Here is a 72,089-nt window from a genome sequence, read left to right as displayed (position 1 = left end):
TATATAATTTATACAATTTAAATAATATCATTAAAATCTCATTTTTACTCATATTTTCGTGAAATACGTTATGTAAAAATTAACTCATGTCATCTTTACTCATATTTTAATGAAATATGTTACATAAAAATAAACTCAGGCCACACAATTTTTGTGTTAAAAATATTTTCTTGAATAGAAATTAATGTTATAAAATACCCGAGAGGTTTAGAACATTTCTTAACTCAAAAATAAATGCAAGTATATTAAAGATAAAACTGGTATTCTTAAATATACGTAAAAATAAATTTGAGAGAATTTTATGAAAATAACTAACATAATCAAATTTACTTACAAATAAATTCGGGTATAAATTTCAAATAAAAATCTAACATAATCAAATTTACTTACCTCTTACTTAACATTATGATACGATCACAACGAATATCTCTAAAAAATGAAATCAAAAAGAGTGGGTGAGTGTGTCACGCCCCGAACCCAGAAATGGGACCCAGGGGTGAAAATGTAAATCAATCAGTCCTTGTACCATACAAAACATCCAAAGATACAGGACAATGGAAGAGAGTTCCATCCCGTGGGGTTCCTAGGCACCATATACACATCCAAACATAACAGAATATATGCAGCGGAATAAGGTCTTACTATATACATATGCAGTACCATACCAGAGTCTATACAAGAGCAGAAACAAGGCTTTATCACAAACGTACAAACGGGTGCCTAATACATCTCAAAATGGCAACCCACCAAAACACAGTCCTAGCACTTACCAAAGTGCTAACCACAGTACACCGGCCACTACGCTCCCTACACCAGGACGCTAGCTCCGGTTACTCGAAGGACCTATAAAAATATACGTACAGTAGGGGTGAGACGCCTCTCAGTATGAAAGAATACAGGTTATATAGGTGTGTGACATTTGAGTGTTATCATGATACAACATACACGCAGTAAAATGCAGTCCAAGACTATTTTACACAGTGCATACACGCATACGCATGCCCATAATCTACCCGGTGTCGTCACACCCCTCGACCCGAAGCCGGCCCTCGACATACGGCGTTGACTCGTAACCAACCTGCATAACACGGCGCCACCAGCACATGCCCCGACTCCATGGCATCGTACCGGCGCTAAACTAGTGGATCCACACCCTTCGGTGATCAGCTGGGATAAGCTCACACCCTCGGATATAGAGCCGGACACTTTTACCTACGTGGTAGGCGATAAAAACACGCCCTCATATATAGAGCCGGACACTTTCAGTACTTGGAACTAATTTGGAACCTCGTTCCTACTAGCCATTTAACCAATCACACACACATGCATGCTCATATAACCAAACAAATCACACCCATTTGGTAATCTAAAATCATGGTTTTCCAAATACATACAGTTTAAACAAGTCAAGACATGGTTATCCCCATAACACAGTATAAATCAACATATACGCTCGGTTTTCAACGAAACCAGGGATGCAGCCCTTCGCCCCCTTTTTTCCAAAACTATAATCATGAAAAACTCATAGTTTTCCCCGTTAGATCCCCTTAAATGAGTAACCAAAAGACACACAGGACCGTGAACCACAGTTCTACCAAGTCCGATTTCAAAAATAACCGATATAAACACAATTCCCCTTACCTTTTTCCCGAATAGCAAATCTCGAACTCTAAGGTCCCTAAATAGCGAACCGAGTTCCAAAACCTACAATCAACAATACAGAAGATACTCACAACAATATTCTCTACTAAACTACCAGATCAAAATTGAAAACCGAGTCTTACCTCAATTTTACACCAAAACCCGAAAATCTCTGAAACGGGATTCCGATCTGTAGAACTTGTAGAGAATCCTTCCATGATCCTCGTGGTAACTTCAGATTTACGATTCTCATAACGAACGGTGAAGAAATCTAGAGAGATAGAGAGTAGAGAGAGTTCTAGAGAGAGAGAGAGATAGGATTTAATTTTCTTAGTTGAGAAGTAAAGAGAATTGATATTTATAGCCCTTGACTCGGGCGTCCTCATCGACGAAATGGTGTCCTCGTTGACGAGGTCATATAGACAGCTCGTCGACGAGATGATGGATTCGTCAACAAATCCTGATATCACTCGTTTCCAGAAATCTCTCATCTTCTCCTCGTCGACGAGCCTCTGAACTTCGTCGACGAGACTTACATGGACTTCGTCGACGAACTCTAGCTTCGTCGACGAATCCTACTAAATTCCCAATTTTCCCCTCTTTTATTATTATTTTTTTAAACCCATATATCACAGTTCGGGTTCTTACAATCTCCCCTCCTTACAAAAATTTCGTTCTCAAAATTTGCCATCTCTCGTTTGCAAACTCATTCATACAATCAAACACATATACACAACTCTAGAAAGAAACTGGCGACTACTACAGCGTAGCCCCATCATACACATACACATACATGCCCTCACTTATGGCAGAGGAATACCGTGGTTCATATACAACCGTCTTAGGAGTTCACAATACACACACTCCCGACAACTAACCACCTATCCCAACCCAAAGTAGGATAACATACAAGTACTCAAAACAATCGTGGATACTTCCAACATATTTTCGTTTTCAGTTCCTAAAAAGCTTCCTCAATCTCGTGGTTCCGCCACAATACCTTCACTAACGGTATCTTTTTAGTATGAAGCTTCTGAACTTTACGGTCCAGAACCTGAACAGGTATCTCCCCATACGCTAAAGTATCTCCCATTTCCAACTCATCATAACTAATAACATGTGATGGATCCAGCACGTACCTTCTCAACATGGATACGTGGAACACATCATGGACCCTCGAGAGTGTTGGGGGTAGTGCAATCCTGTAGGCTACCAGACCCACTCGCTCAAGTACCTTGAATGGTCCGATATACCTCGGGCTCAGCTTGCCCTTCCTCTCAAATTTCATCACCCCTTTCATCGAAGTGATACACAGAAATACCTTACCCCCCACCTCAAACTCTAACTCTTTTGCCTACTCTGAGCTGATCTAATCCTCTCCCGAATCAAACCCACCTTCTTAGAAGCCTACTGCACAAGTTCAGGTCCTAACACCTGACGTTCATCATCCTCATCCCAATACAAAGGAGATCGACAGCTCCGACCATAAAAAGCCTCAAACGGTGCCATCGCGATACTAGCCTGGAAGCTATTGTTATACGCGAACTCTATGAGTGGCATAAATTGTATCCAGCTACCACCAAAGTCTAACACACAAGCTTGCAACATATCTTCCAAGATTTGTATCGTTCTCTTCGACTGTCCATCATTCTGGGGGTGGAATGTTGTACTAAAAGTAAGCTTCGTCCCCAATGCCTCCTGCAAGCTCATCTAGAAACGAGAAGTAAACCTCGGATCTCGATCTAACACAACGGACACTGGTACCCTATGCATTCTCACAATCTCATGCACATACATATCTGCTAACCTACTCAGAGGATAGCCAACCTTCATCGGTATGAAATAAACATATTTCGTCAATCTATCCACGATTACCCAAATGACATTCTGCTCGTGAAGTGCTGGTGGCAATCCGGTCACAAAATCTATAGAAATATGCTCTTATTTCCACACTGAAATAGGCAAAGGCGATAATGGCCCTACCGGCCTCTGATGTTCAGCTTTCACCTGCTGACACGTTAGACACTACTCCATGAACTGAGCAATCTACCTCTTTATACCAGACCACCACAAGGTCTCGCACAAGTCCTGATACATCTTCGTACTACCAAGATGTACCGTATACAAAGAGCGATGTGCTTCCTCCATAATCGTCCTTCTGATCTCATCATCGTTTGGAACACATAACTTGGGCCCAAACCTCAGCACACCTCCCTCAGAGATGTTAAACTCTGTAGCTAGTCCCTACTGCACCTTTTCCATAACCTCTACCAACTCTGCATCACTAGCCTGTGTGACTTTTATACGCTCAAACAAGGTCGGCTGGACCACCAAGCTAGCAATGAAAGCATGATGATCACCACGCACTAACTCTATAGTTGAGCTCTCCAAGTCTCGTCTGATGTGACACTAAATTACAACGGCAGATACAACCGCAGGTCCTGACTTCCGACTCAATGCATCAGCTACCACATTAGTCTTCCGCGGGTGATAACTCATTGTGCAATCGTAGTACTTAATCAACTAAAGCCACCATATCTGCCTCATATTCAACTCCTTCTGCATGAAGAAATATCTGAGGCTTTTGTGGTCAGTAAAGATCTCACACTGCACACTATATAGATAGTGTTGCCAGATCTTCAGTGCATATACAATAACAGCCAACTTCAAATTGTGCGTAGGGTAATTTTTCTCATATTCCTTCAGTTACCGAGAAACATAAGCTACTACCTTACCCTACTGCATAAACACACATCCCAAACCTTTCAGAGACACGTCGCTATAAATCATAAACCCACCATTCCCGGAAGGAATGGTCAAAACTGGAGCAATAACCAGCCGGTGCTTCAACTCGTGAAAGCACTGCTTGCAATCACTCGTCCACTCAAACTGCACTCCCTTTTTGGTCAATCAAGTCAGATGCCCAGATAGTTTAGAAAACCCCTCCACGAACTGGTGATAATAACCCGCCAATCCTAGAAAACTCCGAACCTCCTGCATATTCTTCAGCCTCACCCAGTCGACCACAGCTTCAATCTTGCTAGAATCAACTGATATACCATCACCAGTCACCATATGGCCTAAGAATGCAATCTGACTCAACCATAATTCACACTTCTTCAGTTTAGCATACAACTTCTTCTCCCTTAGAGTCTGTAATACTAACCTTAAGTGGTCCTCATGCTCTTTCGAACTCCTCGAGCATACCAAAATATCGTCAATGAATACCACCACAAATTGGTCCAAGTACTCATGGAAAACCCCGTTCATCAGATCCATGAATACCACCGGAGCATTCGTTAACCCAAAAGGCATGACTAAAAATTTGTAGTGGTCATATCTAGTTCGGAAAGTAGTCTTCGCTACATCCTTAGATTTGACCCTCACCTGATGATATCCTGACCGCAAGTCGATCTTCGAAAAGACCCGTGTCCCCTGTAACCGGTCAAAGAGATCATTGATACGAGGTAAAGGATAGCGATTCTTCACAATCACCTTGTTAATCTCACGGTAATCAATGCACATCCGCATCGACCCGTCCTTCTTTTTCACAAATAATACTGGAGCTGCCCAGGGCAAAACACTAGGTCGAATGAAACCTATAACAACCCGACCCTTTATATGAACCCAGGTGTCACTCACATATACTAAATACTTGTACCTGTTCCAGATACATAAACAACTCGCCCTAAACAGGGACGTACGAGTATAAATCATACATAATCATGATGTAAATGTCACAGAAAAACATAAACATCTATTGGGATTTCTACTAGCCTTATACCAGAGTTTACTAATACATCCATAAATTTACATAAAACCAAACATGAAATAAATCTTATTATTACAACCCTCCAATAAGGACTTTCATCTAGGTTTAATACAAGATTCAAATGCTTACATAAGCTAACCAAAAATAATCTCCCTAGTCCCTTTTTCTACTAGGAACGACGTACTGATGGACCTGAAAACAAAGGTTGTATGATAGGGTGAGACACCTCTCAGTAAGGAAGAAAGAGTTATAATAGTGTGTGACTGCATATATGCACGTTTTCATACAAACTCATACATTTGAAACATTTGTTTATAATACTATAACATATAAGCACATCAAGTATTTAAATCATACATATGATTATTAGAACAACTCCAGCTTGGTATGATAGTTTGCCTATTTTACCCTGTGGCACGGGTTGTGCACTGATTGCCTCTGACAGTGTCCTGTTCGTGCAGACAAAAGTCGAGCATCTTTTATGATCCGACCGCCCCCTGGTTTATTTTTACCAGTAGCTTACTAACTCCTCGCAGGTCGACCATCTAATATACCCATACTGATTTTATACATGTATGGGTTGCACTACCAGCATCGATACCTAGCCCTAGAAGTTTATTTCAACCCCCAAACTGGAGTATTTTTCAACCCCTTTCACTGAAGTTTCTTTCAACCTCTTTTAGTTACAAGTTGTGGTTCTAATATCATATATACAATTTATAACAAAACAGTAACCTGTGCAATTCCAGTATTTTTCACAATTTCAGATAATCACATTGGGTTCAAACCGGTGCCTTTCCACTCAGTTTACCCCTCTTTGCTTACTGATTCAGCTCGGTGTATCACCGGCCTCTGTTTATCACATTCTCAGTATAACAAATTTGGAACTTCGTTCCCATATTCTATATCAGTAGTATAGAAAATCCATTCATTTCCATTCCAACCTATATCACACAAGTTTAATCCAAAAACTCGCTAAATGATAGAAATCAAGTAAACATCATTTAAATGAATAAGTAAAAGGATTTGAGCATCTCCTACTATAGTATAAATGCAAATAAATGATTTTCGTAAGATTTGGAGATCATACGCCAAAATCTTCATTTTTAGCAAAAACAGTAAAATCGTAAAAACCGACATTTCTACTCGATAGAATTTAGAAAATAAGCAGTTAAAATATACATATAAAAATAAACTAGTTTTTTAGCGGTTCAGTTTTTAGAAAATGTTGTTGTAATCAAATTCCCCTTACCTTATACTTGAAATGAAACTTCGTACGAACACAGTCCAAATTGACAACCCAGGATCCCGAAAACCTAAAACCACATAACATAACCTTACTATGTTTTCTACTGCTATCCAAATATCCAATCAAAACTAAGATCAAATCCCTACAATGACTTTTGGGAAAACCCCAAAAATCTCCGAAACGATGATCCGATCCACTAAACTTGTAGAGTTTTCTCTTCTAATCCACGCAATACCCTCCGTTTTTGGAAACGGATGATGAACGGTGAAGAATGCTAGAGAGAGAGAGAGATTCGCAGGTTAGAGAAAGAGAGAGAGAGCTTTTGGGAGAAACTTAGCTCCTAAGCAACTCAAATGGGATATTTATAGGGCCTTTGACCCGGTCCAATTCGTCGACGAGGTGGCGTCTTCATCGACAAATCCACCACACAAATCGTCAATGAAATTAGGAATAGCTTCCCAAGAGGGGGGGTGAATTGGATTATAAAAATTTCTTTTGACTTCTTTTAAGAATCCTTAACTTCTTTAAACACTTAACCAATTCTTGACTTGTTTTTTTAATTCCTTAATCAATCAAGAACTTAGTTCTTTTATCCAATCAATTAAACACAATCTTCAAACCAAACAATCAATTTATTTGGCAAGTACAAGCCAAACAACAAACAACCAAACCAAGACATAAAGCATTCAGCACTTTGGTAATATAAGATCTTGAGATAGTTTGTTTGTTTATATAAGCCCTATGATTATGAATTATAATTTATGCTTACTGAAGTAAAGCCCTGTATAAATAAATCCAATCACTCTTTCCAAATATTTAGAATTCAAATAAACTCTTGGTAAATTTATCTTTGGGGTGTTAACCAAGTAACGTACTCTCGTATGGTTTCCGCAAGATATGGTGTAACCAACGTACTCCCTTTCGGTTTCCGCAACCCAAATCAAAATTGAATTTTAAGTTTACTTGATTTCCAAATATGCATAGTATGTATAATTTAGATATTTAAATCATCCATGCAGTTGTATATGAACTGAAATTAAAGAATAGGGAAAGAGAGAGTGAGACGGAGATTTTTACGAGGTTCGGCTTATACCCAGCCTACGTCCTCGCCTTTGGCAAACCACCAAAGGATTCACTAAACCTGTTCCGTTGACGGGTGGAACAAAACCGATACAACACTCCTTAGTTAAGGCTAGAGCCTGCCTTCTCCAAACGATATTCCCTCGTTCGGTCACTCCTTACATAGGCTAGAGTCTGCCTCTCTAAGCAATATCCCCTTGCTTAGCCAACGATCCAAACACCTTGGAACGTCAATGAACTACAAGAAACATAAGATAAAATCTACGTACAAGTATACTCTCTCAAAAAGCAAGTTAGTACAATTTCAGCACTATATACTTAAATGTAAAATATCAATAGGAAATAGCATGAAGCTCAAGTGTAGAATTCACCAATATCCTTCTTAGAAGAGGATTAATAGTAGGAATTCAAAGGAAGAAGGATCAACACTTCAGAGTTCTCAGCAAAAGAATTTTCCAATGAGTGAGCAAGAGAACTTAGGAAGAACAAGAATACTTTCAGCTTCTCAAAACAGATTTTTCAATTCTTAGTTTTTTTTATTTGTTTTGCAAAACCATGTATTTATAGGCTTTCAAACTTGCAAAAGTTTCCTTAAAGAATTTCCCTATTTATTAGAATATTTAAGGTTCAAACGGCTATAATTTAAAACATTCGAATTTTAAAAATTTGCCCGTTGAACAATTTTTAAATGTCTGATAGCAGTGACCTTGTTTCAGTGTTTTGGCCATAACTTTTTCTGTATAACTCCAAATTAGGTGATCTTGGTGTCAAACGAAAGCTAAGAGAAAATCCTACAACTTTCATGTTTATCACTATTTAACATAATGAGTTATTGATAGATAAAAATTCACCTCAATGCGGCTGTATAAAAACTGACAGCATTTGGGAAAAAACTCTTTTTGGTGCTCTTTATTCCAAAAATGATTTTAACCTTTTTAAAATAATTTTTGCCCTTATAAAAATATTATTCAGGTATTTTAAAAAGTATCTAGGTCTAAGAAGTTAACCTAAGAGCTTCAAAATATTTCAAATGATATTTTAAACATTAAAGCACTTACATGAGACTTCTAAAATATTAACATTCTAAGTTCTTGCGTCTTCATGCTTTGTCCTTTGATTGAATCCATCTTTTCTTCAAACTTCCATATTCTTTAAGCTTTCTTACTTTTCCTTTCTTTGGATCTTTTGACTTTGATATACCTTGGCTTTCAACAACTTATTCATGTCCTCATGTTCTTCAACAAGTAATTCATGTCTTGGCTCATTTAAGCTTCATTTGATCCTTGTGAGCACTTTAACCTTGCTTCCATCATATTTGATCCTTGTGGGCACTTTGACCTTACTTTCACATATATGAATCCTGAAATGTCATTACTCACACAATTACATTAAATTTCACTTGTTTGTTAGCATCAAAACAAGATAACAAGATTTTAAGCCTTGTAAGGCCAACAGTTGACGAGGCCCTGAATTTCGTCGACGAGGATTTCGTGAGAACCTCCCAAAACCCCTTAGCATTCTCTCGTTGACAAGGCTCTGAAGGACTTCGTCGACGAATGTGATCCTTTGTTGATAAATCCAGTTTTAAAAGGTTTGGGTCTTTACAATCTCCCCTCCTTATAAGAATTTCGTCCTCAAAATTTACTACAAATTGCTAACATAATCTTTTCTTATAATTTCACTTACAAAAGAGTCAACTATCACCTACAAAGTGACTTTGGCCTAAATTCATTACATACCCTCACATATGGCAGAGGAATACCATGGTTACACAAGAGATACATCATAAAATTACATACATAAACAAAACTCTCCCAAAGGTTATACCATCTAACCTATATCATCTACTACACATTCATGTACTATCAAGTAACTGTGGGTGCTTCTGGCGTATCTCAGATTCTAATTTCCATGAAGCTTGTTCTACTGTATGGTTACGCCATAATACCTTCACAAGAGGTATTTCCTTAGTCCGTAACTGCTATACTTTCCGATCTAATATCTACACTGGTACTTCCTCATACGATAAGGTATCACTGATCTCTAGAGATTTGTAACTTAGTACATGTGATGGATCTGGTATGTACTTCCTCAGTACAGACACGTGAAATACGTCATGGACTCTGGATAATGTTGGAGGTAAGGCCACTCGATAAGCAATTAAACCTATCTCATCACCCCTTTCATCGGAGCGATTCTCAAGAATACCATATCTCCTACTTCAAATTCCAACTCTCGCCGACGAGTATCAACATAACTCTTATGTCGACTCTGAGCTACTTTAATTCTTTCCCTGATCAATGCGACCTTTGCAGAGGTCTGCTGAACCATTTCTGGACCTAGTATCTGCCACTCACCTACCTAATCCCAGTACAACGTAGATCGAGACCGACGACCATACAAAGCCTCATAAGGTGCCATCTCTATGCTCGCCTGGTAACTGTTGTTATATGCAAATTCAATTACCAAAATCTAGTATACAAGCTCGCAACATATCCTCTAACGTCTGAATAGTCCTCTCTGACTGTCCAACTGTCTGCGGGTGAAAAGACGTATTGAACGTCAATCGCGATTCCAAGGCATCCTACAAACTCTTCCAGAAACGATATGTAAAACGTGGATCCCGATCTGAAACGATAGATATAGGAACACCATGGAGTTATGCCACCTCCTGTACATAAAGTTCTGCCAGCTTATTCAGAGAGTAGTTGACTCTGATTGGAATGAAGTGTGCAGTCTTTGTCATCCGATCTACTATAACCCATATGACATTTTGCCCATGCACCGCCGCAAGTAAACCCGTCACAAAATCCATTGAGATATGTTCCCACTTCCACTCAGGAACGTCAAGTGGTTGAAGTGGTCTTGCCGGCTTCTGATGCTCTGCTTTGATCTGTTGACATGTCAGGCACTGTTCTACAAATCATGCAATCTCTCTTTTCATATTAGACCACCAGAAAGATTCCCTCAAATCCTGGTACATTTTCGTACTACCAGGATGTACAGTATAAAGTGAACGATGTACCTCATCTAGAATGACCTGTTTTATCACAGCATCATTCAGTACACACACTCTGTTGTGAAATCTCAATATCTCATTGCCAAAGATACTGAAATCTGGCTTTAACCCCTTATGGATTCCTGCTGTAATCTCAACCAACTCGGGATCCTCCTTCTGTGCCACTCGGATCCTCTCCTACAAAGTCAGTTGTACCACCAAGCTAACAAAGACAACTTGATGGTTTCCTTCCACTACCTCCAAACTCAATCTCTCAAGATCCATGCAGATTTGATGCTAAACCTGAACTGGTGAGACTATCGCATCAACTAACTTCCGACTCAGAGCATCAGCTACCACATTAGCTTTTCTTAGGTGATAGCTAATAACACAATCGTAGTCTTTAATCAATTTCAGCCACCTACGCTGTCTCATATTTAGCTCCTTCTGGGTGAAAAAGTATTTGAGACTTTTATGGTCGGTGAAAATCTCACACCTTTCACTGTATAAGTAGTGCCTCCAAATTTTCAGTGCAAACACTACCACTGCTAATTCTAAATCATGCGTTAGGTAATTCTTCTCGTATTCCTTGAGTTGACAAGAAGCATAAGCCACTACTTTGCCCTGCTGCATTAGAACATAGCCAAGACCCTTTTTTGAAGCATCACTGTATATAACAAAACCACCATCACTGGATGGAAGAGTCAGAACTGGAGCAGTGACAGTCGCCATTTCAGCTCCTGGAAACTCAGCTTGCACTCATTCGTCCAATCATATCTCTCGTTCTTTAGTGTTAGTTTCGTCAAAGGACTTGCTAAAATGGAGAACCCTTCAACAAACCGACGGTAGTAACCTGCAAGACCTAAAAAACTTCTGACCTCTTGCACATTCCTCGGTCTCGTCCAATCCACTACTGCTTCTATCTTACTTGGGTCTACTGATACACCTTCTTTAGACACTACGTGCCCCAGAAAAACAATTTGTTCCAACCAGAACTCACATTTCTTTAGTTTAGCATATAACCTCTTATCTCTAAGCATTTGCAATACTAGCCTCAAATGAACTTCATGTTCTACAGCACTCCTAGAATACACTAGGATATCATCAATAAATACCACAATGAACCGGTCTAGATATTCGTGGAAGACCCTGTTCATCAAATCCATAAATGCTGCAGGTGCATTAGTCAAACCAAAAGGCATAAACATAAATTCAAAATGGTCGTACCGGGTTCGAAATGCAGTTTTCGAGATGCCCTCTGCTTTAACCTTCAGCTGGTGATACCCCGACCGTAGGTCACTTAGAGAAGACCTGCATGCCTTGAAGTTGATCAAACAAATCATCGATCCTGGGTAGCGGATACTTGTTCTTTATCGTTACCTTATTCAGTTCTCGATAGTCGATGCACATCCTCATCGACCCATCCTTATTTTTCACAAATAACACCGGTGCTCCCCAAGGAGAAACACTAGGTCTAATGTACCCCTTGTCAAGCAACTCTTGAAGCTGTTCCTTTAACTCTCTTAGCTCAACTGGAGCCATACGATACGAGGCTTTCTATGACAACCCAAATAAAAATGGACTTTGAATATTAAGAGGGAGAGAAATAGAAACAAAAACAGAAGGAGATCGTAGACTTCGTCAATGACATTGCATTTAGGGGATAAAAAAAAAATTTTAAGAGATTTCCTGGATTCGTCGACGAATACAGGGGTTCGTCGACGAGTGTAGAAGAAAATTTATCGACGAATACAGGGATTCGTTGCCAAGAAAATATCGAGCGAGGTTTTTACAAGTGTAGAAGAAAATTTATCGATGAATACAGGGATTCGTCGCCGAGAAAATACCGAGTGAGGTTTTTGGCTGATCTGAATTTTGTTGATGAATACAGGGTCTCGTCGATGAATTTAATAAAGGACTCGTCGACGAGGTGACATGTCTCGTTGACGAATCTGGCCCTATAAATAGCTAAAAATCTGATTTTTATTCACTTTTAACACTCCTCTCTCTCTCTCTCTCTCTCTCTCTCTCTCTCCTACGTCTCTCTCTCACTTCTCTCTTCGATTTTGGCCATGCCAGTCGCCAGATCGAAGATTTGAGGCTACCACGACACCCCTGGCGAAGTTCTCTACAAGTTTGCCCGAGCGGATCGTTTGGGAAACGAAGTTAGAAATCATCCTTGAGTTGAGGTAAGACTTTCTAAGCCAAATTTGGTCTTGCGATAGTTATAGGAAATTATGTACATGTGAAAATACTGAAGTTTAATACTGGGAGTTTTAAGTTTCAGGGTATTGATCAGGAAATCTTACAGGGGTCAGGCTAAGATATTTTAGGGGCTTTCTTAGTAGCTAGGTAAGAGAATAAACTAAAGAAGTTACTTTCCATGCAAATTATTATTATTTATAAGTAAATTTATTTTTAGAAAAACATATGTTATATTTGTATAATATGGATGAAATGTATGTTTGGGAAATACTACTGTTATGTTGAAATGTATATGTATATATATGAGATGCCAGAGAATTATGATTTTAGAACAATAAGAAGTATGATTTTATACAGCGCACGTGTGACATGAATATTATTTTACGTGAAAGTATTATGATATGAAAGATCTTATGAGCAAAGTACGTTTTCAGGTATTATAAAAAGATATGTTATGTTATGATAATTTTGACGAATACATGATAATTGATTTATTTTTAGAATGTATATACCTGAAATGATTCTGGCGCAAGGTCACGTAATTATGTTATGTCGGCACGAGGCCTTAATTATGTTATGTTGGCATGAGGTCGTAATTATGTTATGTTCGGCACGAGGCCGTAATGATGTTATGTCGGCACGAGGCCGTAATTATGTTATGTTTGGCACGAGGCCGTAATTACTATATGTTCGGCGCAAGGCCATAACAATGTTATATATGATCATGCATTATATGTTATTAGAACCCGGATGTTAGTTTAGTTCAGTTCAGGGGCTTGGTACCATAGCTTATAGATCAGATGTTTATGATCAGATTAGTGCTAACCACCCCACGAGGGGGTGGGAGATGGATAGTCGATATGACTTTCAGTAGAGTGTGGACGTCCACTTGGCAGTTTGGACCAGGGTATGGCAGACCCATCATACTTACAGACATATTTGACTCAGCAATGGTTGGCCAGCCATTGTTGAGTCCCGCCTTCGGGCTGCACAACCCGTCATGGGGGGTAATACATGACACCAGCTAGCTATTCATCCTGAGTATATTTTCAGTATTACAGTTATAACAAATGTTTTATGTATGTTATGATTTATTAACAAATATGAAATTAAATGATTATCCAGTATGATATGATGAATGTTTACAGAGTTATGAAATGTAATGTATACGTATAAGTGCCTTATATATTCATATTATCACATAACTGTATTTAGTTTATTTTCCCTTACTGAGAATTGTCTCACTCCTGAATGTTAAATGATTTTCAGGAAACCCAGAGGGACCAGTGGGTTAGGGCTGCCGTTAAATGGGTTTAGCTTCCCTACTAAAAGGGTAAACGTTGAACTAGGATCAGGAGATTTTTGTTGTACGATCCTAGTGTTATTTTGACTTTTTGGAAAATTGTAAATAAATACAGTATTTTGGGAATGTAAATAACTTTGGTATTATGTTTCATGGTTGAATGATTGAGATTTTATTTTACTGCTGCTTAGGTTTCCGCTATGATTGACAGGTGTCCTCGTTACCCACAAGTTCGGGTTGACTTCTCCATTTATTATGTTATAATTCTTATTAAGAAATTGAGGTCACTACACTTTCAATATCGGCGCCGTATCTGGAGCTAATTCTATGGCAAATTCTAACTCACGATTCGGAGGTAATCCTAGTATGTCCTCTAGAAACATGTCAGGGAACTCGCGCACTACAGCAATCATTTCCAATTCCTGTTCTTCCGCTGGCGTGTCTTTTACAAATGCTAGATATCCTTGACACCCTTTGAGGAGTAGCCTTCTAGCTTGCATAGCCGAAAGGATACGTGGTGTAGAATGCACACACGATCCAAGGAACTGAAATTCCCGCTTTCCTGGCGGTCTAAACAACACCTCCCTCTTGCAGCAATCAATATTGGCATAACTGACAAACAACCAGTCCATCCCTAAGATGATATCAAAGGCATACATGTTGTATACCACAAAATTAACTAGTAGTATCCTCCCCTGTATTTCAATCGGGAAGTCCCAAACTACCTTGCTACACCCGACCATAGATCCATACGATGTAGCCACCGCTAGTTCATCATCTAACAATTGTATTTCTAATCCACACAATTTAACAAAGCCTCGGGAAATAAAAGAGTGTGTTGCCTCGAAATCAAATAATACTACAACTTTATGAGGAAGCATGTAAATGATACCTGTGACTACGTCACCAGCGTTCTCAGCGTCACCAGGAGTAAAAAAATATACCCTAGCCTGGGCAGTACCCCCTGCTGACCGCCACGTTGTGTCAGAGCATTCCCTCGGTATTGCTGCTGCGAGACCCCATTATTCTTCTACATTTGAAAATCTCTCATCTGATGTCCTTATCTACCACACTGCATACAAGCTCCTATAGACAACCAACACTACCCCTGGTGTTTCTTGCCACATAAAGAGCAACGTGGAACTTATGCGGCATTCTGAGACATACCACCACTAGTGTTCTTCTTCCACTTACCCTATCCTGCCCTAGACGAATAATTAGGAGGTGCTGGCCTTTTCTTCATAACTTGAACCTCTGCATCCTCTAGTAAACACTCCTCTGCTACCGTGGCTTTATCAACCAACGTAGCAAAGTCCTGCAGCTGCAAGATCATTGTCTGCTTACGAATCTCGCTTCTCAGACCCCTTTGAAACTTCCAAGCCTTCTTCGCTTCATCAGGAATCACAAATGGAGCAAATCGAGATAGCTCCTGGAATTTGGCAGCGTACTGCTGCACTATTAATGATCCCGACGTCAAATTCATGAATTCCTCCATTTTTCGCGTTTCTAATTGTGGCCGGAAAATAACGTTCAAAGAAGAGCTCTTTGAATCAGGCCCATGTCAAAGCTATTGGTATCAGTTGGTGCTCTTCCATCTGCTTTACAGACACCCACCATCTCTCAGCCTCCCCTGCCAACTTGAATGTGGCGAAGGTGACTTTCTACCTTTCAATGCAATTCAACACATCTAGGATCTTCTCAATCTCCTGGATCCAATTCTCAGGATGAACTGGATCTGTATTTCCAACAAAAGCAGAGGGCTTCAGTCTAGTGAACTGCTCAATGGAGCAACCCAACTCAGTCGTAGGATGATCCTCCCCCTTATTCGAATGCACCACCTCAGCCATAAGCTGCTGTGTGAAGTCACGTAACACACTAGTAGAGTTGTTACCAGCCTCGGGACCGGCACCCTCACTACTACTGCCACCCACATTGGCAGTGATATCCCTGGATTCCATCCTGAAAACATTTTCGAGAACCTATTAGAAAAGTAATAACCTACCCCTCAGCTACTACTATCACAATATAAGGTTAATTTTCCAAGTTCACATTCTTAACATTGACATACTCCGTAAATTTGACATCTTCATTCTAACTCGAATTTTACCCTTCTACTAGGAAACAAAATCGTCAATGGATTGCCGTGATTTTCTAAACCTTTCGACTGATCCAGAAAAACACAAAAGTCTATCAATGAATTTTCGTCTCCAAATATACAAAGCAAAATCCAAGGTCTTATCCTTGTCCTATACTCTGGTATATTCTAGACTATCACAACTAGTAACTTCTTAGTTTAGCACATATCCCTAACCAGGCAGCATGAATCAAATCATACTTCCGATTGGCTACGGGCTCTAATACCAACTGTAACGACCCGACCCTTTATACGGACCCAGGTGTCACTCACATATACTAAATACCTGTACCTGTTCTAGATACATAAACAACTCGCCCTAAACAGGGACATACAGGTATAAATCATACATAATCATGATGTAAATGTCGCGGAAAAACATAAACATCCATTGGGATTTCTACTAGCCTTATACCAAAGTTTACTAATACATCCACAAATTTACATAAAACCAAACATTGAATAAATCTCATTATTACAACCCTCTAATAAGGACTTTCATCTAGGCTTAATACAAGATTCAAATACTTACGTAAGCTAACCAAAAATAATCTCCCAGTCCCTTTTGCTACTAGGACCGACGTACTGATGGACCTGAAAACAAAGGTTGTATGATAGGGTGAGACACCTCTCAGTAAGGAAGAAAGAGTTACAACAGTGTGTGACTGCATAGATGCACGTTTTCATACAAACTCATACATTTGAAATATTTGTTTATAATACTGTAACATATAGCATATATCTACACATCAAGTATTTAAATCATGCATATGATTATTAGAACAACTCCAGCTTGGTATGACAGTTTGCCTATTTTACCTTGTGGCACGGGTTGTGCACTGATTGCCTCTGACAATGTCCTGTTCGTGCAGACAAAAGTTGAGCATCTTTTATGATCCGACCGTCCCTTGCTTTATTTTTACCAACAGCTTACTAACTCCTCGCAGGAAGACCATCTAATATACCCATACTGATTTTACACATGTATGGGTTGCACTGCCAGCATCGGTACCAAGCCCTAGGAGTTTATTTCAACCCCCGAACTAGAAACACATCCGGGAACTCACTAACTACCCGAATTTCCTCGAGTCTTAACTCATCCCGTAGCGGTTCCTGCATACAAGCTAGGTACCCCTGACATTCGTCCAAGAGTAACCTCCTCGCCTATTGTGCCAACAGAATCTGTGGCGCTGGACACACACACGATCCTACAAATTCATACTCCTGCTCACCAGGAGGTCTGAAAACTACTACCTTCCTACGACAGTCGATCACAGCATAACTAGAGAACAACCAATCCATTCCCAGAATAACATCAAATCCCGACATGTCGTATACACAAGATTCGCCGGTAGCAGCTGCCCCTGAATTACCACTGCGTAGTCTACCAACATCTTTCCACAGAAAGATACACTCCCAGATGGCGTAGTAACAGATAATACCTCGTTCATGACTTGGGTCTCAACCCCACACCGTCCCACAAAATTCACAGATATAAAAGAATGGGTTGCACCCGAATCAAACAAAACAAAAGCTTTACTTGAAAGTAATAATAAGGTACCTGTCACTTGACTCACTCGAAAAATGAGCAACTCGAAAGCTATCCCAAGTATAGGAGTTACGTCATGTAATATTTAGCCCTGGGGTTAAATCGTCTCCTCAAGGAATGCGTTTTAATCTCAGATTTTACTTTTTTCCAATCGAAAACAAATGTACTGAACTCAGTTCAGATTCGAGGTTTTCAGGATTGTTGAGATTTCTTTCAATAAATTAAACAAACAAATGAATTAAAACCCTAAACCTAGCATGCATTGAATTAAATAGTAAGGATAGAAACCCTAGTCTACTTAAGAAAATACTGAAACACGCGCTAAGTAAAGATGACAACTTTGAACCCAGAATTAAAACATGCAAACAAGGAAAACCTAAAGATGAACTTTTTACTCAAGAACCAACCTATTTTTTTTACGCAATCAATAATTAGAACAGAAATTAAAACTCTAACAACTAAACAATAACGAGAACAAATAAAAAAATAAAAAAAATATAATGCTAATATCAATTGAGAAGAGAAAGAAGATAAATATAATTTAATACTAATCATCTAACAAGGATTCAAAACTTCAAAACATGAATAGAAATTTTACTAAAATTTAACAATAACTAATTAAAAACAAAAGTAAATAAAGAGAAAAGGAAGGAAGAGAGAGAAAGAGAGAGATAGAAATAGAGCCATGGGAGCTGGAGAATGCTTGAAGGAGCAGCTGCTGCAATGGACCTCTCAGGTGTTGTCTGGCATGGCAGCAACGCTGCTGTGTTTGTGGAGGTCTCGGGTGTTGTCTGCTGGTAGAGAAATTTTGGAGCAGTCGAGAATTGTAGCAGCTAGTTCTTGGGGTAGAGGCTTGTGGCTGGAACAGAGGCTGTGCTGGCTTGCTGTAATGGGTTCTCGGGTCTGCAGGTGCTGCTGATGTGATGGCCGAAGGATGTAGCTGTTGGTAGTGGACTCCTACTGTGCTGATGATGTGGTGCGGAGATGGATCTTGCGGGAGAGAGAACAGAGGGATTGGGAGAGCTTAAGTGAAAGGACTTGTAGAGAAAAACAAGGAGAGGAAGACCGAGAGGGGGGAGAAAAAAGGGAATGGAAAGCAGAGAATAGAGAAAAGAGAAAGAGAGAGAGAGAATGGAAGGAAGGACAGGAAGAGAAACAAGACAAGAGAAAGAACATAACAAGGAAGAAGAAGAAGAAGAAGAAAGAGAGGAGAGGAGAGAGTGAGAGTTGGCTGGAGGCAGCGCTCAACAGGGCAAAAGGAAGAACAAGAGAGTATTTAAATGGGAAAAAATTGTCTTGCCCTAGACCCACGAGACCAACTTGACCCGGCAACTCGACCCAACCCAAATTATTATTATTATTTTTTTTTTATTTTTTTCGTTCTCTATTCATTGCAAATCTAACCCTTTTGGAGCTCGTTTCTCACAAAATGCAAAACATGAAAGTTGTAGACAATCCTTTTCTCTTTCTCTGTAAATTTTAATCGTCTCGATCGAAGCTCGAACAAAAAAGTTATGCATGAAATACGAATAGGTGTCGATTTTGGTTCCTGGGATTTTTCCTGCGACAAAAAAATACCAAAAATTCATAAATTGTGCAATAAAACTCAAGAATGATAATTTTGGCACTTTATTAAAATATTGGACAAATTTTTACATTTAATTAAAAATATAAGCCATAAATACCGGGTTAAAATGCTCAATTACGCAGTTTTCACGCGTAATCACACCCCCCAACTAACGTTTTGCTAGTCTCTAGCAAATGACGTGAATGAATCTTAGGGTGGTGTCTACAACTACATATTCCGGTGATCATGAAATCAACGCACATGCGACATAACTATACCACTTCACATACAAGATCATAACTGAATTTCACACAAGCTCGTTCATATTCAATGCACAAGACTCCAAAGAACGTCACTCATGCAAGTTTCATCGTTTATATGTGATTTGAGAGCAGTATACTCACATGAAGTTAATTAGTGGCACATTCAGAGTTAATGCAATCATATAAGTTCGAGTATAAACAGGTAAACTCTCGAAGTGTGTGTGATGTGTATGACTCAATACACCTAGGGTGCCAGTGGACACCTACAGAACGGTCGCTTTGACTCAGCCTAACTAATATACGCTCAAGAACACTCAAACAAAATGGGTTCACTCATCATATGTGAGGAGGAGTGTCGCAATCAAACATCCCACATATTAGAAGGAACAAACGCTAAGTATATGGAGTGGACTAGTATGGAAAGGATCTAACCTATCTATGAGGTGTCGGGTCCTTCACCTTAGCATCTTTTCACATACTCGCCATATCCAACCAAAACCACCCTAGATCAACTTACTCATAAACTTGTCGTGAATACATATGAGGCATTAATCGGTTGAAGAATCTTCATACGTGGAAAATATGTGTCGTGTCCTTGTAATATGTATTTGGACTAGCATTGACATTTCATTTCATGCGCATGTGTATTGCTTATTCTTTATTTTATTCATTCTTCATTTTCTGTCTTTTCTTGATCAATTAGGACAATCATAACACTTCATTTGTAATCTTCATACCATTAATGGGAATTGAGCTCGAATAGGAGTTCATGAATTAAGTCTATCTCTAGGGGTGGCTCAGCCTTCACATTTTGAGTAGGCTACAAGACCTAGGTTTCTATCTCCCCACTAAGTGTCACCTCTAAGCTAGAAAATAAAAAACAAAGACTAGTGTACAAAGGAATCATCTAGAAAAAGAGCATTGAGTTCCACGAACTCTGATTTGATATTAATGCTCAAAAGGACGATAAATAGCTCAAGGATATCTCACAAGGTGTCATAGTCTCCACGAGTGTTCTCTCAGTGCTCACAGGAAACCCTAAGTGCAATGAATCACGTGAATGGTTTATTTAGCCTCGTGAGATGCATGTAGATACTAGAAATTATATAACCAAATTAACACGAGTGTACTACCAATCAGTTTTTCGTGAAGTCATAAGATCATATAAAGAGAAACTAGACATGATTGACTCAAGTGTGTCATTCTTAAGTTATAAGCAAGTATGTGAAGGGTATACACAGTGTTAAGCATGACATAGTGCAATGTAATTCCTCAGTGCTCCTCCTTTCTTTCTCTTTCTTTTTGATTTTTTTTTATTTTTTTGTTTTTTTGTTTTTAAAACCCAGTACGTGTACATGCACAGTGTCACATGCAAATGCTCATCCCCCCCAACTAAAGTGAAACATTGTCCTCAATGTGAAAGCATAGGGGAAATAGAAAATACTGCTCACGGGAAAAGTAAAGTGTACCTGAGTGACAGGTTAATGGAAAAGAAATACTGAATTACAAGAAAATAGACTTGAAAACTATCTAAAAATAAAATGAGATAAAATAAAAGGAAAATAAGGCAAAGAAAAACATCACAATTATTTGGCGGAGGCTTAGGAGGAATTTCGTCTGGTGGCCGCAGGTCTATAAATTGAATTGACGGTTCTCCAAATTTAAGCCGTCACAATCGATCAGTCTTCATACCTGCACGAAAATCAACCTCGAATAAATCAATACACATTAAAATACCAAACAATATGTGTGCAGGTCGACCCTCGTGTGTTGACAAGAAAGGGTCTTTATTCAACATCATGTCTAAGAAATTTGCTTCTTTACGAACTAACGTGTGATGGGAAATTATTGGAACAATTACCTGTAGTTCTTCAGAAGCATTAACATTAAAAGTTTTACCTCGTTCCTTGAAAATGAGGTTCTCACTAAACTGGTCATCCTCTTTATCGGGCGCACATATTATCTCACCACTGTAAAAGTCTGCCTTCATATTAGGCTCCTTAACATCTGATTTAGGCGGGGGTGATGGTTCCATGGTTTCTGAGCTCATAGTATAAGGTACCACAGGTTGGTACTCCGTATAAGTATCAGTCTCCTCATCAACTTACTGCTCCGCTTCTGGCCCCGTTTCCTCTGATTTTTCATTGAATTCATCTATTTCAGTCGTAACTTCCGGTTCTTGGACAACTGGTTGCCCGGCTATGAGCATCTCAAATTGGGGAAATTCATTCTCTCGTCTCGAAATAGTGGCGGTCTCTGCTATCTTAAGAGAAACATCATGTATTTGTTGGTGTGGTTGCTAGTACTTTTAAGGACTAGGTTGAGATTCCACGGGCAATTCTTCATTTTCTAAGATGTCCAACTGCATGCTTATCGCATTAATGGTGTCCCACAATTCATTATTATGATCGACTTGAGTTTGCATGAACTGCTGGAGCATGTTCGCCATCTGTGTTATGCTATCCTCGAAAGGGTCTTACGGCGTACAACTCGAAGGGATCTGTTGTGGCTGATATTGAGGCGGAGGGTTGTTGGGGCGGTTTGGTGGCTCGTATGCATCTCCACCACTAATTGTGCTGATAGGGTGTGCAGTCATGGGTGCCTGAGTGTATCGTGTGCTCCACTGTAGGACATTGTCAGCTAAGTAATCAAAAAATGATAATACCTGATCTGGATCCTCGCTGACGAGCTCTTCAATAGACATGGTCTGGACAAAGTTCCTGTAATCATGGGTAAGAGTAGTATAAAAACAATCAACTAACCTCCATGATTCAAACCCGTGATGTGGACAAGAACTTAGCAGATCCTTGAATCGCTCCCAGCAAGCCTGAGATGTCTCGTCATCCTACTGCACAAAATTAAGAATCTATTCCTACAAAAATTGAGTTCTTTGTGAGGGACAAAACGCATGCAGAAATTCACGCTCCATATCAAACCAATTAGTGATAGAGTGAGATCTCAAGGAATGAAACCAGATCTGTGCCCTATCTTGCAAAGTAGCAAGAAATAAATTCAGTCTACTAGATTCATCAGTTTTAGCATAAGAGAAAAACATGTTGCAAGTGTACTCAAACTCTACTAAGTGCTGATAGGGGCACTCAGATTCCGTCCCGTAGAACTCGAGTAGCAATGACGTCCTCCCGCGCTGCATCATGAAATTAAGCTCGTCATAAGGAAAAATAGTGGAAAAGGATGCAGTGGTATATTCAAGCTGCAAAAAGTCCATTATCGTGCGCGGTACAAGTGTAGCCATTTTTCAAAACTCAAAATTTTTTCTATTTTTATTTTCTATTTTTTTTTCTTTTTCATAAAACTAACAAAAATGATGGGAAAAATGAAAATTTGAGACTAAGACCGACATTCTCCGGCAACGGCGCCAAAAACTTGACTCACTCGAAAAATGAGCGACTCGAAAGTTATCCCAAATATAGGAATTACGTCGTGTAATATTCAGCCCAAGGGTTAGATCGTCTCCTTAGGGAATGCATTTTAATCTCAGATTTTACGTTTTTCCAATCGAAAAAAAATGTACTGAACTCAGTTCAGATTCGGGGTTTTCAAGATTGTTGAGATTTCTTTCAATAAATTAAACAAACAAACAAATTAAAACCCTAAACCTAGCATGCATGGAATTAAATAGTAAGGATAGAAACCTTAGTCTACTTAAGAAAATACTGAAACACACGCTAAGTAAAGATGACAACTTTGAACCCAGAATTAAAACATGCAAACAAGGAAAACCTAAAGATGAACTTTTTACTCAAGAACCAACCTATTTTTTACGCAATCAATAATTAGAACAGAAATTAAAACTCTAACAACTAAACAATAACTGGAACAAATAAAAAAATAAAAAAATAAAAAAAAAATCTAATGCTAATATCAATTGAGAAGAGAAAGAAGATAAATATAATTTAATACTAATCATCTAACAAGGATTCAAAACTTCAAAACATGAATAGAAATTTTACTAAAATTTAACAATAACTAATTAAAAATAAGAGTAAATAAAGAGAAAAGGAAGGAAGAGAGAGAAAGAGAGAGAGAGATAGAAACAAAGCCATGGGAGTTGGAGAATGCTTGGAGGAGCAGCAGCTGCAATGGACCTCTCGGGTGTTGTCTGGCATGGCAACAACGCTGCTGTGTTTGTGGAGGTCTCGGGTGTTGTATACTAGTAGAGAAATTTTGGAGCAGTCGAGAATTGCAGTAGCTAGTTCTTGGGGTAGAGGCTTGTGGCTGGAACAGGGGTTGTGCTGGCTTGCTGTAATGGGTTCTCGAGTCTGCAGGTGCTGCTGGTGTGATGGCCGAATTATGTAGCTGCTGGTAGTGGACTCCTGCTGTGCTGATGATGTGGCGCGGAGATAGATCTTGCGGGAGAGAGAGCAGAGGGATTGGGAGAGCTTGAGTGAGAGGACTCGTAGAGAAAAATGAGGAGAGGAATACCGAGAGGGGAGAGAAAAAAGGGAATGGAAAGCAGAGAATAGAGAAAAGAGAAAGAGAGAGAGAATGGAAGGAAGGACAGGAAGAGAAACAAGACAAGAGAAAGAACATAACAGGGAAGAAGAAGAAGAAGAAGAAGAAGAAGAAGAAAGAGAGGAGAGGAGAGAGTGAGAGTTGGCTAGGGGCAGCGCCCAACAGGGCAAAAGGAAGAACAAAAGAGTATTTAAATGGAAAAAAATTGGCTTGCCCTAGACCCACGAGACCAACTTGACCCGGCAACTTGACCCAACCCGAATTATTATTATTATTTTTTTTTATTTTTTTATTCTCTGTTCATCACAAATCTGACCCTTCTGGAGCCTGTTTCTCACAAAATGTAAAACACAAAAGTTGTAGACAATCCTTTCCTCTTTCTTTATAAATTTGAATTGTCTCGATCAAAACTCAAACAAAAAAGTTATGCACGAAATACAAACAGGTGTTGGTTTTGGTTCTCGGGATTTATCCTGCTACAAAAAAATTACCAAAAACTTATAAATTGTGCAATAAAACTCAAGAATGATAATTTTGACACTTTGTTAAAATATTGGACAAATTTTTACATTTAATTAAAAATATAAGCCATAAAAACCGGGTTAAAATGCTCAATTACGCAGTTTTCACGCGTATCATCACTACATTCCCTACATGCTCAGCATCCGCTGGAGTAAAAGAATATACTCTGGTTGGAGCTATATTCATTTGAACGGTTCCTCGAGGTATCTAGTTGCTCCCTCAGTTTGCACTGGATGCAGGCACGTCTTGCTTTGGTGGACGACAATCAAGAAACATGTGACCTGGCTGGCCACAGTTGTAACAATTACCCCCAAATGACCGGCACTCACCCTCGTGCTGTCTGTGGCATCTGGTACAACGTCCACTAGTCTGGCTCCCCTACGAACTCTGGCGCTCGGTATCCTGATGGTAAGCCGAGCCCTAGTTCCTCTTCTTCCACGATCCCTGATGAGATCCTGTCTAAAAACCAGAAGGTTCTGTCCTCTTCCTTGATTCTTGATCCACCTTGTCCTCTCGGATATCGGTCTCAATCACCGTAGCTTTATTTTACCAACACTGAGAACTCACGAATCTGAAGCATACCCACTAATCTGCGGATATCCTTCCTCAAGCCCTTCTCAAACCTCCGAGTCTTCTCATACTCACTTGAGATCAAACACGGCGCAAATCGGGACAGCTCTATATATCGAGCAGCATACCCCTGCACCGTCATACTCCCCTCAGTCAAAGCAGAAAATTCATCCGCCTTCGCATCACGTACAAAAGCCAGGAAATATCTGTCGAAGAATACCTCCTTGAAACGGCTCCATGACATCTCCTCAGGACCAACTCTTTGCTTCTCTAGCAGACTCACCGCAGTCCACCATCGACCTACCTCCCCAGATAGCTAGAAGGTAGCATAGAGGACTTGCTGCCTATCTGTGCAATGCAGGACCTCCAAGATCCTCTCAGTCTTCTCCACCCAATTCTCTGCTATCATTGGGTCGGGTCCCCCAGAGAACGTCAGAGGATGCATACGTGTGAACCTCTCAATGGTACACCCCGTAGCAATAGGAGGGCGCTCGCGTCTTCTCACACTCCGCCCGATCTCCTGTAACACTTGCCCTGTGAAACCTCGAGGCATAGAAGGGGTCTCATTACTTGCAGTCTCCTTGGAGCCACTTCCCAAGTCATTATCCTTGGGCTCCATTCTGCATCACAATAGGAATCTATCAACATCCCTACAACACACACAGTTAACACAATGATCTACACTAATTGTGTTAATTACTCCCTACCAGGTTTAGGTCTGTCCTATCACACTGACACGAAAGTCATCAATGATCTACTCTGCTTTTACTGGAATCGTTATCCCAGGAAACACACAGAATATCGTCGACAAATCTTGGTCTAGCAACCAAACAACCCTTAACCAACTCTACCCATATCCAACATCCTATACTCTCGTATGTACTCACAGCTAAGCCTAACCAAGTCTACAAGACCTAACAACCTAGTTAACTCTGATACCAAGCGGTCACGCCCCGAACCCGGAAATGGGACCCAGGAGTCAAAATGTAAACCAACTAGTCTTTGTACCATACAAAACATCCAAAGATACAGGACAATGGACGAGGGTCCGACCCCGTGGGGTTCCCAGGCACCTTATACACATCCAAACATAACAGAATATACGCAGCAGAATAAGGTCTTACTATATACATATGCAGTACCATACCAGAGTCTATATAAGAGCAAAAACAAGGCTCTATCACAAAAGTACAAATGGGTGCCCAATACATCTCAAAATGGCAACCCACCAAAACACAGTCCTAGCACTTACCCAAGCGCTAATCGCAGTACACCAATCACTACGCTCCCTACATCAGGTCGCTAGTTCCGGTTACTCGAAGGACCTGTAAAAATGTACGTACAGTAGGAGTGAGACACCTCTCAGTAAGGAAGAATACAGATTATATCGGTGTGTGGCATTTAAGTGTTATCATGATGCAACATACACACAGTAAAATGCAGTCCAGTACTAATTTTACACAGTGCATACATGCACACACATGCATACGCATGCCCATGATCTACCCGGTGTCGTCACACCCCTCGGCCGAAGCCAGTCAGCGACAAACAGTGTTGACCCTTAGCCAACCCACGTAACACGATGCCACTGGCACATGGCTAGTCCCCAACTCCCATGGCATCGTACCAGCGCTAAACTGGTGGATCCACACCCTTCGGTGATCAACCAGGATAGGCTCACGCCCTCGGATATAGAGTCGGACACTCTTGTCTTTGTGGCAAGCGATAAACACATGCTCTCAGATATAGAGCCGGACACTCTTAGTACCTGGAACCAATTCGGAACCCCATTCCTACTAGCTATTTAACCAATCACACACACATGCATGCTCATATAACCAAACAAACCACACCCATTTGGTAATCTAAAATCATGGTTTTCCAAATACATACAGTTTAAACAAGTCAAGGCACGACCATCCCCATAACACAGTATAAATCAATATATACGCTCGATTTTCAACAAAACCAGGGATGTAGCCCTTCGCCCCCATTTTCCCAAAACTGTAATCATGAAAAACCCATAGTTTTCCCCATTAGATCCCCCCAAATGAATATCCAAAACACACAAAAGACCATGAACCATAGTTCTATCGAATTCGATTTAAAAAATAACCGATATAAACACAATTCCCCTTACCTTTTCCCCAAATAGAAAATCTCGAACTCTAAGGTCCCTAAATAGCGAAACGAGTTCCAAAACCTACAATCAACAGTACAGAAGATACTCACAACACTGTTCTCTACTAAACTACCGGAAATTGAAAACTGAGCTTTACCTCAATTTTACGCCAAAACCCGAAAATCTTCGAAATGGGATTCTGATCCATAAAACTTGTAGAGAATCCTTCCACAATCCTCGTGGTAACTTCAGATTTATGATTCTCGCGACGAACGGTGAAGAAATCTGGAGAGATAAAGAGTAGGGAGAGTTCTAGAGAGAGAGAGAGATATAGGATTTAGTTTTCTTAGTTGAGAAGTAAAGAGAATTGATATTTATAGCCTTTGATTCAGGCGTCCTCGTCAACGAAATGGTGTCCTCATTGATGAGGTCATATAGACAACTCGTCGACGAGACGATGGATTCGTTGACGAATCCTGATATTACTCGTTTCCCGAAATCTCTCAGCTTCTCCTTGTCGAAGAGCTTCTGAACTTTGTTGACAAGACTTACATGAACTGAGTCGATGAACTCTGGCTTTGTCGATGAATCCTACTAATTTCTCAATTTGCCCATCTCTTATTATTATTTTTTTTAAAGTCATATATCACGGTTCGGGTTCTTACAGAGTGAGAATTTTAATTATAAAAAAATTCTCTCTCCACCACTAATTCTTTCACTCACTAATCATTCTCTTCCTTTAAAATTTTTTTGTGAAAAATGAAGGTTGAGAGTTTTCTATTTATAGGAAAATTTTGAAGAAGAAAATAAAATTTGTAAAAGTGTGGGAAGAGGGGTGAATTTATAATTTTTTTAAAATAAATGAATAAGCAAGGAATGGGCATGAGATGGGAATGAGGGTACATGTGGAAAAAATGGGAGTGCTTGTCAACACTCTCATTTAATTAATTTACTTAATTAATTAATTTGTTTTGAAATCATTATTATTATCATTGTTATTATTTTTAAGTTATGTTTTAGTATATATATTTGAAAAAGAATTAAGTTCGAATTTCGAAAACTCATGTGAGCTCCACACAACTTCGAGATCTAAGTGAGTTCTATGTAATTCTAATAGTTCTCACACGGTTTTATAGACCCTACACAATTTCGAGACTCATGTCCCCACACGACTTTGGGACCCATGTAGATCTCACACGGTCTTGTGGGCCCAGCATATGATACCTATATTATTATTATTATTATTATTATTTTATTATATATTTTTACAAATTATGTCAGTCAAAATATTATTTTATGTATATGTACTTATTTACGTGTACAAACAGTGTCTACCCTATTTATCTTATAAAATTCCATTTTAATTAGGTCAACCTTTAGGAAGCAATTGAATCGTAATAGTCTCTAAGCACTCGCTAAGATAATGTCTTTCTTAGGCATCAAATATGGAATTAAGAATCCTAACAGAGAAACACATTCGTATTGATATTAACTTAATAATAATAATAATAATAATAATTATTATTATTATTATAATTATTATTATTATTATTATTATTATTATTATTATTATGTTTTAATTGTATATACATTTTCGAGGTCATTACAGACAATACCACAAAGTTTATGCTTGAGCCTACAAACAAGCACTGCCCCTGCTCTCGAGTCTAGACTCTACACCACCTCATTTAGGTCTCCCTTCCTTAGCTTAACATGATGTATGCTTACCCATACAACTACTCCCCATAACCATATAACCATTACTATATATATAGGAATACCTTTCAAACTTCCACTATTCATTTCTCATATTAAATAAACTAACCATTTAGTTAACCCATATAACCATTCGTAGTCTTATCATATGATATATATATATATATATATATATATATATATATATATATATATCTTATATGTGGAACATATCCTTTGGAATATAAATCCTACACTGGCAATACGACAAAGTTTATGGCTGAGCCTACAAACAAGCACTGCCCCCACTCTACACCCTACACTCACCTCATTTATTCAAGTTCACATTGGTTGTTTGGACTTTGGGGAGACCCACTTCATGAAATAATTGAAAACCAGTGAGACAACCACCACTACTGTGTCTGCTGTCTCCCTCACATGCTACACAAACTTCATCTCACCATCCTCTAGGAGTTGTGTGGAAGAGAAATTTTAAGAGTGGGATAAAATTGTGAAATTTTTGAATAAAAAAGTTAAATTTAACTAAAATTGTATAAAAAATCGTTACACATTGTATTATCGTATCGATATTTTGTAATGTAGATTTTTACATGTAAAGAGTTTTTGTTTAAAATGGTAACATAAAACTTTTAAGGCATTTGTTCAGTTTAAATATTCTTTTAATAGAGATAATATTTAAAATCTAAACTAATTTATTAATTAATGAGTCAGTCAAATATTACAGTAAATAGAGGCAACTTTTTAATTTTTCTTCGAAAATCGAACTAGACACATTTTTATGTTTGATGAGGTGGGTGGAAAAATTCAATGATTTATTATTTTTTTTTTTTCTCTATGAAAAAAATAACACTCAAATTAAAAAACAACACATTTACATATTAGACAATACACAATTAAAATAATATAATATACAAATTCAATGATTAATTTAAGTTACAATTTATTTGAATTTAATATTCATCGTGTAACGCTTATATTTTATCAAGAGTCTCCATAACTGGCATCAATCAATGTTATATAATTAATTTTAAACATACAACCCTACAACATACTCATATATAGCAAAAGATTGAAAACCCTAATGTGGTATGGCTGCAGTAGGTTATGTAGGGTTGGTGTGACTAGCTATACATGTAAATGGTTGGTCCTACACAATTTGGGGGCATTTAATTCAGTCGGTGGCTTCTGTTTTTTCATGCTTTATTGCATGTTTTCCACTTGGGGTTGCGAGAAATGGGGGAGCAATGCCAAAAACGTTGAAGACTACTTTACTTTTATTTCAAGGGCTTCAAGCTATGCATAGGTAAAAAGACAAACAAAAAAAAGGGAAGAAAGAAATTATAGTGTGAATCTTATTAATTGACTGGGCTGAAGTTTTATACATTTTTAATTATATATTTTTAATAAATTTATGTCTACATAAAAATATAATTTTGTATCGAACAAAGTACGATTCTCGAGAAGTGAAAATCCCATCTTTCTATATCCTAATTTTTAGAATTAGGATATCCCAACTCTTGAAAAATGTAGAATTACTATTTGATGGATTTTCCAAAAAAAAATAAAAATAATATTCTTGTAAATATGGATTTGAACGAATTATGGGCAAAATATAAATAGTTTAAAAAGTGAAAGGATTAAATTACAATGATATGATTTCACGGGAATTTTTCGATTGTAGGTTCAAAGACAGCAAGCTCAAAATTCAAATGTGCATACTTAACGGTCGCTTAGTAGTGGAAAATGATTTTCATTTTTTTATTTTAATTTTTCAGAAAATTATTAAAAATAACTATTTTTTTAGTTTCATGAATTTTTTTGTTAAAATAAATAAACAATAATAATATATTTTAACACCATTTGATTGCGTAAATAATTTGTTTTCTATTTTTAATTTTTTAAAGAATTATAAAAATGTCATCTTGTTTTTTTATTTTCTCAATTTATATAAAAAAGTTAGAACACAATTTTTTTTTTTTTAATTTCTATATTTCCAACTCTTACTTTGAGTGTGGAGCATAAAATTCAAATCTTCGACTTTGATTAGTGTGATTTATGTATCGAGTTTCTTCTATATCCACAAAAATCTAAATTCAAACTTCAAAATTCATGATTTCACAAACTATCTTACATATTTTGAAATTTCGAAAAATAAGTTATATTTTTTTTGTAATTATTTTTAAGTTTACAAATAAAAAAATAAAAAATTACTTTGCACAACTAAAAAAACTTTTATTTTGTATCTTTTTTGATTCGAGTTTTTAAAATTTTAAAAAATAATTTGAAAATTTTATAATTCTTAGAATTTTTTTTTTTAAAAAAATATTTTCTACAACTAAAAGGCCGTTAGCATTTTTAGTTTGCCATAGCAATACCTAGAGAACGACCTAATTAAGCTAATCATGCATGGATATAATTTTATTATATAAATTCTAGCATTGTGTTTAGAAGCATGGATTTTTGACTTTAAATTTAGATTTGGATGAGTTCGGACAAGTTTCAATATAATTTTATATTACATCTTGTCCAAATCAAATGCAAATTCAAATTCAAAACTTCTCCGAACATAAAGTAAATATAGTTTTAGATAAATTAGAATTTGAGACTCCATTCATTTCCACAATATATTAATTTTAATGGCCACTTAATTTAAAATATTTTTAATTTCCTTTCGTAAAAAATAATACACATTTATTAAATGTGTGAGAGCTGATACATATATTAACCACATATTTTTTTAAGAAATTATTCTAAATTAATAAATTTAATTTTTTTATTCTTTATTTACTGTCCTATGCATACTGCAGTATCATTTATAAATTTTTATTTTTTAAAATTTAATTTTAATAATAATTTACCAATAAAGTCATGAATTGAACACATAAATTACGTAATACTTAACAAATTAAACAATTAAATACCTTATTCATTGCACATGCCTGATGCTTCTAACCTCCCAAACTCAAATCATTCTTCCAATGAAAGTTAGGGTTAATGATTTCCTTTCTTACGTATCATATTCTTCTTTTATCCCGTAAACATTTCACTCTCTCTTTTTACTCCTTTAAACCCGATCCCACTCTCCTACGCTGTACATTTTATTTATTTTTATATTGTTGAAAATACACAGACACGCTCACACACACACACACACACCATATTGTTAATAAACTAAAAAGGCAATATTCAATCATAGTCATTGAAGACACCTCAATTTTAATCAGACCATTTTTGAGAAGATTCGGCATAATTGAAGTTAACTTTATTCCTGAAAATGGGAGGATCCAATTGAGTCCCTTTTCCAAAATAAGTCTTGCTTGTTTTCAATAATTGAATGCCGTTTATTTTCAAAAATGAGTCCTGAGTCTTCAAAATTGAGTGAGTTCCGATCATTTTCAAAAAATGAGTCCTAGTTTTTTTAAGTTGAGTCTCGGTATTTTCAAAATAAGTCCTGGTTGTTTTAAAATTGAGTTTTTTAAATTTTAACCTAAGTCTTTCAATTTGAGCCATTTTAATTTTTAAATTGAGTCTTTCAAAATTTTGATATTGAGTTGTTTAATTTAAAATTAAATTTTATTGAGTCATTTTTAATTGAGTCCACGTCCGTCTATTTCCGGGAATCAAGCTTCATTTTTAAAATCCGGGTCTTTCCTTGGGAAGACAAAATTGGATAAAAATAAATAAATAAATAAGAAATTCAAAAAAAGAAAAGCATGTGTGCGTTGGGGAAATGATTCCCTCCCAAATAGAAAGCGCGTACAAGGGGAAGGAATATTTTCTATTAGGATATTTTTTGCTTCCCACGGGCTTTTGTGCACCAATTTAACCGGAGAAACCTTGTCATTGGCACGCCATAAGCACCGCTTTAGGATTAGTGTAAATGGACTAGATTATGTCAGGATTTATTTTAAATATATTTCTAATTTAAATTGAGTATGTTAATTCAATTATTTCCACATGCTTGCATTTTTGGAAGTATTTTGGAATTAAATTGAACTGCGGGGATTTGATCATGTTTGGGTATTTAAATATATTGGGGATTAAATTTAAAAACGGGGAGTTGATCATACCTGCGTTTTAATTAAATTTACAGAGTATGTATTTTGAAAATTCTGCAGGCAATTTGAGAAATTATAATTATTGAATAAATTATATGGCATGAGTTTATTTAATTTTGTTGTCTAATTGAGCAAATTGGAATTTTACGGTATTATATTTGATCTGTGTTTGATTTGGAATATTGATGAGATTTATGACAAATTGTACGATAGAAAATGATGAGATTATTATTATATGGTGTGATAGTGATCACGTGGCTCATTGGATATATTAATGAGATATTGTTACAAATTACATGTTGAGAAAATGATGAGACCACTATATTGTGTTGTTGCATAAATTGCAATTATATGTTTTAAGAGTCCTGATGGGCCGGATGCGTGATCGATGCTCAGTACCGTAGCTACAGATAAGTATTAGTGCAGCCACACTATTGTGAAAATGTTGACAGTGGATAGCGGATTTGACCTAAGTAGAGATGAAGTACCCACCTGTTTTCTGACCAGGATGGGGAGACAAATCGCACTACAGATGGGCTACCTTTGATTTACCTTTGGTGGACCAACTAAAGCTAAGTCCAGTTTTCGGACCGCACAACGCGGTCATGAGGATTAAACATGATATGCATAAGTCAAAAGGAGTTCAATTATGCATATTTGTATATTTATGTGGTTCAAATTATGTGGTGGGCTTGATTGTTGTATGTGAATGGAGCCCAGGTAGTAGGGCTAAAATGTGATGTGAAGAAAGGTATATGCATATTTATTTTGGATAAAAATGATTTCCAATAATTAAAGGCAATTTTTAATAGTTAAATTATCAATTGAATTATTTTTATAATAAACCTCATTTGAGCCACATACTGATAATAATCTAATCCTTACTTACTGAGAGGTGTCTCACCTCATTTATTTTCGTACATTTCAGATACCCTGAGGAGCTTAGCCGAAATTAGAGGAGCGTAGCAGAAGCATGGGTGGGATAGTAAAAGTAATTTAGAATAGATCTTAAATTAGTTGTATTCTTAATGAATTTAAAATTTTAAAGATAATAATATTTGATATTGAAGATATTATTGTATAAAAGTTTTTAGTAGTCTGATATTTACATTTGAGATTTTCAGCTGTTGAAATTTTTGGGTCACTACAATTGGTATCAGAGCAAATATTCGGGTCACTACATAGTATGTTCATTAATAATTTAATATTCAAATATCCTAAATTAACCTGCCATAAATTATCCTACAAATTAAGTTATCTCAAAATATAACAATCAAAAAGTTTTTTAAAAAAGTATTAGTAAATCATCATCTTAAAAATAATTGACTTCAAATAATTTATTGTCAAAAAAATTCAAACCAGTTATTAAAAAAACAATAAAAACTTCGATGTTGAAATTTGTTTAAATAATAAAAACTACCCCTGAAAAAAATTTAAAAAAAAAACTTATGAAAAATTGCAAGAATTCTTTAAAATAAATTTTCAACCATAACCAGTTTGTGCTCTATATTAACCCATTTTGATAGCCAAATCTCCTCATCAATCGTATCATCCATATAATTCCTTTTTCATTTGAAGTCTTGAAATGATTATTCTGTGTCTTGAGGTATGTTATTTAATTTCAAATTTTGCCTATTTTATTTCTAATAAGTTGTACTTCTTAAAATTGAAATTAGATTATATTTGAATTTAATTGTATCTTGTATTTGTTAACCTAACTTTAATATTTTTCTTATATATTTTTGAGGATTGTTACATGTATTAAGAATTTTTTTTGCTTAATTTTAAAAGGTATGTTTTTGTTTAATAATCTTTTATTGAATTATATAGTTTTTATAAAATTTACATTTTTTGTTTTATGTGGTTATTTGTAAAATTCATGTTTAAATTTTTTTTAATTAACAACATTTTAAATTGATATTTTCAAGATTGTCCAATTGACAAATTAACAGAGTACAAGTGTTCATAGAACTAACCAACTCGATCCATCCGATTCAAACTGCCTACAGAGAATAGTTTCGGAAGTGTTTGGGCTGAGTTGTGGGTTGTAATTTTATTACAACTAAATATATGGGTCGGATGATGGATTGAGGGTGCAAACCACCCAACCCAAATCGATCCAAATATAATGGTAAAATAGTAAAGTAAACAACAAAAATAAAGGGAAAGAAGGTTGAGCATTGCATGTTGTGGGTGTTGCTTTGAAGTTGAGGTTGTTTAGAGAAACTCTTTCCGATTCAATCTCTTATGTTTCGAGTCATCAACAATATACATGTGTTTGTAAAATTTCAACCTTACTAATACTCTTAAATTTTATTTGCTTCTTTTTTAAAATAAATAAATAAATGAATAAATAAATTGTCAACCTAACCCAGTCCACTTGAATATCAAACCGATCCAAACTGCATCCACTACGGTTCGACTTAGGTTTGAGTTTTTTCTCCAATTGACCTAATTGGTTTGGTTGAAAATTTGTGCACAATGACAACTCTGGCTCACAAATAACCCTAAAAGTAAGTGACATTTTCAATCAAAATTTTAATTAAAAAATTTAATTAATGTGTTTATAAGCATTTTCAATATTTCTAATTAAAATAGAATAAAATTTTAATTAAATTAAAATATTTAATGTTCTATAACTAAAAAACTAGTTAATATCTATGTTAATTAAAATCTTATTTAAATTATTAAATGCCATCTTAAGAAATTAATTTTGAATTGAAATTTTGAGCTAAAATCTTAAATATTGCCTAATTGAAAATTAGTGTAAAAAAGTAATATATTTAATTAACAATGTAAATATTTCATAATTAATGTTAATTTTAATGGACATTTAATCGATATTTTAAACATTTTTTAAAATAAAAATATATGATAATTACTTTCTAATTAAAAATAATATTACTATTAATTTATGGTTATAATATTAGTTGTTTAATAATATTTTTTCATTAATTCTTAATTAATAAATGACCGACCATCGTGCCCATAACTTGTTTAAAGTTACAAATTTACCTTTGCCTATGAAAAATAGCTAACTATAAGTGCGTAGAAGTAATCCCTCATTATTTCTCAAAAAATACTTAGAATTAGTTTGGTCCCTCTCCGACTTTTTCAAAGAATCTTTTAGAAAGGAGTTACTAAAAAGGAAGTTACTAATATTATTTTTAAAATGTTTTGATCCCCACAGTGAAAAATAAGCTATTAGATAGAAAAAAAATTAAATTTGAATGTTTGGTAAAAAAAGTTGTAAGGTATTTAAAAGTATTTAAAATGAGTAAAATAGATAAACATTCTTAGAAAATACAATTAATGTGATGGTGGTATTGTAATATCTGAAGAAAAAAAAAATTACGGACAACAATAACAAAACCAAGCCTTAAGTCCCACTAGGTAGGGTTGGCTATATAAATTTTTTTTCTGTCAATTTATGCAATCATATATCATTTCTTTTGATAGATTCAGAGATATTAAATCCTTATTTACTATCTCCTCCCAAGTTATTGTAGGTCTACCCCTACCCCTTCTACTGCGCCCGACAATAACAAACTCACTCTTTCTCACTGGCGCATTATGTGACCTATGTTGAAAATAACCATACCATGTGAGTCGTCCCTCTCTTATCTTATTTTTTATATGAGCTACACCTAACTTATCGTGAATAGGTTCATTCCTTAACAATAAAATAAAATAATTTATTGAAAAATAAGAGTAGTCTTTAACTTAAAAAACTTGAAAATTTTCTCTTAAAAGCTCCCTAATGTGTAATGGAGGAGTAGCAATGAAAGCAATAATAAATACAAAAGTTTTAATCAATATGATAGGGATCTTCAAAACACTAAATTATCCATGTAAAGACGGACTAAAATTCTAGTTATTCAACTACAAGAACAACTTTATAGTCTTTTGCTTTCGCATCTTTCTAAATTTACAATTATGGTAAAACCTTTAGTTTTAGGTTTTCGTATATATTTAATAAACTCATAGCAAAAGTAATTAATACTCAATTTTCAATTTGCATATTGAGCTTTCTTTTTGGTTGTCATTTAATATATAAAAATTATAATATATCTTACTTTTAAAATAAATGGCTTATTTAAAATTAAGTATTTGTCTATACGTAAATTAAATTATTTTACGTGTAACACATGCACACCTAACTTAGTATTTATGTGTTGTGTTTATATATTTCACATGTAACACATGTGCATCGGACTTAACGTGTGTTTGTGTATGTGTGTATAAGTGCGAAACTAACAAGATGAACAAACATTAAACTAACAAGATGAACAAACATTCTCAATTAATTTTTTCTTTTTTGTTTCTTTTTGGATTGATTGGAAGTCCATATGGGAAGAGCTATGGTGACCATCTCAGGCCTCTTCCCACATCTCTTAGGTTTCAGTCGTTAAGACTTCCAAACTAGAAGTTCTAAACTTCAACCATTGAAACCTTAGCCTGTCAAATTGCAAGGTTCTTCAAAAGGAAAAGAATCAAAAAATAGAGAATGGTGGAAGGAAGAGGAATTCAAAATACTTTTACTTGATTATTAAAGAGAATAAGAGAATCATTGTTAATTTACTCCATCATTTCCTCCAAAATTATCTTCTTGAAAAATGTTGTAAGAAAAAAGAATATATATATATATATATATATATATATTGTTGCTATCAAAAATGTCAATCTAACCTCTGGCGAGTTTTCTGATCCCGATCACCTGAAAAGGATGAAAATCGACACAACTTGGAGGACACGAGGTATACTCCGATGGATTTCTCTGACAACTAAGTAAGGGAGTGCTTTAAAAGAAGTTATAAGTAATAGTGAAATTGAGTTAAAATAAGATACTTTAACCTTTTCGTAGTACCCCTTTTATACTGGTCAGGTTTGACCTTGGTAGATTTGTCATTTATAGTGCTTAGCATAGATCACTTTGGTCAATATATGGTCAGCGTCAATGACTCTGGTTGAGCGATTGACTTTGTATGTGATTTCCCCTATTAATGTTGGACACAGACCTTCTCTTTAGGATAGGTGATATATTTGAGGTATATCATATATATATATAAATTTAAAAAAATAAAAAAGAAAATAAATATATATATAATAAATTAATATTGTCATCAATCTTTGACTTTTAAATTCTTAATCATATTATAGCAATTTTTTTTATCATTAGTAGCGTTTAGAATATAGAGAGAATATTCTCTTCTTTTTATATTCTCAAACAAAATCCTTAGACTAAAACTTCTTAACAAAGGTAAATCTAATCATGTCATCTCACGTAAAAAAAAATAAAAGAAGGAATGGAACGAAGTTGAACTTACTACTTGATTTTTGTATTATCCTCTTAAATCCATATTTCACTATATTCCCTTTGATTTTGTTTCGCAAATTGAATCTAAGGTAAATTCCTTCCTTTTATTTCCTCCCATACCCTCCTCTTCTACCTACTTTAATAATTGTGAATCGTGTGCTTTAATTTTCTAAAAAAGCAAATGGTTAAAAAAGTCAAGAGCCTCTTCATAATTGTTAAAAAGATAAAAAGTAATCGATAGTCTAAAAAAATTATGATCACAATGCACATGTCAATAGAAAAAAGAAATTAAAAGAGTGATGATCGAAACCATCCTCAATGACATGGAGAGACGTCAGTCCGAGATGGCATCGCTCCATGATGATTACTACTTTCCAAACTGAAATAAATATTTTCATACATTTTATAAAACAATAATAAAGTTTTTTAAAACTGACAAGAGTGTTGTTCAACTAAGAGAACAATTTTCAAAAGTAATTGAAAATTAAAATTAGTGATTAGCTAAACAATTATAAATGCACCATAAACCCAATCATCATACTAAAAGTTTAAGAATATTTATGAGATTAACTTGTCGTAAGAAAGTTTATCATAATCTTTTTTATGTTGAGATTAATTTGTAAAATGGTCATACTTGCATTGACAATATACTTGCCATTTCTTATTTGTGTCAAACTAAATATTTTTTTTCCCTTCATTTTAATTTCTAATTATTAATTTTTATTTTATTACAACTTTGCGAAGTTAAAATTGTAGCTAAGGAAACTAACATTTTCATTCAAATCCAAATTTTTTATTTGATAAATTTTATTATTGTAAAAATAAATAATTAGTTACTATTTAATATCCTACATCACACGTGTTTCCACTTGGTGAGTTTGGGAATTGGGAATGAAGCAATAAAGACGAGTTTTTTTTTTCGGATTATCTTTTTTTTAAAAAAAATATATTAAATAATACCCATTTCTGGGAAACATTTCCCATAATGATTCTGACGTAATCTCACTACTCCAAGTAGCGAGATTTAATCTCGGATACTTAATGCTCGGCCACCCACCGTTTGACGCGTGGCAAATCTTGCTACTTGGGGTAGCGAGATTTGTTTCGGATTTGAAATGTCCATCCACCCGGCTATTGACGCGTGGCAATTCTCGCTACTCCAAGTAGCGAGATCTGCTTCAGACTAATCTCAATCGTTCTTCCTCCTTCCATGCGCGAACAGAGTAGTACCTTTGTAGAGGGGAAGAGCAGCGCTGCAGGTTACCGTTGAAGAACTCCGGAGCGCAGGTGACAGTTGCCACGAGTGAGCTTCAAACGGGCGTGCGTATATAAACTCGAGGTGGGCTAAGACATATTTTCAATGTTTGGTTCATAATTTTTGAAATTAATTTTGTTTGATCGAAAGCCTTTGATAATCGGAGAGCCTTTGAGTTTAGACTGTAGAAAGTTTTGTTCGGAAGCGCTTTTCTTTAAGGTTAGTATTTCTATTTTTGTATTTGAATTTTATTTTTTATGGTACTACCCAGAATATGTAATTTTTTTTGTTTAAGAGTGTTGAAATTTTTTTTTTCTCTCTTTCCATCTCTTTATGTGATTTCATACAATATGAACAACAATAAATTCTAATTTATAGATTCATTGTGATTTGAAGGCATGATGTTATAGGTTTTAATGATGTTTGAACTATTCAATCTAGAAGATAAGGTTTTATATATAATGGGTGTTTTTTTTCTTTCTTTCTAGTTCTCTATCTAAGTAATGTATAATAGATCTAAAATAATATTACAATTTTGTTTTAATATGTAACGCTAGTGCTCTAGTTTATCATTTTGTTTTAGAATCGAACTATTGTTATTATTGGCATGGAATTCGAACTTCTAAAATTCCAAAAGTGAAAAGAGAAAAGGGATGGTGAATTTGTGTGCGTGGGGGTGTATGTTAATCAAGTCTATTTTTAGAAATTTAACAATGCAAACCAAATCGATAGTAAATTGGATTAATTAGTATGTATTTGTTAAGAAAAATTTTGATATTGATTGAAATTTTTAGGATATAGATTTAATTTGATACATATTCTTAATTTCTTTTTATGTTAAAAAATTGATCACTTTTTATTTATATATTGCTCATAATAGATAGGTCAATTGTGCTCTTTTTCAAATGTTTATTAGAGCTTTTCCTTATTGGTGCAAAAAAATGTTATGGATATCTTATGTATTTGGGAATCTTATAATGCAAAATACACAACTTAAATTCAATTTGATAAATATTCATAGTTGGATTTTTTTTTTTTGCTGAAAATTTTGATTATTCTTCATTTATTGTTTATAATAGATGGGCCAACTATGTAATTATTTAACATTAAAAATTTTGAACAAGAGGCAAAGAATCTAATTAGATTCTAGACTTATAAGCGTAGCCCTAATTAATCTAGCCAAAAAATAAAATAGCAGTACATGTTATATAGCATCATATAGAACTTGTTTCATTTTCTACAACAACTAAATTAGAGTTAGTATAATAAATTATCTTTGACAAGTTTTATTTGATTTGGTTTGCGGCATGTCCCATCTTAAAAGTTAGGCCCCAATAATGAACAATAATTAAACCATATGACATATGCAGCACTACTAATGAAGCTCATGAATAACTTTGTTAATCAACCTATCTAATTATATATATAATTAAAGATTTACCAAGGTGCAATGAATCTATAAATTTTTATTTTTTTAAAGATCAAACTTATAATAGAATATCGTATTGATGAGTACTGAATCTAGTTTGAAGTAAATTTTTTTAACCTATTTTCAATTTGTGTTTTAGAATTTAAATTAGAAAATTACTTAACAACAATTAATCTTTTTTTGGTAAAATTGCTTAAGAGCACCATTTCATAGTTCTTTGAATTCTAAGTTGAAGTACCATTTTGGAAAAATCCTAAGTATATGTCATATGGGGAAAATCAATAGACATTAATGTTTTAACAATTTATTCATTAGACTTTTCAATTAATCTATTTACTTTCTTGGTGGAAATTGAAGTTAGCTCCAAACTCTAGAGTTTGTTTATTCATAGACTTTTAATTCATCTATTTATTTTCTTGGTGGGAAAGTTAGGTCCAAACTCTAAGTTCATTGATTCATTAGACTTTGTATACATCTATTTGATTTATAGGTGGGAAAGTTGGCTCCAAACTCTAGTATTCATAAATTTTTTTAACCTATTTTCAGTTTGTGTTTTAGAATTTAAATTAGAAAATTATTAAACAACAATTAATCTTTCTTTGGTAAAATTACTTAAGAGCACAATTTCATAGTTCTTTGGATTCTAAGTTAAAGTACCATTTTGGAAAAATCTTAAGTATATGTCATATGGGGAAAATCAATAGACATTAATGTTTTAAGAGTTTATTCATTAGACTATTCAATTAATTTGTTTGCTTTCTTGGTGGAAATTGAAGTTAGCTCCAAACTCTAGAGTTTGTTTATTCATAGACTTTTAATTCATCTATTTATTTTCTTGGTGGGAAAGTTAGGTCCAAACTCTAAGTTCATTGATTCATTAGACTTTATATACATCTATTTGGTTTATAGTTATTTCGTTAAGCTATAAGTAACACATATCACTTATACATACAATTTTGTTTTGCGTAGGTTTTTTTTTTATTTCCCGATCGTTGATCTAAATGGTAGGAAGCTCAAGCAGTGCTCTGGTGACGGTATTATTATATAGAGAGGGAACATCATAATTGGATTAGATGGTGTTAGGTATAGTAGTTCGCCAGTTCGACCTATTCGAATTGGCCCTAGGTGTAAATTAAATAAATTATATACGAAGATATATAAATGTTTTCATATTGATCCAAATCAATATGCATTGCGGGTGACCCCAAAATACTCTTTGCGAGGGTTAAATAATACAACCTTCTACGAGGCTATTCCTATATCATATGATTATGAGTTGCACATTGTATTAGACGCACACTGCACCGGTAAGACATATTTAACGGTGCAATTGTATGTCGAGACCATTCCTCAAATGGGTATAATCGTGGTTAGGCAACCAAACGCGCCTGCGGAGCAATTGGATGAAGTCGGTGAAGACACCGAAAAAAATCACCTCGATATTGGTGTGGAGGTTCGTGCTATGTCTACGGTCGATTTTAACGAATATCCAGGATCGTCATTCGAACCGTCGGCGTACGAAGCACTTGTTCCTGACACATTTTCGCAGGGAGTTTGCGAAGACGTCCCGAGTGCGAGACCAGCATCATTGTTCATCATTGCGAACGACACATTGGATGAGGGCATGAACATTACAAATGTTGTTCATCTTGAAGACGAAGACATGCATGAGTAGGAAATGGGTGAAGGGTTAAATGATGTCCCAGATGATGTGAACTTACCCCATCGTGACATGGACGACGCAACGTTTGACCCCCAATTCATGGGCGAGCTTCCAATGTACGATCATATTGACCTAGATGCTACAGATTTAATTGCGGTGGATGAGCTTCCTATACGTGTGACTCGTTGGGAAGAATCCTCTGAGTTGAGTAAGGGGATGCTCTTCGGATCGAAGGATCAGCTGATCGCCGTAGTGCGAATATATCACGCTCGCACCCACCATGAATTCCATGTCGTGCGATCTACCCCTAATTTATGGGTTGCTAGGTGTAAGGACCACGATTGCGCGTGGAGATTGCATGTCATGTATCGGATGATACACCGTTTATTCGAAATCATCCAATATGGTGGTCCGCACACGTGTCTGAATGAACTTCTGTCGCAGGACCATAACCAAATCACGTCGTCCCTCATTGCCGGGGAGATAGTGAATATGATAAGGGGAGACCCGTCGACGTCAATCGCTACATTGAAGGAGTTCATAGATCATCGATTCGGGTATTCAATCTCTTATAAGAAGGTTTGGTTAGGCAAACAGAAGGCAATAGCCCAAGTATTCGGTGATTGGGAGAAATCCTATGAAACGTTACCGAAGTGGATGGAAGCAGTGCGCATATACAATCCTAGGACTATAGTCAGGTGGAGGTCGACTCCTATTCCAGGTAGCATGAACAGCGCAACCTTCGTATTTGTATTTTGGTCATTTGCAGCATCCATTTAGGGTTTTCATCACTGCCCTCCCGTTATATGTGTGGATGGGACACACTTGTGCGAGAAGTACAAGGGCAAACTCCTTATTGCGATGTGCCCAGATGCAAATAGGCATTTCCCCTTGCATTCGCTATTGTGCAAGGGGAAAGCCTCGACACATGGAATTGGTTTCTGTGTTGTCTATGTTCCATTACCGACAAAGACGACATTTGCCTCATCTAAGATCGGCATCCAGGGATTATCGCTGCAATGCAGCGCAATCCTGATTGGCAACCACCACATGCGCACCACTGATTCTGCCTTCGGCATATGGTGAGCAACTTTAATACGAAAGTGCGGAGTGTCAATCTGAAGTGAATGACTGAGTAAGCGAGAAGGGAGCATAGGGTGAGAAAATTTGACAAGTGGATGGAGAGGATATTCGATGAGGGTGGAGAGCCAGCCAAGTCGTTCTTCGATCAGATCCCTCCTCATATGTGGACTCAGTTCCACGACGGTGGAAAGAGGTATGGGAACATGACCACTAACCTAGTCGAATGTTTCAACGCCATCCTAAAAGGTGCTCGTAGCCTTCCCATAATGGCCATTGTACAACTAACATTTTATCGCGTTGCACATTATTTTAATAATCGACGGGAGGCTTCTCGTAACGCAATATCTGGAAGAAATATGTTGACTTCGCATATATTTCTAGCGATGGAAAAAAGGAAGTTGAAGGCGACTGAACATCGAGTCACGACATTCAACCGATCTAGGGGTACTTTTAGCATCACGACTGCGCAGTAGGGACCCCATAAAGGAAACAATGTCCAAACTTTGAGCATCCAGAGGCGCGAATGCTCATACGGGATGTGGCAATCTTTACACTATCCTTACTCTCACCTTCTCGCAGCCTTCGCCGAGACACGGCTAAATGCAAGCCAGTATGTTGAGCCATATTGGAGCACTGCCGAGCACTATGCGACATATGCTGCGTATTTTCATCCGATTATGCATGAGGCACATTGGCCAGCTTCCTCGTTGTCGAATTTGCAAGCAAATCCTGTATATGCTTGACATAAAGGTTGGCCTAGGAGCTCATGTATACACAACGAGATGGACGCTCGAGAAGGTAGGAAAAATATCACGTGTAGCATATGTCGTCAAGAAGGACATAACCGCACGAGATGTCCGAGAAGGACACAACTTGGGGATGCAGCTAGACCTTCGCACTGACCTATCACTTATAAATTAAATGATGTGTCCTACACATTTAATTGCCATAAAAGGGGCGAAAGAATGATTATGGGTGCTGCCACACGTCAACCATAAGATTATGGGTGCTTAAGAATACTATTACATTTCCAAACATCTTTTGTCATACTACTTTTATCTCTTTGTTTCACACACGTTCCATATGCAATAGATGAAGAAATTTGCCAACTTGTAGCCCCATAATTTCAACAAGTTTTTAGCTGTCATACTACTTCCTCCTTCTAACCAAGGCGATTATAAATAAGTCAGCTGCATCCATTTAGGCAAAGATTCATGATCTTGGGCTCGAGTAAGGAGAGCCTTATTCCTAGATTCCAAATCTAAGATTTCCAAGCCGCCTTCCTTTTTCGGTGAACATATCTCCTTCCATGCTATCGGCTGCCTTTGAGCAATTCAGTTACTCTATTCATCAATGGGGAATAGTGCATCTTGAGAAAAAAAAAGCTCGTTGAGATATTTTTAGTTGTACACATCTAGGATAAAACCTAAGATTTCTGTTCAGTTCCACCCTACAAAGCAGTCGTGACAGATACTTAATTCTGATGATTTTTATGTTAACGCTTTAACTATGCTCTCTTGTTTGCAGGATCGATCTAGGGCCGTCCGATCCTAGTGTTCTGATTATTAGCGATCGTCACCGGTCCAGTCGGGCATGGACCGATTCACATGCTAACGTGTTATATTGCCGAGGGGGCAGTCAGAGCGTACACAAAAGGATAGGCACAGACCCCCGTATTGTTGATTGGATACAGTACGTGGGCTTTTATAGGATATATCATATTGGCCATATCCAGTTGGATTGGCATCTCATGACCATGTTGGGGGAGCGATGGAGGCCGGAGACACACACGTTCCATTTGCCGCACGGGGAGGCGACTATCACCTTACAAGATGTCATAGTGTTGTTTGGGCTGCCGATTGATGGGTTGCCTGTCAGTGGTCGTACTGCTAGACCAGTACAGGAGGGAGGCACCGGTTAGGGGGGAGCACTCCGCCGCATGTGCGAGAGATTGTTAGGAGTGGTGCCTCCAGGTGGTGAGCTTGTTGGTGCCCGCATTCGCATGCGGTTTCTCGAGGGCAAGCTGTTTCTCCAGCTCCCGGAAGCTGCCGCTAATCACACAGTAGCATGCCACACACGTGCCCACATGCTGTGATTGATATGTGGGACGCTGTTCTGCGACCTCTTGGGGAGTTACGTGCACTTGATATTCCTTCCACTCCTCGCGGAGCGAGCAAAGATACGCCTGTATAGTTATGGCTCTATGACGTTGGCGTGACTGTACCGGGAGATGTGCCACGCTGCTGACGTTTCTCACTCACAGATCGGAGGAGCACTCTGCTTATTGCAGGTTTGGGCGTGGGAGAGATTCACATCGTTAGATCCTACACGTCGTAGTCTCCGGCATCTTATTCAAAGGGACTAGGACGGACGCCCGATTGACCCAGCTCCACTCGCGTGGAGGTTAGTAACTCCACTTACAATCCTTTCCTTATATAAGTGGTACGAATATTGAGTCGTACTATGTACTAGTCGTTACACCTTTTTCACTTACGTTTTATTTTGTACAGGTGGAGGGATAAGTTGTTGGCGCCTAATGTTGTGCAACACACGTTGCCCTGGTACAGATTCGAGTTAGACATGCACCGGGAGCATGAGGTAGTCTCGGTCATGTGTATTGATAGTATTTTGCGTTCTTTGTAGATATCCCTACCCACCTCTTACATTTACCATATGTTTACGCGTAGTTTGTACGGGCGCTATACACGGATGACATTTTAGCCGACCTACAAACTGACTATGCAGTTGGGTCCGACTTATGGTTTACTCGAGTGCCACTCATATGTTTTCATATTATCGAGTGGCATCTCCCAAACCAAGTGATGAGCCAGTTTGGCTTTTGACAGGGCATCCGAGACTGCTTCTCTATTTCGGGGGTCGATGTACGTGGGAACGACCTGCACGAGATTGATGGTCGTGGTCGAGGGAACACAAATTGGGCTGCTGAGCACGTGATGTACATGAGTATGTGGGGACATAGGCGGGACTACATTGTACAGGGAGTGGAGGCGGACGGCCCGATGGGTCAGGAGGATCCGTATTATACGTGGTACAGGTCGATCACACGTCGCTTCGTAGATAGGACCGCGGCGGTCTACATGAGCCTCGTACGTATACTCAAACACATACCTAATTTGTTACCGTTTACATTAACAGTTCAATGTCGTAACCACTATTTTCGTATGCTACAGGCTGATGTATTACACCAAGTCGACGTACTATCATCAGACCCCGCTCTGAGCGATTTAGCGAGAGTTGGTTTGGACATTGTCTACGAGGATGGGCGACAGATCCCTACCCCAAGCTGGCCCCTGGCACCACGAGGTGGTTGAGCAGCTCCAGTACAAGGTGTTCGAGCAGCTAGCTCCAGTCGTCCATCGAGTCCGGCCTTCTTACCGCCCATTGTACATAAGGAGTAGGTATTCGGGCCGTCCGCACCGTATGCCCCATCGACAACCGTTGATATTGCGGGACCCTCCAGTAGACTGGTGGATTATTGATCTGACTCTGCCGCGACCCTGTTGATGTCGTACCTTCTAGACGACCCTCTCGATGCAGAGAAGGTGGACGTACCCGGGTTGCCACCTCAGACTCGTCCAGAGACTACATACGACATAGCTCCCTGTCCGCTTCACCCGGAGGTAGATTATCCAGTACTTATGGGCGGAGACGACAGACATGCAGCACATCGACGTGACCGGACGCCAGACGTGGACGAGCAGCCAGGTGAATTCAGATGCAAACGGCAGCCACCCCAACACCGGAGACGACCTCCCTGTAGCACCGAGTAGGCGATGATTGTCATATTATTTCACTTCTACAACATGCATATGTTCATTCTTTCATTTGTACATCATGTATATGTTCATTTGTACATCATATATATGTTTACAACTTCATTTGTACATAATGTATTTGTTCATTACTTCATTTGTACAAAATGTATTTATTTGATTACTTCATTTGTACATCATGTATTTGTTTAGAATATATCATTTGTACATATTGTATTTGTTCTTAATTCTGAATCTATAGAGGACCCCTATGTAAAGTGCCAAGCATGTATCAATTGTATTTGAAGAATGTTTTCTTTGCACATGTGCGTGGATGGATATGCTCAATTTGTAAACAGGACTTTATCGAAATTAGTATAGTATTTTGATAGGTTGAATGTATACAAATCTTGTGAATGTAACGTTGTGAACATACTGGTATCAATTGTATTTGAAGAATTTTTTCTTTGTACAGGTGCGTGGATGGATATGCTCAATTTGTAAATAGGACTTTATCGAAATTAGTATAGTATTTTGATAGGTTGAATGTATACAAATCTTGTGAATGTAACGTTGTGAACATACTGGTATCAATTGTATTTGAAGAATTTTTTCTTTGCACAGGTGCGTGGATGGATATGCTCAATTTGTAAACAGGACTCTGCCGAAATTAGTATAGTGTTTTGATAGGTTGAATGTATACAAATCTTGTGAATGTAACGTTGTGAACATACTGGTATCAATTGTATTTGAAGAATGTTTTCTTTGCACAGGTGCGTGGATGGATATGCTCAATTTGTAAACAAGACTCTACCGAAATTAGTATAGTGTTTTGATAGGTTGAATGTATAGGAATCTTGTGAATGTAACGTTGTGAACGTACTGGTTCCATTAAATTTGAAGAATGTTTTCTTTACACAGGTGCGTGGATGGATATGCTCAATTTGTAAACAGGACTTTGCAAAAATTAGTATAGTATTTTGATAGGTTGAATGTATACGAATCTTGTGAATGTAACGTTGTAAACATACTGGTTCTATTAAATTTGAAGAATATTTTCTTTGCACAGGTGCGTGGATGAATATACTCAATTTGTAAATAGGACTCTGCCGAAATTAGTAGTGTTTTGATAGGTTGAATGTATACGAATCTTGTGAATGTAACGTTGTGAACATACAAGTTCCATTAAATTTGAAGAATGTTTTCTTTGCATAGGTGCGTGGATGGATATGCTCAATTTGTAAACAGGACTCTGCCTGTCCAAAGTATCTAAGAATTTGAATGAAACAAGCCTTAAAAGCATGGTCCAAAATATTTAATATTATGTTACTAGTAGTGGAGCTACTGCTCTTACACCTTAAAATGTTGCTCGAAATAGACCAACTACTCTTCCACAAGGCTAGTCTTGTCATTTGATGGGATGCCATTTAGGGCTTAGTAGTGCATATACAAACATCGGTCATAAATATGTGCATATATACACACAAAGACTCATTCACAAAAACATATATACATAAGTATAAATATATTGCAATAGTATAATCATTTAAAACGAAATGAAAGGTGCATACTCCTAAGGAACATCTCGTACGAGCATCAAGTCCCCCTCCTTATCTTCATAAGTGAGCACGAATTCAGATGATCCATTTAAAAACTTGGTGGCCTTTCTTGATTGCTCACTCTCTCCACTCGAACCTAGTTACACAATCATAATTACATTTTAAAACTAGAAAGACATTATCTATGCAACTCATTACCGTCCTAGTCCTACTAATTTGATCTTGATTATCAAAATGTTTATGTCATCTTAAACCACTTGGTTCTAAAAGTTAGTCGTTAGATTGAGGTGCAACAATGATTTAATAATAGTTTCACATCAAAACATTTAAGATCGAATTTATAGAAAATAAGTAAATTATACATTACAAATAAAAAATATAAAAAAGAAAGATTACACTTACGAATGGAAGTGATGTTTGTGGTTGGATTATCTAACATGTCCTCTTGTGCTTGGGCTAAAGTAGCATATATAGAAGAAGCATTTAGGTCCACTTTCCTCCCTATTGACAATCCATCCATGTTAACCTTAAGAAACCCAAGATGTCCTTTTTTTATAGCAACAGTATTGTTCTTATTGCTACCATTGTACACTTTTTTCTTTGAAGTTTGCTTTAATTTATCATCCTCGCATGTTTCATCTTCTTTAGAGGTCAGAGTCTTTACCTGGTTAGCCAAATTGTTCATCCTATAAGCCATAAAAGCGGTTTCCTTACCTGGTTAGCCAAGCAAACTGTTCATCCTATAAGCCATATAGACGGTCATCCTACAACCTGACTGCTCACAAGGAACAAAATTAATTATAGTAATGACTAATGAGTAATATATTAGTTGACACATGGAGAGACAAAATAATGGAGGCAGCCATGATCCCAATCCTTTAACAATCCAAATTAATGGAGGCATATCCCAATCTTTTAGTTATTCTCATGATCAATATTTTATTCTCTACTCTTAATCATTCCAATTTTTTTTAAAAAAATTATTAACCCTTAATAGAAAAAATCGAAACACCCATATCAATAAAAAAAATGACGTTAGAATTTATAGGAAAAAAATGGTGGGACAGAAACAGAGAGAGAGAGAGAGAGGATAATAAAGGAACAAACACAAAATACAAAATGCCAGAAATGCGGAAATTAAAATCTTAACTCCATCAAAAGGAACAGTATGATAAATTGATAGATCATCGACTCTCTTTGTGTTAGAGATAGCGGCAACAAATAGAACATGCTAATATTTAAATATTTCCTACTCAATAAAATATATAAAGATTTCCCTATTTAATTAAATATAATTAGTGTATATTTATAGTGTATAACTGTTATATTAATTTTTTTGATAAAAAAACATTTTTAACTAAATTACAAATTGTAAATTATAAGTGAAAATTTTAATTAATAATTGATTCTTCACTCAAATAATTCAGAAAACAATTTAATTAATAATGAAAACCTGGTGCACAAAAAATCTCGCTCCAAGTAGCGAGATTTAACTAAATTAAAATATAAGTGAAAATTTAAATTAATAATTAATCTTCACTCAAATAATTCAGAAAACAAAATTAGGTGTACAGCACAGAAAATCTATGCCAGACCCTCTCGCAGAGACGCGTGACAACCAAATCTCGTTATTCAAAGTAGTGAAATTTACTTAATGTCAACACGTGACAAATCTTGCTATTTGGAGTAGTGAGATTTATTTAAATTTCGCTGCTTGGAGTAGTAAGATTATGTGAGAGTCATTCTGAGAAATATTTCCCAAAAGGAATATTATTTGATATATTTTTTTTTAAAAAAGATAATGGGGGAAAAAACTCTAAGAAAGACCCCTCCCCGAAGCTGCAAATCAAATCAGTGGAGCCCTCAGCTGCATTTAAAACTAACCATCTGATCAACATCATTCGTCGGCGATCATCTGAGTTTTCATTATCAGTATATTAATTAATCGAAAAGGATAACCAAAAGGAATCGTACATAGTTAGGTGATCGAAATCGATGTGCAGTGAATGCAGTGCCCTACGGTCCAGATGGAGTATCGCTGGCATATACCCCACTGCGTCTTCTTCCCCGCTCAGTCGTAGAACCTGTCAGCATCCTTGCTAACCTCTAAACTTCTCAATAAACAAAGAAACAAATTCCTCCATTTTCAATTTCTCTCTCTCTCTCTCTCTCTCTTCGTGGCAGCTTCCGATCCATTTTTAGCCGATAGAGAGTCAGTAAAAGTCAAGGTTGCATTAGGGGAAAAATCATTCTTTGAAATCTTAGTTTGATTTTATTTATTATCTCAGTTTGATTTTTATTATTTATTATTCTCATTTGAGTTGCCCTCGAACTCCTCCAGTCCCTGAAAGCGCCGTCACCGGTAATTGGCGCATTCTATTTTGCACGGTTAGCGGCGGAGAAGGTATGAAACTTTTGAGCCCGTCACCGCCTCCGGGCCCGGACGGAGACGGCTTTTCAGAGTTTTCACCTTCGGCGAGTCTCCGACATGGGTCTTACCGGGCGAGTCGGCCGCTGACGTCTGAGCTGCCGGATATTGTGGAAGAAAGAGGCGACATAGTGTACGTGGCGGTCGGCAAGTCGATGGTTAAGGTAAGTGCGTTGCTCAGATGGACTTTCGAGCAATTTGGGAACAGGGAAGTTTGCCTTCTTCATGTTCATCAACCTTCTCCCGTGATTCCCACCCTCTGTGAGTCTCTGTCTCTCTCTCTCTCTCTCTGCAAATTTTTGGAATGGTCAGATGGGCGTCGTAGTTTTTTCTCTTTGAATTCTCTGGTATGTGTTTGGGTGCGTTTGTGTTTGGAAACTTGTCGATTGTATTCCGTGGGGGTTTTTTCCGTTTGGCTGCCGAGAAAGGGAGAAGGGAATGAAGTAGATCGTCGACTCTTATGCCGCTTTTTTTAAATGAAAAAAAAAAAATCCGTGTTTGTTTCCAAAAAAGACACAATTCTCACCCAATGAGTTCATCAATCAATTAGTAGTGTTTTAAGTCATGAAAAATAGAGAATCACCATTTCGGTTCATTTTCTTTTACATTTTCTCTGAAACCAAACATGTTGAAATTCATTTTGAATTATGTTTATTTTTTGTAATTGTATTCTGCAGTGGGAAAATTGCCTGCAAGTCAAGCGAATGGTGAAGTGGTGTCTGCCTATAGAAGGGATGAAAAGGAACAAATGAAGAAACTTCTATCTAATTACATGAACATTTGCTCTAGAACAAAGGTGATCTTTCTTTCTTTCCTTCATCTTCTTCTTTTTTGTGATTATTCCATTCGCATTGTGTATTTTTGTTTCTGTCCCAATTTTATTATAAAAGAAACCATATGGATCAACAATTCCTGTCCTGTTGAGTGCAAAACTTTTGAAATTTCACCTAGTCAGTTGGCCGTTTAAGCTCAATACGCCCATTGGTCCATTGTTACTTGACGAACGTTCAGACATGTTAATATGACTAGCGACATAGTTTTATTGGGATGTGAATCGTGTGATGGTAATACATGAATCTGGATGGTTGGAACCATTGACAATAGTTGAAGGTAGACTTGATGCACTGGAAGTTGCTGAGCTGATGCAGTTTATAGGTATCTAGATTATTGATTCTTTAGCTGTCATGCAGGCAAGGTTGTAAATAATTTCAATTAGCTCATGGCATTCTTTCTGCAGATAGAAAAGGATTAACGGAAGTGACCTTATTTTTGTTTTTGTGTAATTAGGTTTTCAATATCACACCTGGAAGAACAACAAACTATATATCTTATCTTTTTATTTAATTTTTTCAAGATGCTAGTTAAAGACATATTTTATCTCACATGCTCATAATCAAGGATCCTGAGACTTGGATTAAGATTATTATAGATTAGAAATGCCATTTGATTAGTATTATTGAAACAATTTCATGTATTTGTAAGTTTTTTGTTAATTGTATTTGAAATAAACTCCCATTGATCAGGGAACATTTTATCTTCAATATTGTCCATATACAGCTGTGTTGTTCTCTTTTCTGTTTTCATTTTCTTCCTTTTTCCTGCCGTTGTCTTCAATCTTGTCAAAGATTGGTCACTTGTACTCCAATTGTCTTTGGTTATTTGGTATTGTAGTTACTAGATCAATAGTGAATTGTAATAACAATGTCGCCTTTCATTGTTGTTTCATTTGAACTTTGAAGGTATATGCACTTTAAGCTTAATGTAAACAGAATCAAACACACTATTATTACAGTACTTGATGCATTTTCTACAATAATGGCTGTGTATTGCATAGGAAAGTACCTAATTGGTGCGATTGGGTTTTTGAAAATTTGTAATAATACTTTATTCATCTTATTCCTAGAATTGCATTTCAGCAATAAAGCATGACATTCAGAAATCAGTGACAGAAGGGTGAGCCAATGGCTGCCTGTCTTATCATGCAGTGAATGATTGAATAAAAATAAAATCTAATGGCTACTGGTATTAGTTTTCATAGTGATATTGAAATGAATTTCTTTCTTTTGTTTGGGGAACACTATAAAATATAAAAAAAAAAAAAAAACCTTTATCTTTTTTCTTCGTAGAATGATAGAGGCACACACTCATCTTTTCTTTCTTTTTATCATCTTAAAGTGGGGTAATGGTGATAGAATTCCGTTTTGGGAGGATATTTGGGTGGGTGAGACATTGTTGGAGGTTTGGCTGCATTTGTTAATTTGTGCTTTCTATTCGTCAGATGTGGCTCTTGTTCTTGGGATTTCAATTTCAAGAGTAGTCTCAATGAAAGAGAGGTCAATAAGCTTACTGCTTTATTGTGTGTGCTGGATTTTTTTTTCCCTACTTTAAGGGGGGATGCAAAGGTTTGGGTTGGGGATTCTTCAGGGTCTTTCTCTTTAGGGTCTTTTATTAATCATCCTATAGAATCTTCAAACCCTAGCCCTTTCTGTTTAAGCAAAGATGTTTAGAAAGCAAAACTTCCCTTCAAAATCTGGGCTTTCATCTGGACTCTTGTTCTTACAATATTAATACGAATGATTTGCTGCATATAAAAAGACGTTATAAAGCTCTCAGTCCAGATGTTTGTGTGCTGTGCAGTGAGGCAAAACTAGACTAATGTTCAATTTTTTTTTCATTGTTGGGCAGCAAGGTATCTGTGGAACACTTTATTCTCTTGTTATGGTGAGGATTTGTGGCTCCACAAAATGTGTGTGATTTTTTGGGATTTTGGGAAGAGTAGAAGAGTGGACCTTTTGGAATTGTGCAGTGTATGCTATTTTGTCAGTTCTTTGGCTCGAAAGGAAGGCAAGAATTTTCAAAAAAGATCAGCACATTTCTCCGAATTTTCTTTGGGAGAAAGTTACTTCTTTCTCTTCTTTTTGGGAACATTCTTTTGGGATTTTGGAGGGTTTGTCACTGTATGATTTTCAAAGGGATGGGAAGATGGTGCTGATGTAATTTTTGGTTAAACCTTAATGGAGGATGTCTTATCCTCCTTTTCTTGTAATTTTTTTTTTCTAGATTTTTAATGAAATTATTTTGTTATCTAAAAATAAGCAGAGTCAGAACTCTGAAGTTTCTCTTTCTGGAAGAAATTGGAAAGTGAAACTGTACCAATTTATCTGTTTAATCTGTCCTCTTTTTTTTTTTTTTTGGTTAGAGTTTCTTCTCATTTTGAAGGAGAGAAGCTAAAATTTTAACTGAAATTTTTATTTCCTTTTATTAGTTCAAGGCTCCATTTTGCAAGCTTCTAAACATTCCCATCTTATTCTTGTTCAAACCTAATGATCCTGATGAGAATTATCTAAAATTTAATTTGGAAACCAGTTACATGTGTCTCAGGGTCTGCATTTGAGAAATAGGGTGGTTGGAACCCTCGCCCCCTTTCTTTTCTCCTGTTAATCCGTATCAGTAGGAAAGTATTATCTAGCTAACACATATGGAGCTTCCATGCATTTAGTCATCTTATATCACAAAAATACATGAATGGAATGCTACACCAACATGACATTTATTTTACTGAATGCTCATTGTCTCAACGACATCAATGCCCTTCTTTTCAAAGTTTGTTTTCAATCGTTGACACACATTGTAGACAAGCTTCCTATCCACTCTCGAATGGAAGCAATTCTCAATAGCAGGGAAGGATAGTTTGGAAAACAAATTCTTGATGAAGTTCATTGCTTATAGTCTTATACTCATTTGTGCATTATATGGTCCAAATGTTTAATGCATGACAATTTTCTTGCCAATCTTTTGGCTCTTAGAAGGAGTGAAGAAAAGTACTGGATTGTTCTAAAATGATTAGTAGAGGAATCCATTTTAGTCAACCTACTTTTCTGTGCCTTCATTCTTCCTGAAAGGCAAATGAGCCTTATTTGTCTGGAATGATTGTCAGTCCAGATCAAGACCTCGTGAATATTCATGACTATCAGACAATTTCCTTGATTACTCTGTTATCGACTAGAATCATTCTTAGAGAAGTTGCCTTGCAGGTGAAGGCTAGCTATATTACGATTGAAGCTGACCAAGTTCATAAAGGAATTGTCGATCTGGTGAACAGGCATGGAGTTAGAAAGCTTGTTATAGGGTCTGTACCAGAAAAGTAAGTTTATTTATCCTCTGAAGATAACTTGGATTATTAATTGGATTTTTTTCCCTTAAATATCTAGTGGGGGCTACTTTATTTATTTCTTGTGATGGTGTTACACCTATCTTTTGCACCCCCGACAATGGTTGTACCTCTTCAGTATATTCTTATGATCGACAATCACAAATTCAAAGAAACATGTTTATTACTGTAACATATTAACCATTATGCAGTTGCCTTTTACTTTTTTCCTCCCAAATTCAAGACATTTTCAAGTTTCTTGGTAAATGAGAAGTGAGAACCTATAATCAAGTGAAAGTGGAAGTCTTGTTGCTGATTATTTTGGTTCTCTAACACAGCTCCCATGTTGCAAGGACACAGGTTCTCTTTGATACAATTATGAAAGAAAAGGTGCCAGTACAAAAAATTTTCTTGGAGGAATCCTTTGCTTGGGGGGTTGATTTAACACGTAATTAGGTTATTTGCTCTGGTGTGGAAGTAATCATCTATCTGGCACAAAAGGGATCTTAAAATTGTTCTCCATTGTTAATTAGTCTTAATTGCGGAAGTTTTTGTGCATTGTTTCTGCATGTTTTTTAGGTTCTTCAGTTGATTTCAGCCACGTTAAGCACATTCAAGTTGTTAATTGCATGTTTTCAGTGCTTTTGTTATCCTTTATAAAATTGTTTATGGATTTTAGTGCTGCATTTGCTGCAGTGCATTTTTTAAAGAAATAATTTTCCTTTTTTTAAGTTTTGAGAAACATTGGTTGTGTTTGCTTCATGGAATGGAAAAGGGTGGGTATGTAATAGAAAACTTTATATGAATCTAATAAATTACAAAATAGTCACTCAAACGAAAGTTTATGTTATTCATCCACATGGAATATCCTTGTCTATTCCTTATTATGGATTAATAAAAAATTTTACATGGTTATTCGCATTACATTTTCTTTTCTAAGCTATTATATTTCCTATAATAGCACCATTATTTTCCTCCTATTCTCTTGTATCATGTAGCCTAATGAAACCATAGAGAGGTTGCCTTATGCAGAGCCCTCTCTCCTGAACACCCCCCCCCCCTCCCACACACACACGTGCAAAAACACCTAAGGAAAGAAAATTTCTTTACTGTCTTGTTATATGATGTTTCCTATGAGTAATATCCTAAAGCAAACAACCTTTTATCTATTGTTGCATACATTTGCCAAAAGCATTGTCCGCTCTTTCTATTCCATTAACACATGATTTGTTTCTATTAGCTGGTGTCATTGTAACTTCTTTTGTGAGTCATGGATAAGGTTTATATGAACTACCATATTGCCTTAAAGGCTGTCAATAACCCCATTGGACTCCCGGTCAATTAGTTCTCTATGTACCTCAATTGCAGTGCAGAGTTCCTTAAAACTCCATGCTCGCTACTGTGCTTGCTATATTGTTTTGGCCACTCCAGGATTCTATCCTAACCTTGTACACCACGCAGCCATGGCCAAGTGTAATGACCTTGGCTCAACTCTAGGGAGGTATTGTTCGCAGTTTTGTCCTATAAAAGGTGCCTCACATGGTTAGAGCTCAGACCATCCTTATAAGCTCAAGATCTCCATAGTACACATCTGATTTGAGACTGTGACTCCAAGCATCTTCTTTTTTTTCAGGAAGAGGGGGGGGGGGGGGGGAGGGGAGCTAAATGCTAAGAATATTTGAAATTAGAAATATTAGTAAAGGAGGAAAAGATAAATTTTGTCAATGTTATGCTTCACAAGCAGATTAAATCAAGTTGACAAGAAAATATGGGATGGAAAAATTTTCACATAACATGCTTGTTTGGCAGGATTTGATGTTTTCTTGAATCATGTTTGATCATTCGTTGTATGAGAAGTTGCCTGAGAAAACTATTGCAAAATCTGTTAATTTGCACTTATTTGTGTTTTGGAAAATGGGTATATTTCTTCTATTGGATTTATATGAAAATCTCCCTTTTATTACATTCAGAAAATTGGAAGACATTGCTAGTGGTTAGTGTAATTGGCAGGTGATATTGGGGAAGTGCAGTCAATTTGAGACTTAGCACAACTTGAACATGTAATTGGTATATTAAGCTTCTTTGTGCAAGAAAAAGAAAAAATAACTGATACTCTAAAGAGTTTCCTACCAACTATGGGAAATTTTCTTCAGAGGAATTCAGAGTGCTACAATATTCCTGATATATTATTTTCATTTTTATGATTACTGTCACACACACAGTAACTCTGTCCCTTCATTGCCCCCTTTATTATTGATATTTATTATGATGTTTGACAAAGCTCTCTTTCTAATTTACAATATTGTTTGTTTTATACAGTTGCTTAAAGGTTAAAAAGAGCTCTAAAAAAGCAAATTATGCTGCCAAACATACCCCTCTATTTTGTGAGATATGGTTTATTAACAAAGGGAAACACATGTGGACAAGAGAAGCTTCAGAAGACTTGAGTTTTCTTGAACCAGTTAGCCAGCTGGAGCATCTAACGACAGAATGGTTTAGATCTAGATCGTTGCAATATGACAAGGGTGACCTTGTAACCCACTCTGATCGTCTTCGATCCAGTTCTTGCTCAGAAGTGACAAATGAATTGCAGGCTAAAATGGGAGGGCTTTCGTCCGGTTTTAACAGTGAAGGTGATCCACGCAATTTCTACAGTTTGTTTAGTCCAGTGAGCACTAGCCCTTCTTGTTCTGGATATGCTTCATCCACTGAAAGAAGAGTGTCCACAGACTCTGACACAATCTCAAAGTTGGAGGAAGAAAGCTTATGTTGCCAGCTTGCAGAAGCAAGGATTGAAGCTGAGGCATCAAGGAATGAAGCAATTGCAGAGATATTTAAGCGCAAGAAATTGGAGTCAGAAGCTATGGAAGCTATAGGCAAGGTAAGCATGGCCTTGGTTTCCACGTTTCCTTTTCAGGAACATTTGGGAACAAATTCAGCTTTTTAAGCTTTCCTATTAACTATCTGAACAAATTAGCTATTTTCAATTTCTCTTTTATTTTTTATTTTTTGTGGAAGAACTCGTAATTGTTTTCATTCCTTTAATTGGAACTTGGTATCTCAAATAACTGTTCTTGTAAGTTATGTCATCCTGTGTTTAAGTTATAAATTTACATTACTTAGCTATACCTTCGTAGCCACCAAACAGTGAATTTTATGAAAAATAAATTATCAAAACCTATTGTTTTGGCACTTATACACATTTTTTTCAAAATTAGTTGATAAGATAATGTTGAAAAGTCCAATGAATGATTCTCCATCGTCTTTCATTTTGTTTAATGAGTCACTGTAATTATATTGAGTTCTAGCAACCATGCAATGAAAATGGAGCACATAGTTATGGTGCATGCAAAGATATGCTGCAATATATGTTGCGTATTTCAGAAGGTCTTGTTATCTTTTTTTCATCAGGTTAAAGCTTTTGAATCTGCCCATGCACATGAATTCAAACTTAGGAGAGAAGCTGAGGATGCACTGAGAACTACAATACAGGAACAAGAAAAGCTCTTAGAAGAAAGAGAAAATGCAGCTAGGGAGCTACAGAAAACCATGAGAAATGTAGCTTTCCTAGACAGTTGTGCACAGGAAGCAAAACGTCGGTGTGAGGAAGCAACTGCTGAATTGAAACTCATCCAAGCATCCATTGTTACTCTGCGGCGTGAAAAGCTGAAGATCCGACGGCAGAAAATTGATGCAGCACATTGGCTTGAACTGTGGAGAAATCGAGGGCAAGCTGGAGCTGCAAACTCCAATCATGTGTTTGGGGTTGTTGAAGATTCGACTGAATTACCAGAATTTTCATTGTCAGATTTGGAGACTGCAACATGCAATTTTTCTGAAAGCTTCAAAATTGGACAGGGAGGATATGGTTGTGTATACAAGGGGGAGATGTGGGATAAGACTGTTGCCATAAAGAAGTTGCATCCGCATAGTAGGCAGGGACAGTCAGAATTTCAACAAGAGGTCTGCTTCTCTCTTTCTCTCCCCTCTCTTTCTTTCTCTCAGAGTGGGTTCCAAGGACCAGGGAAGGGGGATTATTCTTATGATTGTGTCTAGTACTGGTAGCTACTGTGGCTTGGCAAGATGAAAGGAAAACCATATATGTTACTATTTCTTTACCACTACATGTTGGATAACAGGGTGTGATTTTGTTTTCCAATCTTTACATCTCTACTGCTTGTATGATGCATGCAGGGTCAACTGGTCAAGTTCTTGGCAAACTACAACATCTGAGTCATAGGATTTATCTTTTCATTTTCTCAATCTCAACTTTCCTGCTGTATGGGTCATGCAGGTTCAAGTTCTTGGCAAATTACGACATCCTCATCTAGTGACTTTAATTGGCGCATGCCGTGAAGCCTGGTCCCTTGTTTATGAGTACTTGCCAAATGGAAGTCTCCAAGATCAACTTTTCCGCAAAAGCAACAATGCTTCCCTAACTTGGAAGATCAGAACAGGGTTAATTGCTGAAATCTCAAGTGCTCTCCTCTTTTTGCACTCTTCCAAACCTGAAAAGGTTGTCCATGGTGATCTGAAACCTGAAAACATCCTTCTTAATTCTAAGCTCAGCTGCAAGATATGTGATTTTGGAATTTGTAGGCTGGTGCCTGAGGAGACCCTTCGTTACCCAAGTTTCCGCAGATATACTGAACCTAAAGGAGCTTTTCCATACACAGATCCAGAGTTCAATAGAACTGGAGTCTTGACACCAAAATCTGACATCTACTCCTTTGGGCTCATCACATTGCAGCTACTCACTGGAAGGCGTCCAGTGGGGTTAGCAGGTGAGGTGCGTAAAGCAGTGTCATGTGGGAAATTAGAATCACTTCTGGATTCATCAGCAGGAGAATGGCCGACATTTGTGGCAGCACGATTGGCGGAACTGGGGTTGCAATGCTGTGAAATGAATGGTAGAGATAGACCAGAGCTGACACCAACTCTGGTTAAGGAACTGGAGCAATTGCACTGCTCAGAAGAGCGAGTGGTGCCATCATTTTTCTTGTGTCCTATTCGTCAGGTGAGTGACGCTTCTCATATGTACCATAACCAGTCTAGTGATCGCCTACTTGTTGGCATGGCTTGCGCTTGGTTTGAGCTTGAACTGAGCTCAAAGGCATTGATTTGCAGTTGCCTACTAGTTGGCATGACCTTGACTAGTTATTGCCTTTATCATAGATGCATAGATTTCTTATCATATATTTTTCTTGTTTCATTTAGTTTTTTATTTCATTCTCATCCCATTCCATTTCACAAATCAAACTGAACATTGAGTTTGAATTTGTTTGGAGTAACAAATTCCATGTCTTTATGAGATTTGTCATCTCATGGGGAGGATGCTATGTTTAATGTTGCTAACGTATATCTAATAATTGATTATTTTCAGGACATTATGCATGATCCTCAGATAGCAGCGGATGGGTTCACATATGAAGGAGAAGCTATGCGTGGATGGCTGGAGAATGGCCGTGAAACTTCACCAATGACCAATTTGAAATTGAATCACTTGCATCTTACTCCTAATAATGCACTTCGCCACGCAATTCAAGATTGGTTATGTAAACCTTGAGACCTCATCTGTATTTGAATGTGTAGTGTAGTAGTCTCTTTGTTATATATATTTATATAGATGTACATGCATGGTGCTGTCAATGCTGTGTTGTTGGGGCATTACTGTGCTACCAGTTCGGATCTGTTATAGTGGCAGATAGTCTCCATTTTCATTTATTTCTTTCTTTCGTGTTCATTTTTTCAAAGAACATGAATTCTCAGAAACAATTAGAACAGGGGAAAGGAACTACAGCAACGTGTGAAATGGAGAAATCAAGAAAAACATCAGTAGCCATTGCACCAACACATAGGAGACTAGAAAAATACTTTTTATTTATTTTTACTAGAAAATACTTTTTATTTGTTGTCTCTCCGACTGGGCATAATGCATATATCTTAAATGGATTATGAACACGAGTTGCATTTATATTTTGTGGAACATATAAATACCTAATAATGAATCCCGTTATTTCAGACGTCTCCCTTACTCCTGAGACAAGCCATATAGGTGAAGTTCAAATGGAATATGGAGGAAAGTAGGACACAACTTTAGAATTGGCAGGATTATTTGTAGAGACAAAATCCAGCCGAGACAGCGTCCAAAAACATCATATACAAAAGCAGCCTTTATCCCAACTCTGAGTCATGCCACAGCTAACTTCTTTCAATTCTATAATTTAATCCTCAGTATCTCTTGGAGGTTTCATCTCCCACATAAAGCAGAGATGCAGTTGTTAGACTGTCATTGTCTTTAAAGGGATGATGATCTTCGTAGGCAATCGGAGTACCAGGCTCATTTTTCTCACCTCCCAATAGCGGTTTTGGCTCTCCCAAGCAATCCCATTGATGCAATTCTCCTTCCCTGAGAAGTTCCTCTTTAGGAGCCATGTTCTCTTTGAAACTTGTCTGGGTCTTAGATTTCCCAAGAAGCTCACCATTGTAGAAACCATTTGAAGAGTTTGAATTCCCCATTATCTTTCCAGAAACCAAAACAGCATCCTCGTGGCTACTCTCTGATCTTTCAATGCTAGTTTTGATCGATCCTCCATCAGTCAAGGATGGGGACTGGTTTTCTTGGTTTCCATGATTGTTGAAGTGAGAATTACTCCTTTCATATGCTCCAACTGATGCTTCCTGCAGAACGGCTTGTGCTGAATAAGACGTATGGGAGAAGCTGCCAAAGCCTTGAATTCCTCTCGTAAGTTTTCGAGCTCTGTCCCTCTCTTCTTTGAGGAGAGGTCCCTGCTCAAGCAACATTAGTATCCTCTCTGATTTCTTTCTTACAGTGAGGCCCCAGTTGAACCTGCAGATGAAATGCCCACATAGTTTTGTGATTTTCCGAGGAAGTTTTATGGCAAAAAGAATATACCCAAATCGGCAAAGGCAAAAATATTCGACCCTTTCTCGTCGATGTGCTGAAAGTTTCCCATCTGCCTAATAACATCCTCATCACTCTGAAACTCCTCTGCAACACTTTCTGGTCCATGAGTAAGCAAGTGTTCAAGCACTACCAGAGCCTTGTGAGAGGTCCTCCAGTTCTTTCTATCAAATTTCAACAATCTGATTCGCACAGGGAATGCCATTAATCAAAAAATCAAAATACAGTAAAATCATAAATTCATATATAGAAGGGAGAGATCAAAAAGTCAAAAGACAAGAAACCCAGTTTAGATTACAAACTTTTTGTGCAGAATTTCGACAATTCTCCAATAATCATCGAGTTCAAAAGCCGCCCGCGATATCAAACCCATGGTACGGGTGTCCGGTGACCACGGATTTCCATTGGTGGCTTCTTCTGTCAATCTGCAAACATCAGAAAAGAAAAATCAATCAAGCAGACGACTACATCAAAAGAAAACAAAAACCCAGATCAAACAACAATCCCAAACAGAAAATCGTGGATGAAAAAAAGAAACAACTGCGTGCGAGGTCAGAGAACTGACAATTCTGCAGGGGTGACATCGGTGAGAGCTAATCGAGCAGTCTTGATCTTCTCCTTGAGGAAGAAAGAAGCTTGTTTTTTCAATTCGTGGAAAAAGGGAGTGCCCATGTTCCCACTGCTGCTGCTTTTGCTTAAGATCGACATGTCTGGTTTCCAAGAAATCGCAGGAGAAACTCTCAAAAAGAAGAAGAAGAAAGTAGAAGAAAAGGAAACAATCTAATTAAGCTGAGTTTCTTTGTTTCTTTTTCTTGAAGAGCGGTAGAATTGGGGGTCGGCGGAAATCTAACGAATCCCATACATATTAGGCAACCATTAAACCACCTACTCAATCAAAATAAATGCATTAAACAAACCAACTGGGCATGATTGTAGATGAAAAAAGCGGGACTAGACGAGACGAATTCAATGGAAATAAGAGCGATGGGCTAAAAAAGAAAGAAAAACAAAATTGAGTAGGTCTGGTGTCATGTTTTCTATGGATCATTTCTTGGACTTTGGAAATTCCAAGATTAAATTTTGAGAAAGAGAGAGAGTGAAAGTCAACAACTGTGGTGGAATTCGGGCTGTGGGTTTGAATTTGAAAAAGCGTGCGCAGTTTATTGATTCCTCCAAGAGAGGCTTTGCAACTTCCACGCAGGATTTTATGTATTTTTTATAGAGACTGGGAATGACAAAAACATTTGGACCTGTGAAAACGCACAGAATATTATCCTTTTTTAATGTACAAATAAATTAATTAAAAATTTTATTAATAGTAATTTTTAATTAATAATATATTAATTTTAGATATAAAAATATCTTTTGCAGCCTATCGCTTGAAAAATATTAGAAGGATTTCACTTTTTTGTATTTGGCTATCAAAGAAACTGAAAAAGAAAATAAAAAAAAAGATATTACAAATTAATAGACAAAATTTTAATTTTACGTACCCTTAAATTTTTTTTTTCTTAATTTTTAATTTTATTAAAATAATTTTTTAATGCTATTTAATATAAAGAGAAAATATAGTGAAAAATAAAGTTTCTTTTTAATTTTTTTTCTTTTCTTTTCTTTTTCCAAACAAAATTCTTGACCGAAACTGATCCTTAAAGTAAAAGACATTGATCTTGGCAAATAGGCAAACCTCATAAGCGATTAATGTCTTTTTCTTGAGATTTCAATTCCAGGTAGATACACTCACGGAGTTAGCGGTACCTATGGATGGTGAGAGTTTACTCTATGAGTTAGCGAGGATCGTGGATGGTGAGAGTTCGCTTTGTGAGCCAGTAGGGACCATGGATGGTGAGAGTTCTCTGTAAGCCAGTAGAAATCGTGAATGATAATGGAGATGTGTCTCGGGGGTCGGGTTGGTCGAACGTCCAATTGATGCACAGAAGTTGTGTCTGCACTCTGAACTTTGCCCTGATCAGCGAGACTTGGGGGCGGAGGACACTGATTCGTAGGTTTGGTGCCGCACTAGGGGGTCTGAAGGGCTCGTTGGTGGCTGGAGTTCCTATGTAATAAAAAAAATAAAAAAAAATAATTTTGGCAATTAGATTCATAACTAAAACTATACTTTTTTATGATATGCTCTTGATATTACACAGGTAGTATTTGTCTAAAATTCATCTTATTAGCAAAAAGAGTAAGTAAGAATTAACCCATGACAAAGTCTAAAAATATGAAGAGTATAAAAAATACATGGTAAGTAGTAACTAAACGCAAGCTAAAGAATAATTATCATTACCTGTTTTAGAATATTGTCCAACAAATGAGTTTGCAAGTAATTCGAAGTTTCATAAATATTGTTGCAATAAAAATCAGAATTTTATTATTTTTGTTCCAATTAGATATAGATGTAAAATTGAAAACTGGTTTCCATTTGATAGAGATATCTCTTTTGCTTTCAAAGTAGGTAAGGTAAAATGTAAAATGTAAAATGAGCTTAATAAGGGTAAAGAAGGAAAAAAAAATCAAAGGCAAATGAATCATGTTGTACTATATAATTAAGAGTAAAAAAGAAAAAAATATTTTCGAAGGCAAATAATACCATGTTGGTGACATAAAATTAAGGGCAAAATAATGAAAAAAAATTTTAAAAAATTTATGTAAAAGAAGGACAAAATGGGAAAAAAAATTCAGCCACATCATGTGTTGGAAGCTAGCAAATCTTGATTGAGGACATAATTGAAAAAAAAATAAAAATTTAAAGGTATTATGTAAATAAGGGAAAAATGAAAAAAAAAAAATAATCAGCCACATTACATGTAAAAAGTTAGTAGTTCTTAATTGAGGGCATAATCATAATTGAAAAAAAAAAATGAATACAAACAAAAAGTATTCATGAGAAGGTATGAGTGTCAATAAATTCAAACTTAAAAGAGATATGTAAAACTTTAAAAACCTCGTTAGAAGTATCCGATTGTATGCGGCGAAATAGAATTCTTCAGATTGTATTACTTGAATATTGTATTTGATAGTCTAGAATTTCCTTGATTTAATATTTAAATACTTTTGAATTTGTATTTGAATTTGATAGTCTAGAATCTTTTTGATTTAGTATTTAAATACTTTTGGATTTCTATTTAAATTTGTAACAAAATATGCCTTGTACAAGTCTTATATATAGGATATCTCCACATCAATGAAAGTGTCCTACATTTTCTATATTTCTCTCTTTACTAAATCTCAAAAGAAGTGAGTGTCTTTAGCCCAATATTTTATTTCTTAAAAATATAAGTCAAGAATCAAAATCTTAAATTAACTTCTCATTCGAATTAATTTCTCTCAAAAGAAGTGAGTGTCTCACCCTTGCCGCTACACCTATGTGATTGGGAGAAATTTACAAAGGTAGTGTCTTTAAATTGTGGAGAATGATGAGAGTTTCATTATATGGTGAATTACATGTAAATATAAATAACATTCACAAATGGGTGTAGGGGCCTAGGGGTGTGTAGACACCCTAATTTTCACTAGGTAGTTTTAATTATGGAACTGAAGCCCTAAGGCCAGGATTGTTCATCATTGATCGATTGCTCCTAAGGCTCTAAGTTGATTGCAATTAATTTGTTTAGCCATGTTCCTAAACGTCCCTAACCTGATTTTTCAAAATCATGTTGTTTAAGAGAGGCTAGGAATTTTGAGCTCATTGCTTTGGCAAAATTGGTTAAACAAATTTTTAATTCATGTTCTTAGATGTCGGTTGCTTCAAAATCAAGTGCTAAAGTTTAATTAGTGAAATGTCATCCGTGTGGGCAAAATTTGTTGACTAATTGAATAACCTTTGAATTTTTAATCCCTGTTCACAAGTGGCCCAAACATGCGCAAGAACTTGAAATACTTTATTGAATGAGCATAGACCCAAGTTACAAGAATACATGAAATACAGCTACACAAATAAAATACATGGAAATACAAAAATATAGAAATAAAAATACATAAAAAATATAGGGAAATAAAGAAATCAAATCTGGAGTCTCTTGAAGTCGCGTGCATCATACTCTTGGAGGTCCCCTGTCCACCAAAAAGTAAAAAAAAAATTCAGAAGTTAGAAGTTGTTAAATGAAATTCAAAAACAGAAGAAGAAGATAATAAAGTGAAAATTTCGCATGTGCGCAAGGAAGAGAATGACAGCTATTAAATTATTCCCTGTCAGGCATTCTATTAGAATAAAATTCTATTAGAAGGGGGTCCCGCTAGGAGCATTTAGGCGCCAAAACACTACCTAGACTCCTTATAAATAGGGAGTCTCGCACAGGGCATTAAGGAGGGGTTAGGGCATTAGACAAAAAAAAGAGAGTCAGGGCATTAGAGAGGAGGGATGAAAAAAAAAAAAAAAAAGGGAGCATTAGAGAGAGCTGTGTGAAAAAAACACAGAGACGAGGAGCATTAGAGAGAAAAATGGAGCATAGAGAAATTAGCAAAAGAGGAAAGGAGAGTCATTAGAGAGAAAAGGAGGGGAGCACAGAGCAATTAGAATAGCAATCACAAAGAGAATAGAGCAATTAGCAAAGAAAAGAGCAGAGGTGAAGAGTTGTGCAATCCATAAACATTCAAGCAATTAAGAAGGGGAGAGAAGAGTTCAGACCTTTAGACAGATACTCTACAGACTCAACAACTGGACAAGAAGACTAAAGGAGAGGAAGATGCAAGGTTACCGAGGGATATTCCCCCCTGACTTGTGTTTTTAAGATGTTGAACTGTGAAGCTTTAAGTGTAGGAATTCGAACCCAACCTTGGTTCCAACCCTGAACCGAACCCTGAACTGAACCCTCATGTCGGCCTAACAAGGTTTAGAATCTTATTTTGATGATAACAAATCAAGGATACTTAACATGTTTGGTTAAGTTAAGTTTCAGGACTCTAAATCAGATAAAGGAGAAATCAAAAAGAAGGAAACATAGGCTGAACTTCCAACATGTTATAACTATTAAAAGGTAGGCCACATAAAACTGAATTGTCCACAATTTAAGAAGGATTCTAAGAATAAAAAGAAAAAGGCAGTGAAGTCCACTACATGGGATAATGTAAGTTCCAGTAGTTCAGAAAGTGAATCAAGCGACCAAGAGGTTGCTAATGCTTATCTTATGGCATGGGATGATGATGAAGAACAAAGTTCTTCATCTAAATCTTTTGATAATACATGCAATGAATCCTGTGATCATTCATATGATGAATTCAATGATGAGAGTATGCCATCTTATGAAGAACTACAAAGTGAACTATTCAAGGTTCATAAGATTTTAGTTAAAGTAACTAAACGATACTCTTCGTTGAAAAATAAGAATGAGGCAATAAAGAAAGAATTGGAATCTAAAAATCTTACTGAAAGAGAAATGGATTTAAAAATTAAGAGATTAGAAAACAAGAATGAAAAAAGTGATGAAAGAAATAGATGATTTAAGATCTCAAACTTCGATTGAAAAGGACCTAGTCATTAATGAACTTGAAAGCAAAATAAATCAGATGGCTAAAGAGCTAGTAAGACTGCAAGCTAACTGCAAAGGAATAAAAGATCAAAATTCTTTGCCTTGAAAGTAAAATTGAGGACCAAAATAAAATAATTTACAAGTTTACTAGAGGAAAGGAGAACTTTGAGGAACTACTTGGATCACAAAGAATGTCTTTGGATAAGGAAGGTATAGGATTCAATGAAGTTGAAAATAAGAAGAAAAAGAACCATACATGTAACGACCTCACAATAAAATAAAATCATTTTCCCTAGTTTTAAATCCAATCATTAACGTATATAGCGGAAAGCCAATCATATAAAATAAATTCACACATAATATAATACTAGAGTGTCAAATCAACCCACAATATACAATCATCACTGTTCTCTCGAAACTACCCTTACTGATACCAAGGGTTTACAAAAACATGCCACCCAAAAATACTCACTCTTAAAAAGGCAGTACAACAGCCCCTCTACCTACGAGCTTGCTCCGCTCGCCTAGCTGGTTCACTTGAAAAATAATTCAACACTGAGATGAGCCAACGCTTAGTAAGACGAAACATGCTATTACTAGTGTGTGGCCACTAAGCTATAGTTTGGTAAAAATAATTCGATTTAAGAATAGTATGAATAATTGAATCTGAAAATGCCGATATTACATAACGTATAATAAAACCATTAACTACATAACTTAACATGTCAATTTATATGAAATTACTTTTCATATTAATACTACTATTCCTGAAAGTTTGATAGTACTCATAATATCTGAGAAATTTCCCTGAATGGTTGTATGTCATGATTTAACCCCTCATGATAGGGTTGTGCAGCCCACAGGCAGGACCTATCTTGGCTGGCTGACCAGGGTAAGTCAACTAAACTCCGACAGTCTGATCGGCCCCCTCAATCCATATCTGATGGAGAGCCTGTCCTGACGTGGGCACGATCGACCTCATACCACTTACTGTCTGAGTAAAGTGGTTGCACTCTGAACTGAATATCTGTAGCTACGGTACCGTACTCTATTGTCTGATCCATCAGGGTCTGATACTATATAAGTAACTGATATCTGTAATATATAGTTTTTACTGTGGTTTATAAAATAACCATAACCCCATAGAATTTACCTGAAATTCTAAATAAACTGACTGAAAATTTGATTTCTATATAACTAAACTGTTGTATGATTATCTGTATATTGGGGCGTTATGGTACTGATAAACATGTTATTCCTAAATTACTGAAAATGCATATTTTTGAGTATACTGTACACTGAAAAATTCTTCATTCTATAAACATGCAAATATCGTGATATTTCTATTAATAACCATAAACATGGTATTCACAAATCTATAAATATAGTACTGCTTTGTTGTCAACTCAAGCCACACAAATAAATATTAATATTATCAAATTCTGGAAACTGTAAATATATATATAATTTGAATAATAATTTGATAAAAACATATAGTTTGTACTGAAATCATAAAAGGGTTTCCTAACATAGCATATTTCCCTTACGTGACTACTGGAAAGCCCCTACTGAATATCTATCCTACACCCGCAGGGTTTCCCACTAAACTCCTTGAAAACAACATTCCCCATAACAAAACGTCATTATTTCTCTGTCTACTTCATTTCCTATAACTGTTGGAAAGCCTCATTTCGAATAAAAGACCTTACCCTGAACCTAGGAAGAAATTCAACTCGATCCCACCGACGATCCACCCCGGTAAACTTGGAGAGAACTTCGCTAGGAGCGTCGTGGTGGCCTCAGATCATGGATCCGGTGATTGACAGGGCCGAAATCAAAAAGAGATGGAGAAGAAGCCGTAGAGAGAGAGAGAGAGAGAGAGAGAGAGAGAGAGAGAGAGAGAGAGAGAGAGAGAGGAAAGTTTTTGTTGAAAATTTTGCGTAAAAATTTGAGGGTTATACTATTTATATTGCGGCCTTCGTTGATGAGTCACGTCATCTCGTCGACGAGGTCTAGAAGGAGGTTCATCGACGAATACCATCTCCTCGTTGATAAAATTCAGAATTCGAAAAATAGTCGCTCGATATTTTCTCATCGATGAAATGCTTCCTTGTTGACGAGGTCCTCATGTACCCTCGTCAACGAATCCCCTATGTTTGTTGACAAGGCCCTAGGAAAATTCTTGGGCTATTACATTTCAAAATGCAACGTCGTCGACTAACGCTTCGTCGGCTGCCTCCTTCTGTTACTCTTTCCATTTCCCTTAATCTTTATTATTTAAATACCATTATTCTTCGGGTTGTTATATTCTCCCCTCCTTATAAAATTTCGTCCTCGAAATTTATTATTCATATGATTCCTCCTTCTTAGAAGGCAAAGCGGTCTACTTATTTTATTACCTGCCCTCACATATAGCGGAGGAATACCGTGGTTACATGGGTAGTTTTGGGAGATTACAATTATAAAAGAAAATTTCCCCAAAACCAAAATACTACCTATCCTATACACTACATTACAATTCCACTGTGTTAAAAAAAATAAATTTACTACTACTCTAATCTATACATCACTGCTGGGTTCACTAAATAAGTGGGGATATTTCTATCTGATCTCATTTTCAAGCTCCCACGAGGCTTCTTCTACAGCGTGATTCATCCACAAGATTTTCATTAACGGAATCTTTTTGTTGCGTAATACCTGTTCTTTTCTATCTGCACTGGAACTTCTTCGTACGCTAGTTCACCACTGAGTTCCAATTCTGCATAGCTAATGATATGGGAAGGATCTGGGACGTATTTTCTTAACATAGAGACATGCAACATGTCGTGAATCTTGAATAAAGATGGTGGTAGAGCTAGCCGATAGGCCACTAACCCAATTTTCTCAAGTATCTCAAATGGGTCCATGAACCTAGGGCTCAACTTACCCTTCTTCCCAAACCTCATGATCCCCTTCAATGGTGCGATTTTCAGAAATACATGATCATCTACTTTAAATTCTAGTTCCCAGCGGTGAGTATCCGTGTAGCTTTTCTACCGACTCTATGTTGCACTAATTCTATCCCGGATAAGTTGGACTTTATCGCACGCCTGCTGAACCATTTCTGGACCCACAACTCGCCTCTCGCCGACTTCATCCCAGAAAAGAGGAGATCGACATCTTCTATCATATAACGCCTCGTATGGTGCCATGCTAATGCTAGCCTGATAACTGTTATTATAAGAAAATTCAACTAGCGGCAAAAATTGAGTCCAGTTACCTCCAAAATCCAGTACACATGCTTGCAACAGATCCTTAAGTATCTGAATCATTCTCTCTTTCTGGCCGTTTGTCTGAGGATGGAAAACAGTTCTGAATTCTAGCCGAGTCCCCAATGCCTCCTGCAAGCTCTTTCAGAACCACGATGTAAACCGTGGATCATGGTCTGAGACTATGGATACCGGCACTCGATGGGGTCGAACAATCTCCTATATGTAAATATCTGTTAACCTGTTCATAGGGTAGCTAACTTTAATGGGCAAAAAAAGAGCTTTCTTTGTCAGTCTATCAACAATTACCCAGATGGCATTTTGACCATGCGGCGCCGGTGTTAGCCCAGTAACAAAGTCCATGGATACGTGGTCCCACTTCCATTCGAGAATGAAAAGTGGCTGCAACTGACCAACCGGTCTCTGGTGCTCAGCTTTAACCTACTAGCACGTCAAACACTGCTGCACAAATTCTGCTATTTCCCTTTTTATGCCACTCCACCAGAAATACTCCCGCATATCCCTATACATTTTCGTACTACCAGGATGAACGGTGTATAGAGATC

The 72,089-nt window shown here is 36.7% G+C and overlaps 3 protein-coding genes across 4 annotated transcripts; 1 reads left to right on the top strand and 2 right to left on the bottom strand.

Moving 5' to 3' along the window:
* Positions 1–49,315: 49,315 nt before the first annotated feature.
* Positions 49,316–49,998, bottom strand: LOC131148059 (auxin-responsive protein IAA13-like). The gene is made up of 2 exons (XM_058097795.1): positions 49,704–49,998; positions 49,316–49,437 (listed from the first exon to the last, which is right to left on the bottom strand). Exons 1-2 carry the CDS (start codon positions 49,996–49,998, stop codon positions 49,316–49,318), a joined length of 417 nt encoding a protein of 138 aa, XP_057953778.1.
* Positions 49,999–51,374: 1,376 nt separating this feature from the next.
* On the top strand, positions 51,375–61,603 carry LOC131149065 (U-box domain-containing protein 33-like). Of its 2 annotated transcripts, XM_058099131.1 has the most exons (8): positions 51,375–51,529; positions 51,643–51,990; positions 52,407–52,525; positions 55,764–55,873; positions 58,199–58,760; positions 59,291–59,842; positions 60,174–60,896; positions 61,263–61,603. In XM_058099131.1, exons 2-8 carry the CDS (start codon positions 51,708–51,710, stop codon positions 61,443–61,445), a joined length of 2,532 nt encoding a protein of 843 aa, XP_057955114.1. In that variant the 5' UTR covers positions 51,375–51,529; positions 51,643–51,707; the 3' UTR covers positions 61,446–61,603. The 2 variants fall into 2 exon arrangements, with proteins under 2 accessions (XP_057955114.1, XP_057955115.1); XM_058099132.1 differs by lacking the exon at positions 51,375–51,529 and having other exon boundaries at positions 51,757–51,893.
* A 133-nt stretch (positions 61,604–61,736) lies between these two features.
* Positions 61,737–63,992, bottom strand: LOC131149066 (ENTH domain-containing protein C794.11c). Its single transcript, XM_058099133.1, has 4 exons — positions 63,370–63,992; positions 63,107–63,229; positions 62,825–62,986; positions 61,737–62,729 (listed from the first exon to the last, which is right to left on the bottom strand). The coding sequence occupies exons 1-4, from the start codon at positions 63,510–63,512 to the stop codon at positions 62,111–62,113; spliced, it is 1,047 nt and encodes a 348-aa protein (XP_057955116.1). The 5' UTR covers positions 63,513–63,992; the 3' UTR covers positions 61,737–62,110.
* Positions 63,993–72,089: the final 8,097 nt, after the last annotated feature.

The sequence above is a fragment of the Malania oleifera genome, chromosome 2 (genome assembly GCF_029873635.1).
Source record: "Malania oleifera isolate guangnan ecotype guangnan chromosome 2, ASM2987363v1, whole genome shotgun sequence".
NCBI lineage: Eukaryota > Viridiplantae > Streptophyta > Magnoliopsida > Santalales > Ximeniaceae > Malania > Malania oleifera.
The sequence above is the reverse complement of the archived record's forward strand: the minus strand, read 5'-3'. Positions and strand labels throughout refer to the sequence as shown.

Bases quoted from the DNA above. Each gene is read 5' to 3' on its own strand.
- LOC131149065 (XM_058099131.1), top strand. From the start codon at position 51,708: ATGAAACTTTTGAGCCCGTCACCGCCTCCGGGCCCGGACGGAGACGGC. The intron at 51,991-52,406 runs GTGAGTCTCTGT...TGTATTCTGCAG, and splicing joins TCCCGTGATTCCCACCCTCT to TGGGAAAATTGCCTGCAAGT. The intron at 60,897-61,262 runs GTGAGTGACGCT...GATTATTTTCAG, and splicing joins TCTTGTGTCCTATTCGTCAG to GACATTATGCATGATCCTCA.
- LOC131149066 (XM_058099133.1), bottom strand. From the start codon at position 63,512: ATGTCGATCTTAAGCAAAAGCAGCAGCAGTGGGAACATGGGCACTCCC. The intron at 63,230-63,369 runs GTCAGTTCTCTG...TGATGTTTGCAG, and splicing joins GATGTCACCCCTGCAGAATT to ATTGACAGAAGAAGCCACCA. The intron at 62,987-63,106 runs GTTTGTAATCTA...TGTGCGAATCAG, and splicing joins GTCGAAATTCTGCACAAAAA to ATTGTTGAAATTTGATAGAA.
- LOC131148059 (XM_058097795.1), bottom strand. From the start codon at position 49,998: ATGGCTTATAGGATGAACAATTTGGCTAACCAGGTAAAGACTCTGACC. The intron at 49,438-49,703 runs GTAAGTGTAATC...TTGTGTAACTAG, and splicing joins CACAAACATCACTTCCATTC to GTTCGAGTGGAGAGAGTGAG.